At 40.4% G+C, this 72,089-nt stretch overlaps 2 protein-coding genes across 2 annotated transcripts; one reads left to right on the forward strand and one right to left on the reverse strand.

Moving 5' to 3' along the window:
• Positions 1-18,298: 18,298 nt before the first annotated feature.
• On the reverse strand, positions 18,299-19,371 carry MRPL36 (mitochondrial ribosomal protein L36). The gene is made up of 2 exons (XM_065630025.1): positions 19,316-19,371; positions 18,299-19,197 (listed from the first exon to the last, which is right to left on the reverse strand). The coding sequence occupies exon 2, from the start codon at positions 19,185-19,187 to the stop codon at positions 18,864-18,866; it is 324 nt and encodes a 107-aa protein (XP_065486097.1). The 5' UTR covers positions 19,188-19,197; positions 19,316-19,371; the 3' UTR covers positions 18,299-18,863.
• Positions 19,372-19,409: 38 nt separating this feature from the next.
• Positions 19,410-26,618, forward strand: NDUFS6 (NADH:ubiquinone oxidoreductase subunit S6). The gene is made up of 4 exons (XM_065630024.1): positions 19,410-19,567; positions 20,269-20,322; positions 24,653-24,775; positions 26,472-26,618. Exons 1-4 carry the CDS (start codon positions 19,430-19,432, stop codon positions 26,535-26,537), a joined length of 381 nt encoding a protein of 126 aa, XP_065486096.1. The 5' UTR covers positions 19,410-19,429; the 3' UTR covers positions 26,538-26,618.
• The last annotated feature ends 45,471 nt before the right edge of the window (positions 26,619-72,089 follow it).

Genomic DNA, 72,089 nt, shown 5'->3' on the forward strand with positions numbered 1-72,089 from the left:
GTAGCATTTAGTTCATTTTAGAAAACACAGAAATGTCATAACAAGGCTCACAGTCCTTTTATTAAGGGGAATTAACTCTTATTTTGTCACCAAAATGGGTGATATATTTCCTGCCAAAGTGAACTAAAATATCAGGACAGAAGACAGTGCTGTAGCCCATGCAAAACAGTTGATCCACGAAGAAACTCCACCAATAAAGTCTATTTTTCTAAGAGCAGGCATAATTATAAGTAGTAATTTATTTCAATTTCTTAGGTGCTTTCCCGAAATAATGGAAAACCATTGTCAACCTAAATAAATTCTTGGGTTTTTATTTATAAGAATTTTCAAGCCTATGTACAGGAAAGAAATGTGCTAGAAAGTGTTAAGTGTGGCTTTAAAACAGTAATATATCATATGGAGAAGTTCTGACCTAGGAATTTTTAAAAGCGTATACATACATGTGTGTTTGTATATATATAAAAATATTTTTGAACCTGCCCAGAAATAAGCTTTGTTCATTGACAAATTAATCAGATTTTTAATGCACATTCAAATGTAACAGTTGAACAGTAAGAAAGACACCTGTGGGTATTCCTCGTGATCATGCCACAGAGAAGCCAAAGGCCTTGAATATACAGCAATCAGCACTTCAAGCCTAATGACTGCAAGTGGGAGCACAACCTGTTTGATATTCCGTTAAATCAAAGAAGGAGTAGCTGATATGTTAATGAAGCCAACTATTGTAGACAGAAAAGTCTTTCCTTTCCCCTTCATTTTTAATTACTACTATGGGATCATCATCAAGGAGAACACATGTGCTTCTTTCTGTCCTATCCTGGTACCATCAGTACGATAATATCTTCTTTTAATTCTGAAGCGATCAGTTCACAAGGCAAAATAAAGATAAAATCTACAATTTCTACAGTCTTGTTTGAAGCATTTCAACGGACAACTAAGATCTACATGGCTGATTGGTTTGCCTTTTTCTATTCTGCCTTATTACAATTATTTTATTTTAGGTTTTCAATGCTGATGATATTTTTAACTTCACTTCTGTTATTATACTTTTTTCTCTATTTTTAAGTTGTTACTAGTTGGGATTCTTGGTGTTTCTTTGTTTAACTGCTCTTTGTCATTGTTTTCCAGTGTGTTCTCCAAAACCCAGTTGAACCCAAGAATTAGACGATATTTCAATAATAACTGCTGGGATTTTACATTTAATTAAAATATGTCTGTGTCAAATCCATTCAGAAATTTCTTGCAATTCCACTCTAGGCAGTATGCTTTGCAACTGAAGAGGGACAGTTGAGGGTAATCTAATTGTTGTAGGGAAAAAAGATGTTATGAACAGGCAAAAGGGACAAAACAGAGTAAAGCATCCTGTGTGTTCTTCGTTCTCTGCTCTGGAGAAGTGCCGGCCTGTCATACAACAGATACTAGAGAAGGGATAGGGATCTACAGTGACAGAAATCATCCTGTTGTGCAAACAACAAAAGAAGTCTCACCTCTGCCCCACTCCTTCTCCCCAGTAGTGCCCTCACAAGCTCTCTTTTCAGCTGCCTTTAGCTCACGTCAGGCAGGTCCACGCAGGTACCCTCAGCACAGAGGGATGCTGTGCTGTTCCTCCCGGAGGCTCCTCAGCTAGGGCCAGTGCAGAAGAGTGCCCACCTCCCAAAACACGCAGGAGGGCGCTGGCCCGTGGATGCCCACCCTACTGACGTGAGGATTCCAGTGGTGGCTGGAAAAGGCTGTAAGCAATGATGGGGACAAGCTGTCTGAAGGGGGAAGACCATTTTGGCCTGCACGCTGTTGCTGGCTGACTGCTTCCAGATAACAAATGCAGAGACTTCATCTTCCAGGGAAAGGAAAGCAAGCACAAACCAGGGCTCAGTTTCCCTCTGTTTTGGAGAGATGATTATCCTGCACAACAGCTGAAGCTGCTGCTACTTGGTGTGCTGCCTCACACCTTGATGAGATCCACCAGGTCAAGTTGGCCAAGCCACTGCTGTAGCTCCCCCACTGGAGTCCTGTGAAGAGGAGACTTTGAAGAAGGACCCTCAGTGCCAGCTCTTGGTTCCCCAGTGACTCAACTGGACTAGGATCAGCTGAAGAGACTGCTTCCCTCTCAGGCCAAACCCCTGGAGGTGCTGTCTTGGGTGTTCACTAGGAAATCCCTGAGTACTCACTGTGGATCTTCAGCCCATGATACCTGATGTTCCTGACCAGCTCCTCAGGAAACTGCATGTTACTTCTCCCAGGGCAGTGAGCTGTGGGCAGTGTGATCCATTCAGGCCAAAGCTGCACTTTCTCACACCACAAGTATTTTGACGATCTGTGCTGCTTCCAACATTTTCTCTAATTGACTTACCAGGATGATTTGTCATTCATCCATCTTGCCTTTGACCAAAAGAAAGTGTTGAACAGGTTGAACCATGACTATTTTGTGAGCATCTCCTCAGTCTACAAGGGCTATACTTTGCATCTCTTTTACATCCACCACAGGGTTTTCTAAGAGACCTTTCCAAGTTGTTTCCCGTTTATCGGGACTTCCTCAGATCATGGAAATCCTTTTTTGCGATCAGGTCCACTACGACAACTGAACCAGGAAATTAAGGATTTCAAACAAAAGTAAAGTCAATTCTTCAAGGTAATGAAGTAGAACACTTTGGTACAAGGGTACATAAAATTTCTAATAATAGGCAGACCCAAGCAAAAATTATACAGCTAATTCTATATACTTTTCCATTTTAAAATGTAGATTTTGTCTTTATTTCAAGGAGAAGGGGTGGGAAATAAGGAGAAAAGAGAAAATTTCTAATATTTTAACTTCAGAGAAGTGTTGCTGAGATACTTTTTGCCTTGAATGAGTTTTATTTTCTTGACTGTGGAGTCATAAGGTTTGGGGTCAATCAAGTTTCTGAAGGAAGAGAAGTCCCCATTAAGATCTTTGCTTGAGAAAGGCTTTTAATGCTTCTGTACTGTTGACTATAAAAGATGGAGCAAAAAGGTGGGAACATTTACTATACTGGAGCTGAAACTAAAACCTGGACAATGAAGCATGAAATGAAGTATGCTTGATATCACAGAGAAAGAGAATTAACAAATAGCTAAGACAGAGTATGTAAAAGAACAATCTTTAAGAATAAAAGGACATGAGGATGATTGTTTCTTGAAGAGGACAAAATTAAAGATGGAATGCATTTAAGAAGAAATAGGTTACAGCATGTGTAATCATCAGAACACTTAAGGATGTATCTTAAAAATCTCTTTTCTCCTCCGAAATATTTCAAAAGTGATACGTGACTGGATTGCATGAAGAACACCAAGTACTTCAGAGGTGCAGGAATTTAAAGTATTATAAAGCAATTAAAAATTACACTCATTACGCTGCACTGTTTGATAGTATTAAAGACTTGACTCTTTTGAAGGAAGGACGCTCTTCTGTTTCCAGTGACAAGCTTTCTTAAGGAGAAACCATAACAACAAGAGAAACATAAAGAGTTTCTATAACCTTGTAATCACACATGTCATACACAATGTACTATTTTCCCTCTTTATAGCAGAAATGCTCAGAAACAATATATAGCAGATGCTTCAAATTATGTTTTCTGTGACAGAAGTTAATTCTAAAGTAAGTATTCCCTGAAAGAGAAACAGAGAAAACATTTTTACATGTCTATCATTTGTCCTTAGAGGACACAAAACAAATATGTTTTTTAAAGCTTGACACTGGTATTATTCTGTGTGGCCTCCGGCTATATGCTTTTTCCAGTTTGTAGAATTGAAGGGGTAAGAAAACAGCTTTGCATTAAGAGGAACACATTGTACAGGTTAATCATAACCATGCAGAAATCAAAATGCTGCCAACAAAATAATGGCGTACTAGTGCCAAGGGAGTCACCAGGATGACTGTGAGGGAAGCTGTGGGAGAATAACAACTCCTTTGCATGTGGGGAAGTATTTCAGGCATGTGCTTCTAAATTAATTATTGATGTGGCTGAAACAGAAGTTTTTACTACTGTCGACAAAAGCAAATACTCGTAAAAATTTAATTGGCTAAAAGCTAATTTCGGTGTTCCTCAATCATGAAATGCATTAATTGAGAAGAGCCTTTTTTAAGATGTTTAAATTTTAAAAGGAAATAAAGCAGAAAAGCAGAATCAGGCAGGGGAATTTAACAAATGTAAAAATGTTGACAGAAGTGAGAGTCATTACTTAGTCAATATTGTATCAATTAACCAAATTAACCATAGTCCCTGATGAGAAGTAAGTCGAATGGCATAATTTCCTACTTTGTCTGGCTCATTCACATTATACATTATGTGTATACATTAGTGTATACAAATCAGACAAACTAAAAGGCAGTGTCACATAAAATGTGGAAGAATGAGACAAAATAGTGTTTGTAAGGATTTTAAATGTTCTAAATCCATTAAACAATAAATAAATCATATGTTGTACTGGTGACAGTTGCTACTTTTGAAGGAGAGTGGCTAGTCTGCTCCCAGCTACGAGCTTTCCTTAGGCTGCCACGAGAACATCGGAGAATCACTTGCCTGTTTTCTAAACAAATAGCATCCCAAGCCATTAGTAGAAGTACTTACAGATTTTCAGTTTAACTAGTTAAAGTATAACTATAAAAAATAAGAAAAGTGAACACAAACAAGTGCTTTGTTGAGATGTGTGACATCAGGATGAGACTGACGTAACTGCGATGATAGTCTTTTTAGGCTCCACAGAGGGATCTGGACCAGCTGGATCATTGGGCTGAGGCCAATTGTATGAGGTTCAACAAGGACAAGTTCTGGGTCCTGCACTTGGGTCATAACAACCCCAGGCAGCGCTACAGGCTCGGGGAAGAGTGGCTGGAAAGCTGCTTGGAGGAAAAGGACCTGGGGGTGTTGATTGACAGCCAGCTGAATATGAGCCAGGAGTGTGCCCAGGTGGCCAAAAAGGCCAACAGGATCCTGGCTCGTATCAGAACTAGTGTGGACAGCAGGACTAGGGAAGTGACCATCGCCCTGTACTTGGCGCTGGTGAGGCCCCACCTTGAATACTGTGTACAGTTTTGGGCCCCTCACTACAAGAAAGACATTGAGGTGCTGGAGTTCAGAGAAGGGCAACGAAGCTGGTGAGAGGTCTGGAGCACAAGTCTGATGAGGAGCAGCTGAGGGAACTGGGGCTGTTTGGCCTGGAGAAAAGGAGGCTGAGGGGAGACCTGATCGCTGTCTACAGCTACCTGAAAGGAGGTCGTAGCATGGAGAGGGTTGGTCTCTTCTCCCAGGTAGCAAGTGATAGGATGAGAGGAAATGGCCTCAAATTGCACCATGGAAGGCTGAAATTGGATTTTGGGAAACATTTCTTCACAGGAAGGGTTGTCAGGCATTGGAACAGGCTGCCCAGGGAAGTGGTGGAGTCACCATCCCTGGAGGTGTTTAAAAGATACATGGATGAGGCTCTTAGGGCCATGGTTTAGTGCTAGAGTTAGGTTATGGTTGGACTCCATGATCTCAAGGGTCTCTTCCAATTAAAATTATTCTATGATTCTAGTACTGACACTGAGTTTTTAATTCAGTGTAGTTGAATAACATAATATATCCATATTTAAATAATTGAAATGGAAAACTACGTATATTATTGGGAAGCAAAACTTGTAAAAGATTTTCTCTTAACTTACTGGGTTTGTATTTTTAGCCCTGAGCATATAACATCTCTATACCTCTGAAAAGCTCTTGAAAACTATCTGTTCAGAAGGGACAACACAGAAGATGACAACATGCAATTTTATCTCTGGAGTAACTGGACAGGCTTTCTATTCCCTTGAATATGACGACTTGTGGGTAACCCAGGAAGAGCTCATACATTTGCTATGCCTGCCAAACATCTGAACACAGCAATAAACTCACAGAAACACCTCAGAAGACCACTAGCCCTCCAAATTTCTCATCTGAGAAACAGTGTGGTGAAGCCTCCTTTGACACTGATATGGAAACCATGGAGAAGCATACAGGAAAGTGTTCACAACACAATGAGATTCACTGTTACTTCCATATTTTCTCTTTCTGGACAGCAATGAGAGTGAAACACTTCAGTGGGCAATATTGCTAGCATACAGGCTCATTTGATGTTGTTGTGTCACCCCTGTTTATTACATATGGTAACATCCAACAGAAAAATATGTAAAACATATTTTATTTAGTTATTTTAATATTAATGGTCATAGCGTTTCTTAAAAGCTAAAACTCTTACCATTTTCTTACCGAACTTTCTCTGTGAAAAATAAAATTTAAAATGTTATTAACTGGTAAAGGCCAGCTTTTAGCTCTGAGCTATAACTATTAATGAAAAAAATGGATCAAACTGTACAGGAAAAATCATTTCAGCTATGAGTTTTACATAGATATAAGACACACCCCTCTAATGCTATATTGGTTTGTGACAAATATGGTCCCTCTAACACGTGCCACAAAGCTCCTTCCCATTTTAGCGTATTCAAATTGATTACTACAAAGTACTAAGTCTTCATTTACATACCGGTGCTCCTGGCCCCACGCCTCCGGGGTTCACGCACCATACAGAACGCTGGCCAGCTCAGCGCCACAGTGCGGTCTCGAACTCCTGGACTCAAGCGATTCGACGGACTCTACCTCCCGACATAGCTGAGACAACAGGCGCGCGCCATCGCGCCCGGCAATAATGGAGGAGTTTGCCTCAGTTGATGAGGACTGGGTTAGGGACCAGTTAAGCAATTGGACATCCATAAATCCATGGGTCCAGATGGGATGCACCCGCGGGTGCTGAGGGAGCTGGCTGAAGTCATTGCTGGACCGCTCTCCATCATCTTTGCCAAGTCTTGGGAAACGGGAGAGGTGCCCGAGGACTGGAGGAAAGCAAATGTCACTCCGGTCTTCAAAAAGGGCAAGAAGGAGGACCCGGGCAACTATAGACCGGTCAGCCTCACCTCCATCCCTGGGAAAGTGATGGAACACCTTATCCTTGGTGCCATCTTAAGACATATCCAGGATAAGAGGGTCATCAGGGACAGTCAACATGGCTTCACCAAGGGGAAGTCGTGTTTGACCAACCTCATAGCCTTTTATGAAGACGCAACAAGGTGGATTGATGATGGCAGAGCAGTGGATGTGGTCTGCCTTGACTTCAGCAAAGCATTTGACACCGTCTCCCACAGCATCCTCACGGCTAAACTGAGGAAGTGTGGACTGGATGATCGGGTAGTGAGGTGGACCGCAAACTGGCTGAAGGAAAGAAGCCAGAGAGTCGTGGTCAATGGGGCGGAGTCTGGTTGGAGGCCTGTATCTAGTGGAGTGCCTCAAGGGTTGGTACTGGGACCAGTACTATTCCATATATTCATCAATGACTTGGATGAGGGAATTGAGTGTACTATCAGCAAGTTTGCTGATGACACCAAGCTGGGAGGAGTGGCTGACACGCCAGAGGGCTGTGCTGCCATCCAGCGAGATCTGGACAGGCTAGAGAGTTGGGCGGGGAAAAATTTAATGAAATATAACAAGGGAAAATGTAGAGTCTTGCATCTGGGCAGGAACAACCCCAGGTTCCAGTATAGGTTGAGGAATGACCTATTAGAGAGCAGTGTAGGGGAAAGGGACCTGGGGGTCCTGGTGGACAGCAGGATGACCATGAGCCAGCACTGTGCCCTTGTGGCCAAGAAGGCCAATGGCATCCTGGGGTGTATTAGAAGGGGGGTGCTTATTAGGTCGAGAGAGGTTCTCCTTCCCCTCTACTCTGCCCTGGTGAGACCTCATCTGGAATATTGTGTCCAGTTCTGGGCCCCTCAGTTCAAGAAGGACAGGGAACTGCTGGAGAGAGTCCAGCGCAGGGCAACAAAGATGATTAAGGGAGAGGAGCATCTCCCTTATGAGGAAAGGCTGAGGGAGCTGGGTCTCTTTAGCTTGGAGAAGAGGAGACTGAGGGGTGGCCTCATCAATGTTTATAAATATATAAAGGGTGGGTGTCACGAGGATGGAGCCAGGCTCTTCTCGGTGACAACCAACAGTAAGACAAGGGGTAATGGGTTCAAGCTGGAACACAAGAGGTTCCACTTAAATTTGACAAGAAACTTCTTCTCAGTGAGGGTGACGGAACACTGGAACAGGCTGCCCAGGGAGGTTGTGGATTCTCCTTCTCTGGAGACATTCAAAACCCGCCTGGACGCCTTCCTGTGTAACCTCACCTAGGTGTTCCTGCTCTGGCAGGTGGATTGGACTAGATGATCTTTCGAGGTCCCTTCCAATCCCTAACATTCTGTGATTCTGTGATACTACAGTAAATTTGGCCAAAGTATACCTAGATCACAGATGGGTGCAAGTCTCGTTCACTTTCATCCTGCGGTTTGGAGATCTGCACATATATTCATTTGTAAGGGAGTAAAAAATTGAAATGATGTAACAAACTACAAAAGAAGAAGAATCAATGGACATTCTTTTGTCTGTATAGTTTTACCAAAGCTGATAAGACAATATAACTATAACTAGATCCAATCAATAACATTATCCATTGAAAATAAACTATGTACAGTGTGAAGGTTGGATTTTTTAGAAGCAAATTTTTCAGCTCTTCTTATGAAAAGGCTACAATATACATAGCCAGTGGCAAAAGTGTTAGGCAGTATGTGTTCCTGTTTAACTGAGGCTGGATTACTTATTAAAAGTCTTCTGAAGGAGCTTATTTGTACAGAAGCTCAAGATTTGGTTTGAAAAGGCTGCTTCATGGGTTAATGTATTCACCTATAAATAAAAGCAGTGACAGCTCTCCTGTCAGTACATGCTGATGGACGGTTCCTTTTTCCACCATTACAGCCTTGTGAATGTGGGAAAATTAATTTAAGTGGTAGTTAATTTCTAATGAATTCCATTCAAGCGGTTAATATGGTCCCTTGATGTTATGGTAACCTTCATGGATCATTGCATTATGTAAATAAATTCTACTTTATGCTGGTTTATTAAAAAAAGGAAGATTGGTTAGTCTGGTCAAACCTTCACACATACAAACATGCATAAAATTTCTCAAGAAATCACTAAAAGTAGTCTGTTTAAGAGAAGTATACTTGATATCCTACAAAGTATACCATTCATCTTTATGAGACATCTAATTTTTATATAATTTTGGCAGGATCATCTATTATTCGGAGCTGAGAATAAGACGACTTTCGGAGAGGAAACCTCTTCACTCAAAATTGTATAAGAAATCGAGCTTGCGTGTCCTTGAGGGATGCTCCAAGCCCTTAGATCAGCTGCTTTGCACAAGCATGAATCACTGGACAGGTGTCACACATCCCAGCACCTTCCTTATTCCCTCTTCTGGGAAGAGGCCTCTGACGGGGTGTGCTCTGCAGAGAGCATATACATGGTGTCTTACTCCCCGAGCCACTCAGCTTCTTCCCACTTATTTCAGTGGGGTTTAGATCAGGCCTGTGCCATTTTACTGCAAGTCTAAAATATTTTTTTAAAAAACAGTTTGCAATAGTTCAAATATTAATGTATTTCAGTATCCAAATTCATGTACATGTACCTTTTGAAAGGTAATGAAGGCTTATTTTTACTGTGGCATACATACTATCTGAAGGATACAAAACCCTTGTGTAAGCACAGAGATTTCAATGGTGTATGCACTGGGTGGCTAAGAAACACCTGGAGTTTTTCACACTCCTGGTAGTACGTGTTGACACTAAACTTTTCTCGTCCTCTCATGAGGAATTGAGTACCGGTTGGCTAGCATTTTAAAGGCATGTTGTTTTCCCTTGTGAAAACATGACCTTTCTATATGTTTAAACTTAGAGGGGGGGGAAAGACAGCAAAATAGCCTTTGCTATTATTTGTTGTTTCAAACAAACAAAAAAACCCAACACACATAAGCTGTTGTTCAGTCTTTTGGTAGCCTTATGCTATCAAGCCACTTGATGACAGACAACAATTAATGTGTATCTGGGCATAAATACATTACAGCTGCTGGTCCAGATAACTTATATTTTTGGCCTGTTGATTTCATATATTTTTAAAAATACTGAAGTACCAGCAGTTGAAAGTAAATACCACAAGCTTATAAGCTAAATTCTGCAGTGTAAAAGGGTTTTGATATGGAAAAAGAGTAATGACATGAAAATGAACAGAAAGGAGGATTAAATGAAACATGATATAGCATGTGTACATCATGTCAAACAAAAGTATCTTTCTTTGACTTTTTCTGAAAGAGGAAAATACAGTAGATCTAATCTATTAGGCCTACAGGAAAACATGATAGTTCATTTATGCAGTTAGCTGAAACAGAGAAAAGGAGGATTACCTAGTGAATTTTAAGGTTAGTAAGGAACTGACTAAAAGCAAGGTGTTAGATGGGTGTGCCAAAAAACCAAACACATACTGAGAAGCTAGTTGTGTGCCCCTTCTGACCTAGCACAAAAAGTGGGATGTTCGATCAAAGGTGCAGGCAAGGTAGCAATAGGAAACCAATATGGGGGAAAATGGAAATATTGTAGAGGAAGAATAAAATCACCCATAAGCTGTAGGGACATAGGCTGTTGGCTATTTGTAGGACAAAAACCTGTGCATACTGGTATCTCAGGTAAAGATGCTGAGACACCAGTGTAAGCTGGCCCATGAGTTGTTCAAAGGCAATTCTAAAAGATCTAGGGTGAGGTGTGTTTCCAAGAAACACAGAGGTAGATATTCATCTATTCTATGGGCAAAACCAGAAATATTTGGGAGGACAGAATGGCATAAAATATTTCAGGAAATATTAACTCAGAAGGTGTATGATGTAGCCAATAGTGTCTAAGAATATATGAGAGGAAATATTTGTGGGCAGAGGCAATATCTTTTATTAGACGACTGAGGCAGCTGGAAAAAAAGCTGGTGAGCTTTGGGCATATATGAGAATGACTTGTATATCCTAAAGTCTATTTCCTATTTTTTTCTATGTCAGTGATCTCATAGAATATATTACCTCTCCTTACAAACCTTTTCTCACAAATTCAAAAGTTACACAAAAAGGGCTATTAGGGTGATGAGAGGAGCAGAAAGTCTGTTTCATGAGAAAAGACTACAATGACTTGTTTAGCTTTGGAAAACAAAGATTGAGAAAGGACATGATAGCTGCCTAGAAAGAAATATCAAGCAGCCAAATTCCCCAGGAACAGAAGTGCTATTTAACATAAAAGATAATGTTGGCATAGTATAAACAAGTCCTGGAGAAATGTAAAGGTGGAGTTAGAAGAAGATTAGGAAGAGGAGCGAAGTTCTAGACTATCTTTCAAAGGATGGTGTTAGCAAAAGACGCTTAATTTTCAATGCAGAATTGAATGAATTTATTTAAAGAATCATATTAACTACTTGCCAGAAGAGCAAGAAGTTGGAGTTTATGTATATATATATTTCCTTTATGACTTTTCCTGTTACCATCATTCTCCCAACAAACTGGCCTAGAGCTGGTTGTGACCGTACTACTGATGGGCACCATCTTTTAAAGTGCCTGTAGACACTACAACTATGTAATGCTTAAGGAGACTCCAAATGCTGAATGAGCAGAAGGGCCTGGGATGAACTTCCGCGAGACATCAAGGCCAGCTGGCATTTTACCAGAGCCCTGGCATGGGCTGGAGGAACCAGCCATACTGTATAAGAGAGCACAGTCTAGACATGGAACTGTTTCTGGGTTTTGTCTGAGGAAAGCAAGCATCCTGAAAGCTGTCCATCATGCATGCAGGGCAGATGATCAAGTGAACAATATGCTGGGGCAAAATCAGAGTGATTCCAACTGACTCATGAAATGTCTTATGCTTCAAAACTCTAAAAAAAAAACCCTTAATATATGAATTAACAACTGCTTGAGTAACAGATGTGAAAACATAACTGTAAATGGGAAACATAATGAAATTTTAATGTCTTTCACTGTGGTTTCAAGGGTATTAGGACAAGTAGTAGATATCCTGTGCTTTTATTAGTGATTCAGGAGTGATACAGATCAAACACTGATAAACTTCAGGGCAATAAAAATCAGCAAAGTAGTAATAATGATAATGAAGTCATGCAGAAAAATTTATGCTGCTCAACACACTAAACCTACTCAAAATAATTTTGGTTTTTTACATTCAAATGCAAAGTTGTACATCTATCAATCATGCATTGCAGCTACACCTGCAGAAGAGAGGGCTGTGAAGTGTTAAGCAGTGTAAAGCCTCTACTGGTCACAGAAAACTGGCAATAAACATGAACTCTTTACAGAAAGCTGTAGCACTAATGTGATCTTCAGATGAAGGAAGCAGAAAACTGGTGAGTGCATAATTCAGGAGCATTTTAACCTGTCTTCAGTATTACTAAGGTTGATTCTGCATTACTAAGGTGGATTCTGCATACAGTTCCTGTGCCTGTGTTTTAGGAAAGAAATGGTGGGAGGGTACAGAAAATAGAAATATCCAAAAGCTAGAAAAAATATTTTATAAAGAGAAATTTAAGATGATAAATCTGATTATCTTATCGAAAGACTAAAGACTGACTTGAATTCAGTGACTCTGTATCTTCTGAAAAAAAAAAATACAGGACTCTAACAATGAAAGGCAACACAAAAATCAGCAACTACAAATTGAAGCTAACGAGCTCACATTTTTAACAGTAAAGTGACGGTGTTTGGAAGAGACTCTTAGTTGCATGACTGGCTGCTCACCTATCCACTGTGTGATCTCTAGCCACAGCTCTGTGGTTTAGGCTTCATGCTTTTACCTCTGGTAGGACAGATTTCTTCAGCCTTCAGCCCAAGACTTGCCTTGCCACTTCATATTTACTTTATTGTTATTCACTTATTATAAATACATCCCAAAAGTTCCCTTTTTGTGACTATGCAAATAGTCATCAGGATGGACGACCAGACAACTTTCTTAGAACCAGCATGCTATTTAATAGCAGGATGAGCATTCAAAGCAAAACCAAAGTACTTGGCACACCATCTACATGCAATGGCTCTTACCAAAGCCTTAACTTCCTATTAAAGGGACCTATTTTAGATATCTCAGTCACTGCTTTTATGAAGAGTAGCTTCCTAGGCTATCCTTCATAGTGATGACTTCCTTTTTAAATTACATAGACTCTGAGACTGCTTCTTCCCAGCCTTTTGCTCATTTAGGCACCATTTGTTACCAATCTTCAATCATGTACAACAGAAAGGCTAATATAATATTATTCCCTGCTTACATTATTCCTTTGCTTACTTTCTACAAGTAAATGGAATCAATGTATTTTTTGATCAAACAGCTTCACAAAATTCACTTTTTCCATTTTTGCACAATGTGGTATGTAAAAACAGGTGTCTTCTTGAAAAATACCGCTCTCTTTGAACACTATATTCACATTTACAGACAATGGGTTTCAAAGTCTGATGCACAAGCTTCTGGGTGAAATGGTGAATTTTCCATTTCTGGAGGCAGGTGGAATAACTCCAGCAAGTGACAGCTTCATCTTGGGTGCCAATATTCTCCTCGTACCCACTTTCATCATTTTTAGATCAGGTTCAATGTCTTCACTGTGATGAAGCTCTTATAAAGATTGCTGCCTCCACTACGAGTGGGATACGGAGCAATAACGAAACTGCTGCAGTTTATCTCCCAGAGGTATAGAAGCAAAACACCACCACTTACCTAAATAAACTGGGCTGTAAAGTGTGACAGGTCAATAGGAGCTTCGTGGGCAGTTCAGCTATTCCTACAGGGAGAAAAATCCGGTCTTGGAGAGCAGAGGACACCGGAGAGATGGGGGCACGACCCCCCATAGGTGTGGTAAATTAAAACAGTCCTGGGTAATCTGAAAGAACCCAGCCCCTTGTCAGCCTCTGGGACTACCATGTTCAGCCCCGCCTCCTCCCCAATTTAAACTACTGGTACAGATTTCAAACTCCAAATTGATAATCCAATGAGCTGCAATGGAATGTATGCAAATATTTAAATGGATAATCAGCCTTATTAAACTGAATGGGACTACTGTACCCTTAATTTGCATTTTAAAAGTTACTTGATAGTTTTCATCAGTATATATCAAGGTACATCTACCCTTGTCGATTCAGAATTTTAGAACATGGTGACATTGCCAGATATACGTAAACCAGCTTTGGAATGAAACCTCTCCAACATCAGGCGCATGGAGCTCACTGAAACCAGACGAGGACCTTGGCGTTACAGAGAAGATATTTTGAACGGTGCCTGCAATAGCATGTCGGGGCCATTTGAACTGTCAAGTAAGAAAAAGCATCCTGCTTCTCACTTTCCTTTTCCTTGTTGAAGTGTATTTATGGTTTAGTTTTATTTTTCTTGTAAAATAATACTTCCAACTTTTAGTTTTTAATTAACTTTTATTATTTAACTCTTATTTAATTTTATTTTTGATTAACTTTTAATTTGCCTAGTCATAGAGTCATAGATATCACGGAACAGCTAAGTCACCTACTTCATCTCTACAAATGAAGGAAAGTTTCCAATTGTTAATACTTCACAAAGGCCTTAGCAATTGCTTTTAAGGTGTTCATTTGGGGTATTTTTGTTGGTGTTTTTATTTGTTTGTTTGTTTTTGGTTTTGTGTTTGTTTTGTTTGTTTGGGGTTTTTTTCTGCTTATGTACATGATATGATAAAATAATTGGGAAAGCAACATGGTGTCTACAGAATCAAAAAATAGCTATTATTTTAACTGAGTCTGGGAAACTGACTTTGGTGGTGTCAGAATATGGAAAAGTCACCTGTCAGTCAGCTAACCTCAGGGTGTACCACCTTGATCCCAGCACACACAGCTTTCCCAGTAGTAGTTCCCAAAGCCTCTCCCTCACCTGTCATTACTGAAGAGCTATTGTCCTGCATTCAGCAACCAATACCATAACTCCCATACACACAACCACAGACAAAGCCAGGCAGTCATTAGTATACATGAGCTGTAAGATTTATCCTCCAATTGACCTAAATACATCTCTACCTGTTGCGTATCAGGAATCTGACAGCCTCATTCCCTAGAACAGCTCTGGGGAGTTAAGCAAGTTAAGTCACTCACAACTGCAAATTATTTTCCTAACTGTGCGATGGAGACGGTCACAGGAGACAGCAGTTGTCACACTCCTAGTGAACTGTGGAGGTTTAGAGAATTAAAAATTTCTGGAAGGGGTAACCTAGACATAAAATCAGAAGCTGAAAAGGTAAGTGGAGCCTCAGTCTTTTTTTCAGTTTTTAGTGTAAGGATTCTTCTTCCTTTGTTATTTGGTCCTATTTTCACACCAAATTATTTTACATTCTAGTTACAATCTCCTTATCATGCTCCTCCCCTTTGTCTTGTGCCCACACAACATCTGTGGATGGGGAAGAAATAAAGAAAACACATACAATTACAGAACTAATATACATGGGCATTTTTAGTATTCTAGGACTGAATTTTTGGCCTGTCTGTCTTAAGTAGCAGTTGCACACCCTAACCTTTGAAGTAGCACAACATTCATAAAGTCTGTAATGGGGGACATGAACCCTTCGCTACCAACAACTACGCTACGGGCTGACATTATTTCAGCTTCTCATTTTGTCAGAGTTGTAAATAAGCCTAAAAAAACACGCACTACCACCAGCTCTAGTCACCTTCCTCACGTCATCCAAATTACAGAAAGTTATTGAATCTGACCCTTTTTAGAACACCTCTGTAACAGTTTGTGGACATCAACTAAATAAAGGTAGTTGGAAGTGTAAGATTCAGCACTCCTGCCTAACAGAGAAACTGAGACAAAGGGAATATTTTTCAAGATTATACAGCAAGTCGGTGGCAGACTACAATTACAATTCAGAGCCTTCTAGTTTCTAATCACAGAATGTTAGGCATTGGAAGGGACCTCAAAAGATCATCTAGTCCAATCCCCCCACCAGAGCAAGAACACCCAGATGAGGTTCTTTCCAAAATCTGTTAACACAACCAAATATGCTGTTCCAGTGACGGCCGCGAATGCTCTATTCTTTTGAATGCTCCACCCACGCCAGGTATCACAAACTAACCGTTCAGATGACAACACGTGAATAATTTACGGATATATTAAACACCTGAATTCAAATTACTTCCCATGGCTCTAACTGTGAAACATTTTTTACTAATTATAAGATGTTGAAATAGGCTGCTGAGTATAAAAACTTAAGACTTAGGCTAAAGGAGGAGATGAAAACATAGTAACTTGTGTCCCCATCTCTGCTGCACAGTAATCCTATCCTTAAATCTCACTCCCTGTTGCTGAAGTGCAGACCATATTTAACCAGACACCAGCCTGGCATGAGTAAATCTGTCCCCAAGTCCCACACACTACTGCATTCAACAAGTCAGGCTAGGGATCAACTGCTGCTGCTAGCTCTGCTAAGTGGTACTGGCAGGTCTCTCTCTTCACCATCTGATGTTGCTCTTCGCAACTGAGCCCTGGTTTGAACACCCCCCCAGTGACCCATCAGCACAATTTGTCTTGTACCAGAGAGCTGCCCTTTTTTTCTGAGGGCCTGGATGAACTGTCTGGGAGGCAATAAGACCAGCTGCCAATAATCTTCCCTAAAAAAAAACCCTGCAGACCCTCACTTATCTGATGGCCAACTCATTCAATCCACAGCTCAGTCCTTGCACAGTCCTCCAGAAAAGGAGGTGGGACTGGAAATCACTGTATTTTCTGTACATACATACATGGTTTACCTTAAAGATATACCTAATAGCTACACTGACAAGGTATCACAGAGGTTTACAGCATACAGGCCTTTTTTTCTGCTGGAACAAAATACACGGTACACACCTAAAAAGGTACACCACTAACTCTAATCCAAGAATTAGAGCTTTTAAAATTTCCGGTTGCTTAGACTACTTAATTGGCAAAGCATGTTAGAGGTGTAAAACTTTTCCAAAATTATCTGCTTGAATTTTATTTACATGCACAAGGTACAGGTATTTAGAAAGTAGTTCCTATTCCTGAGTGCCTGAATTTCAACCGAACCTTTTGAAGTACAGCAAGTTTTCCCCTACTTCAATGTTCTTTGGCTTTCAGATGGCTTTTATGTTTTCAGTTGTTCTGTCTCTCTATAGTTTGATGAAGCTAGCCATTTCTCTCCCCCTTTATTGCCATGAACTTGTTTGATGCCCCTTAAGATGGATGCGTACATTAACTAACCTGCCCCTCTCTCTCCAAACCCACATTTCTGGTGATGAGATAGATGAGTGAAAAGACAAACTGCCCAGCAGATGGGAACTAGTCAATAACTATTGCCTCTGGGTTGCTTAGCCACAGCTTTCCAGGCTTAGCTTCTCATTGTCCACCAAGCACCTAGTAAAAAAAAAAAGATGTAATTACAGAAGTAACTGCAATTTTAAAGTTGTAGGATTGTAACTGGGCAGAAAAGTTCTTGAAGTCACCATACTAACCAATGTTACAGCAAACTCGAACACAGTGCCCAACCAATTTCACCTCTTCTAAGTTGGGGACACTCTCTCACAGTTCTCTGGTAAACTTGTGGCTGTAACTTGATAGTTGTCCAGAAGTTTAGTTTGGTACCTTGTGTTGAGAACTTGTGGTTCACAGGAAGGTAGAACACTCCTGCCTCAAGCATAACCATATTCAAAGCATGAAGAATGCCTTTGGGGATTGTAGCAATTTTGGCTGTCTAATGGTTATCCACAGATACCAGTTAATTAGTTTGCATTCAACAGTATGCTTGGCTATGTGACCTCTGAAGCATTACTGTTTCCGGTCATTCTCCTCATACCTCTGCTAGAAGTGAGTTGTTTCAAAGGATACAAGAAAAGTTGTACTAAAAAAAAAAAAAAAGTATAATCCTAAAGCCTCATTGATTTATGTGAGTGAGCCTAGAGCTTTGCAGAAACTTAAGGCAAATCGGCTAGAATCTGAAATTACTACTTTATCATCTTTGCTACACAGAATGGTTTGCACACTCCACCCAAAAGGCAGTGATTCCCAAGTATGGCATTTTATTTTGGGTTAAGGTTCAGAAAACTGTAGAATAGTGGGTACAACAGAAACATCAGAAAGGACTTATCTGAAGGAAGAGGAGGCTAAGAACACTTCTGGAGATACTATGAATGGTCAATATATCATTAAATGGCTTTAAACACTAAAACTTCAAAAAAGTGTTGATTACTTTATGCTAATTAAAACACCACCATCTCCCCTCAAAACCCAAGAAGCAAGGGTTATTTGCATTGGCACTACTGAAGCTACATGGGATTGTATCTGTTGCAACTCCGTAGTTAATTTTTACCTCACCTATGAACCAAGACACAAACTAGTACATGATCTTTCAATGTCACATATTTATTTGCCACTTAAAAGCCCGCCTGAAAGTATTGGTTCTGTTATTACAGCTTTCAACATGCAGGGTTTAAAGGAAGATTCATTGTATATTGTAATAATGCACGATCAGCAGAATTTATTTTCGTTTTGCTTTAACTAAACACAAATGGAACCCAGAGTCCGACGATTCAGCTTTCCCCTTACTAACTTAACAGTGAGGTGACTGTAAGGCTTCATGGCTAAGACGACAAGAGGTTCTGAAAGTTACAGCTTCCCATCTCAGTTCTCAGCATCCATGATCTGAAGTTACAGCAAGGGCCGCCAAGGCCGTAACTCGCTCTACGGAAGCGTTAAGATGAAACTTTGTCATCTACACCACCGTGCGACTGGTGTCCCCAGCAGGCAGCTCTCGGAAGGCACGGGGCGGCCAGGGCAGGGAGCGGTGCCGCTGGCAGGGGCGCACACAGCGCGGCTCCAGCCCCGACAGGCCGACTCCGCGTTCCTCCTCCCCGCTGCGGGGCCCCGCCGCGGCGCTCCCAGCCGGGAGAGGCTCCCGGCCGCGGGGCTACAGCTTCCGCTGCTTGTGCCGGGGGTTGGTCTTGCAGACGACGTACAGCCGGCCGCGCCGCCGGACGATGAAGCAGTCCTTGCAGCGCCTCTTCAGCGACGTTTTCGTCTTCAGCCCCGCCACGAGCGGCAGCAGCGGCCCGGCGGGCGGCGGGACGGCCAGCAGGGCACCTGGGGCGGCCGCCCCGCAACACCGCGGCGGGGCCCGGCTCACCGGCGCGGGCAGCGCCGCCGCCCGCCACCACGGGGCCAGGGAACTGAAGGGCGAGCGGCCCAGCGGGCGCAGCGGCCCGGCGGCGGCCCTGGCCAGGAGGGACAGCATGCTCCGCGCCCTGCGGGGACAGCGCACCGGTGAGGACACCCGCCCCGCGCGCCCGCTCCCCTACCCCCGCCCCGGCCGTTAACGGAAAGCGCCGCGCACTGACCGGCACCACCGCAGCCCCCGCTCACCTTCCCCAGCCCGGGCCCAACGGGGGAGCGCGCGGCCCGCGAGGGGCGGGACAAGGGCTGCGCGCGCACGCGCGCGCCCGCCTGCCTCGCCGGGGCTCACGTGGGCGGCTCAAGATGGCGGCGTCCGGCGCGACCTTCCGCCGTCTGCTGCCGCTGAGCCGCCCGCTGCTGTCCCGCCCGCTGGCGGCCGCCGCTCGGCCCTACGGCGTGCGGGCCTCCGACACCGGCGAGCTGGTGACACACACGGGGCAGGTGAGCGCGTCCGCTGGTTATGTGCGGGGGGAGCTAATGCTCTCCCATGGTAGATAGGCAAGAGCTACGGGCTGTTTCAGAGGAAAGAGTGTTAATTAGGAGCAGGGTCGTTGGCCTTTACCAAGCGTTGTGGTCCGAATGCAACATCTGGCACAGCTGCAGAGTCGACAGGCAGGAGGAACCCGTGTGTCAGCGCCTTGGAACTTCGTTTTGTCTGTCATCTAGTGTGAAAGCTGAGCCTGAGGACGAAGGAGGCTCCTGTAGTGTCTTGCAGAGCGTGAGAGAGACACGGCTGGTAGGGAGGGTCCCACTCTGGTTACTGGACTCAAACATAAATAAATATGAAACTTGAATTCCTGGTTTAGTTCACCTTCCAGATGGCAGTGTGGGATCAAGGAACAGCATTGTAAGTATTAAGCCTTATGTTCATCTCTGTGGCCAGAGCTAAGGCTTCTGTTTACTGGCTTTCAACACCTTCCCCCGCCACCTTTTCTTTTCTGCTTTCCAACCTAAAGTTTATTTTCCTGTGTAAGAGAAATAGAAACTACTTTTCCTGTGCCGTACAAACTTGTAAGATGATGGCAATTCTTGAAACTGAGGAAACTATTTGACCTATTTAGTCTTGGCAGTGCTGTAAGCATTTGTCGTCTTTGTTTATGGTCATGGCTTTTTAAATAAATCAAGTTTATTTTATATTTTAGGTATATGACGAAAAGGATTACAGAAGAGTTAGATTTGTTGGACGACAAAAGGAGGTAACTCATTCTGCTTTTACTTACAGGAGAGGGGGTGTTTTGTGAGGTTTTTTTATACCTGATATTGATGTCTTCAACTTGATTGTCATTTTAAAAAAATGTCCAACAAATTAACCAAACCCCAAAACCACAACCAAATACAACCAACCAACCAAAAAAAGCCCTATGAAAACCAAACTGGTTTGGATTTTTTTTTTTCACTGTGGTGAAAGTTCTTTTTTTAAAATGGGTTATATGTGCATCTTTGTACCTCTCTACATTTGGCAAATTTGGAAAATTCAAGACTTGACCTACACCTGTTAAGTGCTTATATTAAGGCTGTGGAAGTTGTAGGCATTTGAGCATCTTAAACTTGGACAACTTTTTGTTTTAAGTGTGTGTTTTAATGAAAATTTTAAGCATGTTTTTATGCCGTTTATGTTCAGAAAAAACACATAATTAAATGTTCTGCTGAATTGTGCATCTATGTGTCTGTTTAAATGTATGTTTTGAAGGTTAACTTGCTTCTGCATAGTTAAAATCTTGATCTTTACCCAAACTCAGTTTTTAATTAGAGCACTTCATTTCCAGAGCCGGGAAGCAAGTGCTGAAACAGTTATGTCATTTAACAAATAAAACTAAAATGTAGAGTATTCTGAAATAACAAAGCCTCAAAGGCAAAGTCTAGTAACACCAGCCTCAGCCAAATGTCCTACTGTGATGCTATCTTGTAGGCCTGTTCCTGCTGCCTATCAATGGAGTGGGTACATGAAATTTTAAGTCCTTTAGGAGCAAGTTCTCTCTAATGATCAAGTGGCACAGCTCCATGAGGGATCTGCTGGGCTTTGGGAGAGAAACAGCTTTGGGAGAGTTTCAGCTAAATTGTATTCCTCAATGCCTGAACATCTGATTACTGCCTTAATGTTAATGCTGTAAACATGTATCTATAGTGGAGGCATTAGATAAAAGGCATGGTACATTTTAAATGTAGTTGTGTGTAATTATTGCCTTCCTAAATTAACCTGAACTAATTATGATGATGCCTGAGTTTTTCTTACTGAGTTTACCTCATTGTGTCACGGATACAATTCAACTCATGCTGTGTGGCAAAAATGGGGATTCTACATGGGAAATAGTTAAATGAAAATGCCACTTAAAATGCTGAAGTAGTTTACTTCTGGGAGGATAGTGGCAAAGGAGGTCTCTCCCAAATGCAATGCCTGTTTTTGTCTGCTTCTGTAACTTTGTAGGAAAAGCTCCTTAAGCCTAATTCTCCATAGAACACTAGTCCCTCTGATGTGCCTTTGCCCTCAGCTGATTTCAGACTCTGTGGTGAGGAACACCCGATGTTTTCAGTTCAGCCCAGTTCTACCTTCTCCAGCAAAAGAATCATAGCATCATAGAATCATTTTAGTTGGAAGAGACCCTTAAGATCATTGAGCCAAACCATACTGTAACCCTAGCACTAAACCATGGCCCTAAGAGCCTCATCTATGTGTCTTTTCAACACCTCCAGGGATGGTGACTCCACCACTTCCCTGGGCAGCCTGTTCCAATGCCTGACAACCCTTCCTGTGGAGAAATGTTTCCCAAAATCCAATCTCAACCTTCCGTGGTGCAATTTGAGGCCGTTTCCTCTCATCCTATCACTTGCTACTTGGGAGAAGAGACCAACACCCTCCATGCTACAACCTCCTTTCAGGCAGTTGCAGACAGCGATCAGGTCTCCCCTCAGCCTCCTTTTCTCCAGGCCAAACAGCCCCAGTTCCCTCAGCCGCTCCTCAAAAGACAAGCTTTAAGTCTGCTGAGCGAGGTTTAATGCTAGGTTTTAATTGCGAAATTGGAACAAAGTTTACATGTCAAACACTAAAATGGTCCTGATCTGTGCTTATTAATGAGATCTCTCTGTGGGGGATTTACCATTATCCCCCAGCGTGTTTCCGCTGCTGGTATTAGAGTTTCACAGCCATGTCAGCCGTCTGAATTCTTGTCTTGTTTCTGAAGCTAAAGCTCGCCTGTGAATTTGGTGACTCTTACTTTCTCAGCTGCTGCTTCTCTTCACCTTCAGTACACTCCAGGTGGTGGAGTCTGGCTCGTGACTGACCCCATCCAGCCTCGGCAGCTTTCTTGTCTGGGGACGCAGGTGCCCTCGGTGAGGACGTCTGTCTGGGCCCACGTCTGGGTGCTGCACATGGCCTCTCCAGACAGTGGCACAGCCCAGAGTACGTGGCTATTGTCCCCTCGGTTCTGCCAGCCTAATTGTCAGTGAAATCCATGTATTTTGGCTAAAATCATTGTTTCTGCACTGGATGTGCAGAACTGGGGGATTAATGCTCTCTGGCAAGGGCCTAAAGCAGGTAGCTGTAAGAAAACTGAGCATGGGAGCTGTTAAACTGCATCTGCCCAGCTCGCATAATCCTGCCCTTGCACAACCCCTGAGGTACCACAGGACCTATTTTGATGTCGCTGTTCCCACTTTGGCTCTACCTGTTCTGTTGGGCTGGTGCAGCAGCTGAAGCTGTGAGGAGAACTGACCTCACAGCTGGTCTGGTTTAATTAAAACACCCTCCTTCCCTCTGGATGTTTGAAATGGGTCAATTCCAAGTTTGGTTTTATCTCTCAGACCATGTACTGGCACAGGCGAGGAGGTGGAAAGAAGCAGCAATGGGATTGTCAAACTGGCACTGTGGTCATGAAAAGAATTGCTCATTGAATTATGCATTGGGCAAGGAGTTTTTGGATATGCTGAAGGAAACAGCCACTTCCTGCTGACTACTGCTGTGCTTTAATTGAAAGGACATTATGAAACTGAAGCACTTTTTTTTTCCTTGCAGTTTTTCTCAGTCTTTTTTTTTTTTTTTCTGGTATGTTTTCCCTGTGAATTCCTACATTCTTGTTTAATAGGCTGAACCACAGACAAGTCACAGATGTACAGTGAGTGAGAGGTTCTTGCTTTCCCCCCTCTCCCCACAAATACCTCGGTGGTTAAGAAGTGTTTGGAAGAGTGGAGCTCTACTTCTGATCTTGAAGCAGAGGTACATCATGGTGCTATCCCTCCTTTAGCATGAAATGAAGGGCACACAATTTTGAGTGTTATTAAAAGCAGCAGTAAAAATCCTTGCAGGTTGGCAAAGGTAATGTATGACTTGCAGACACAGACCCCAGGCAGTGTGGTTCTTGATGCCAATTTGCTTCAATACCGAAATTTCATTTTTCATTAACTTTATTTAGCTATCATCTTCTTTACATAAGGAAAATCTGTTTGTTGGCAAAACTGGCTTTTCCACCACTGTACCAAAAATGCAGCTTTTGGGCAGACTTAATTGGAGACTTGGTGAAAGATCCTAAGTTGTCGTGTACTAGAACTATCTTTTCCCTAAGAATCTCGTCTTCATTCAAATACCAGCACATTTATGAACCTTATACACAGAGCAATAGGTAGTGCCTTCTTTGGGCGTGCGTATTATTTTTTATTCTTGTGTGTATGACATTGCCTTTGAAAAAGCTGGCCCCTCCTGGAGCGTGTTCCCCTGAGGGCTGGGGCTGGTTGTCTGCTCGGTGCTGGCACAGGCTGGGTCAGAAGAAGCTGGTGCAGGTGAGGGAGGAAAGCACCGTGGCTGGGCGCTGCGGGCCCTGCTGAGGCACACGCTGCGTTGCAGGCCCGTCCAGAGGTGAATGCCTTTGCCAGGCCACATAGACGCGCTCGAAGAAAAAGATCAAGTTGTCAGTGACGTGCATATTCAGGAAGTGTGTATAAGATAGATTTACGGAGTGGCATAGTGAACTTTACAGGTTTTTCCTTTTTCTAATGCTGAACAATTTGCCTTTCTGACTGCTGTTATGCAGCATGTTTGTGTTTTCCCAAGATTCCTGTGCAGTGATAGAATAAGGTGCATGGTGAGAGGCTCTGAATTACCAGCAGTTGTTTTATCTCACTCCTGACCTTCCTTGTCCCAGTATTATTTCTGAGTTTATCAGCAGTGAGTCTTTAGCAGTTTTATCATGTAGTTGCTAAAGCACAATACAGAGGCAGTGTCAGTTAAATATCTTCTGTTCTTGGCCGCTTGTTCCTGCTCACCTCTTGGCTGAATCTGCTGAGGTCATGTTGTAAACCCAGGCACCGATGTGGCCTGTGTATTGGAGGAAGTGGGTTACTTTTGCAGAGTTTACCCTGCTTAGTACACTGATCTGGCTTATAGCACAGCCTAAGAGTTGGTGGAGGAGGTGGGAGGAAACCTGTGCAGGAACTTCTGAAGGTGACTGTAGTGGAACTGCTTGGAGAGGGGGTAAATGGCAATTGCTTTCTGTCTGAGTGGGGAAGGTATCTGAAAGCCTCCTTTTTCTCTTACAGGTGAACAAGAATTTTGCAATTGATTTGATAGCAGAGCAGCCTGTGAGTGAAGTTGAAAGCAGAGTGATATCATGCGATGGTGGTGGTGGAGCTTTGGGACATCCTAAAGTATACATAAACTTGGTAATATCTTTGTTCTTAGTACAGCATGTTTTGCCTGTAAATTCTTGTAAGCTTATCTACTTTTTGGTATATTAGTTTAACAAAGTAAAAGGAATAACCACCTGAGATGCCCATTGTATTTGATGCCTAATATAAAATAAAAATTTCTACTTGGAAGAGTTAGAGGGTTTCCATTTGAAGTTACAGACATTCCTTTTTGAAATTTTGATTTGTTTGCTAGGATTTTTTTTTAAAGAAGTTAACTGAAGTAATATGAACAAGTAGTTCCTTGAGAACAAAAAATAACATGCTTGCTGTGTTTTCAGACACATACTGTAATTATTTAAATACCATCATGTAGATTGAGGATACATTTGCAGTATTCTTAGGAATACCCAGTTTCTTTTGAATCTTTCAAGTTTAAGGAAAAAAAAGAGTAAAACGAGCAAACAAACCCCTCTTCCAGTCTTTGGCATCTTGGTAGTTCTGAAGATTGAATGTTTCAGTCATGGGCAGAGAATCAGTGAAGAATACATGTTTTATTGTCCTCCTATTAACAGTAGTGGTAGTTCCAGTGTATTCTTAGAGAGTAAAAATATTGAGGCTACCGTCATATGACCTTGGTGGAATCCACGATGACCTGTTGGCTTAGGTACCGTTCTCAGGCAGACTCTGACTGCTGATATATTAAAATCTTTGTTTGCTCACCTAAATGTTGACATTTACTTAATACCCAAAAGAATGGTGGAATAGACTTGGTGTCCTTTAGTGTTGATGTTGTTGTGACTCCTAACTATAATGACAGGCATTTGTATTTTGAACGAAGTAGGCACTTTATAGTGATTCATTTTACATTATTCAAAGACAAATGCTCAGAGGTTAATTCATAATACTTAGGACTCTTGTGTTCTTCAGTCTTAAGTTGACTTCTGTAGCACAGTGCTGATCAGTTGCGTTTATGTTGATTTGTTTGACCTGCATCACGCTCTTCTTGAAGGATGCTTTAGTTTATGTGAATTTTGAGATCTTTTTGTGTTAACAATCAAATTGCAAGACATCTGTGGTTCAGGTCTTGAAAGCTACTGTGTACAAACAGAGAACAGTATTGGACCAGCTTGTTTCCCTTAGCCCTGACAATTGAAATCCAGGCTTTCGGGTGTGGAGGGTAGTCTGGATTTTTTACTTCTAATCCTGTATTAAGGAAGGGGAACCATGACTTTACTTTGTTTCATGACTGCAAATAATTATGTTGCTAAATAGCAGAAGATTCCTGAGTGTTTACCTGTCTTGTCTTTTGTCGTGTTAAGAAGAACTACCACAACAGCTTGCAATCAGTCACACTTCTAAATTAAAAAAAATGTACGTATCTTTTGGAGAGAAGAATAAAATTTTACAGAGTAGCAACTGCTACTTTTCTCCAAAATGTTTTCTTTTAGAATTTCTCCCAGAATCCTACTGAAATTTCCTCCTACCTGCAACTAACTGTTGACAGCTGATATGACTGGCTGAAATTCCTGTCTAGATATAATTTAGAAATGCCCAATCCTATTCTGTATTAAAATAATTATGAAATCATCTTACTTCCAGTGTTTCAAATAAAATTAAACTCCGTACTTCATCTATACTGACCCATTTTAATGTGGCACATGTAAATAAGAGAAAATTTGTAGTTTCTGAAGTTTATAAAGTGAAACCAGCAGCTTTTGTATTTTTGCAGGACAAAGAAACAAAGACCGGAACATGTGGCTACTGTGGACTTCAGTTTAAACAGAAACATCACTGAAAGATCGTCCCTGCATGCTTGCAGATTTCTGTTCAGATGTCAACATTTAACTATAAATAAACAATATATTTAGAAACCCAAGATTAGTGTTTGTGTTTATCTTAACTATGGAAAGTCCGGTCTGTACCTTTTTAAAACCTAGTTTGTCAAGTATTTGAAAGCTGAATGGTATTACAATGTCTGCTTTGTACTTAATTTGGTTTTTATGGGACAAATGTCCTGCCTTGTTTGGCAGACTTCTCGCAGGCTTGGATGGGTCCCTTGGCTGCAGCATAGGTTTGGTTTGTACTGGGTGGATTTGTATTCTTTTCAACACTGAATTGGATGTAAATGTTTACTGGGGGATTAATTATCCGAAGTGTTTGTCTTTTGTCATTGTTTGACACATTTAATTTATTCATGGCCCAGTGTCTATAGCTAGTTTCACAAATGGAAACACAAAGATATTATGATATTCAGCATTACAACGCTTACTCCTGGAAGAAAGATTGTTACCCCTGAATTAACTACACTTGCTACTTGTTTTAAAGAAACAGCCAGTGTCTTAGCATGATAATCAGTGTGAGCTGGAGAACTACCTAAGCTGGCAGACGCGAAAGATGAGGACATAAGCATTTGTCCTCTAATTGACAGGATCGAAGTGTAAATATCTGATTCTGCTTAGGATTCACACCCTTGAAACCTCCTTAGAAACTGGGTCTTGTCAGACCCAAAGTAGAGATTGCTTCTTTACCAGTAGCAGCTTCTGCTCCTTTAATAGAGATAAGCTGCCAATGAGAGCATCACCTATGTGTAACACTATGTAGGCCATGTGAGGCTGGTTGTAGGACATCATCTTGTCCTTGTAGGCCTTTCAGTACTTAAAAGGGGCCTAAAAGAAAGATGGGGACAGACTTTTTAGCAGGCCCTGTTGCTATAAGAGGAGGGGTAATGGTTTTAAACTAAAGGAAGGGAGATTCAGGTTAGACATGAGGAAGACATTTTTTACGCTGAGGGTGGTAAAGAACCACAGCTTGCCCAGAAAGGTGGCAGATGCCCCATCACTGGAAACATTCCAGGCCAGGCTGGACGAGGCTCTGAGCAACCCGATCTGGTTGAAGATGTCCCTGCTCATTGCAGGGGGTGACTAGATGACCTTTGAAGGTCCCTTCCAACCCAGACTATTCTATGATCTACCTTCTAGCTTAATTTCATTTACGTGGCATTCTGTCATAGAAGCTTTGATCTTTGCTCCAGAGAGAATTTCAATCTGATGTCAGTGGCATGTTTTTTTAAATGCTGATGATGGAACATGGTCCCAGGTAGTAATTGCTCCCTGGCCAAATTTAACGAGATGTGATTCTAAACCTGCTGTTTATATTGTTTTAGTTAAATTGATGTCGTGGTATCAAGTTGAACCAAATTACTTGTGCCTACAGCTGCTTAACTGGCTTGTGTCAGTTTATAGATTAAGTTGAGCCAACACAATCAGGCTTAAGGCAAGATCTGAACTATTCTGTCTGTAGAAGTTGTGTGTTTAGAGGCTATCACTGCAATTACTCGCGTGCCTCCTTTTTTCGTTCATTCCACCTATGAGAGCTTAACCTCTGTTTCTGTATCTTCCCCTTCTGCTTTCCCTCTCCTTTCCATTGCTGCTGGTTTCAGTGATCATCTGATTGGCCCTCAATTCATTCTGTGTAATGACCTAGATTTGGGAAGTAATATTAGATATGCACTGAATATTCATTGTAAATTCAGTGTAGGTTACTGAGCACTGACTTTTCTATAAGCCCAGGATCTGACTGAAGCTAGATGGCTGTTACTATTGTGGTTTTGTAGTGTTAGTGCAGTGGCCAAGTTCAAGAAGCCTTAATATATGTTGTGTTTTGAGTAGCACTTGAGCATGTACAAAGATGGCAGAGGATCCTTCCATAAGCCCCAGTAACTTGCATTCAGCCTTATACAAAGGATTTGTCAACTAAGCATGAATATGACATTATAAATGGTCTTCTGGTAAGTCCATCTCGTGGTCTAAATATTAAATAATTACTTAAATTTACAGTGTCTGTCTTTAAGCATAAATCTGGTTGCTCTCTAGTCTGGCTCTATGCCAGTTTGTACAGTGTCTTGGCTGGCATAGTTCTCTTACGGTGCAATCATCTCTGCAAAGAGACCTGAAAAAAGTAATCATATGTGGTCCTCTTCCTTGGGCCTTTGATTTTCTTATGAATAATATATCTGCTTGGATCACTGTTCCTCATAATAAATTAACAATGTTTAAATTGCCATGGCATCTGCTGAGGAACCAGACAAATCCCATCCCAATGGTCTCAACTATGGAATGCTGTTCTTGGATGTTCTCCCTAAAGTACTTGTGATATGTGAAGCTGTTGACACCAGTGAAACCAAGAAGGTTTCTACTTCACTCTGGTGATCTTCATAGGAAAACTTCAAACTTTGCTCCTTATTGTTTCCTGTGTGCAAAGTTTGTGTATCTGTTTGGGAATAGCTGTTTATCTGAAGCCTTGCACTTTGAGCCACACCATCCACATACCTGTGGAAAGGCCAACCTCCATGTGCAGGAAAAAGAAATGAGAGAAAGCAGAAAATCTTATCTGGTGGTCACAAGCAGATAACGTGTGAAATGGATCTATGAGGATAGACTAAAACACATCACTATCAAAGTGAGGATAGGCTAAAACACAGAAGTGTCAAATCAGCATTACATTTCTCAGGCAACAAATTCAAACTAGAAAGCAATATGGAATAAAACTTTCAGACTTAAATTCTATCAGTCACTGTTTTGTTTTTCACAGATAATTCATCCCAGACTGGAACTGTAGTCTCCTATTCCAGTTGCTAGAGTACAAACCGTAGCTTATACTCAGTCGCTATGGAAATAAGAAGAATTCTGCATTTATGTGTAGCTCATCCTGACAACTGTATCTTGCCTTTACCTAGTAAAACCAGACAGCCTCTTTTCTCTGCTGCCACAGATACTACATTTTCCTTGGCAAAAATCACTACGTATTTAAACCTGCAAAACAAATAAGGACCATCCATCCTTTTCCTGTATTACTCGGTAGGTCTCTGACCTCTAATCTAAAAGTAACTAAAATGAATTTACAAGGCAAGTCCTGTTTGTTCACAAGAGTACAAAGCACTGCTGTAACTACAGCATAGTATGCAAGTGCACCTTTTTTAAAGCTTCTTTCAGTCTTATGGCATCTGATCATGCTCTGGAAGGCGCTTTTGTAAAAGGCTTCTCCAAATCAGCAAATAGTATCTCTATACTTCTTAACTCTCTGACCTGCCAGTAATACTTGCACTTCTTTGTATTTAATGTTGTTGCAAGTATCAGGTAAAATGTAGCGTACTGTAATAGCAATAGAAACGTTCGGTTCTGTAATATTCATGTTGTTGGCATTTTTTGGTGTGCTCCCTGCTATCAGTCTGTGTTGGTTTGAAAGGCAATTAAATCTTTCTGTGGTGGTCTCAGAGTATGTAGCCTAAATTTAAAGCCAGGGATTTTTGAGGAGCACATCTGGCAATTCAGTCTTGCCAATGGAACAGACTGATCAGGGAAAAATGACCCTGCATTCGCCTTGGCATAAAGTTTATGGTGCAAATTATCATGTGTGTCCCTCTCCAGAGGTCCGTCAGGACTTGTGTTAAGTAGAGAAGAATAGCAATTTCAGTTTTCATAATCAGAGGCAATATTGTAGAGCAAGAAAAGTAGAATTAAAAACATGATGCGTGTCATTGCTGTAAATGTCATTCTGATTTGGATGTTCATCCTTTCCCAAGCCTTTATTTTTGTCAAGCATTGACCAGTGTTAGCAGTGTGTGCAAGGAGATATGCCTTGAAGACCTTTCATGCCCAGCCAGTGGCAGCTGTCACTGCAGGCTTGCAAGATCCCAAACTATTTTCTACTGTGCAGTGGGGAGCTGCAAATGGAACACAATTATAAATTTTTCCATGTGCACAGCCGCTCATGGAGCTCAGATGTGTGAGATATGGTGAATTTAACTGGCAGTTACAGGAACTTATTTTTCTGCACCTGAAAGTTATGCAGTCATTATTGATTATTCCAGGTCTTCATTACCATCCATCACCATCCAAAATCTTCAGTACTTAGGTGTCAAAAGTTGAGTTGACAAAGCAAAAATTGCCACGTGGAAGAAGAGATTATGGAAGTGCAACAGAGGACCCAGGAATGTAATCTGTGCAATATGGAAGTGATGTGATGGAGCACTGGCAACATTGTCTTAAAGCTCCTCTTATTTTTTTTAAAGGGGCTGTTGGTTTCCTTCAGCATGAGAATATGCATAACTGTGTATATCCATACATCTTTTGCTGATATAATATCCTGCTTTAGGATGTCCTCTCCATCAGCCTGCTGTGCACACAGTTTTATCGATATACTGGCAACTGAGTGCCGGGACCAATGCTATTGACAGCATTTTCTAGTGGAGATGTCATTTCAGTGACTGCTAGAATTCAAGCAAAAAGTTCTTATCCCTAAGCAAAGTAAGCAGTGTGAATCCAGGCATGAAATGAAAGTATATTTAAACATAACAAAATTTATAAAACTAGCTGCAGCTTTGTGGGTATTTTCACACTTTTTAATTTTTTTTAACATTGAGCCTTGGGTGTAGTTTCTTCTTTACATTTATTTTTTACTTTCTTCCTGCTTTCATCCTTGTCCTCTTCCATGTTTCTGTTGCTCCCCCCAAGTCCCTTTATTAAGGATTAGGTCTTTGACAAAGCAATAGTTATCTTGTAATAAAGCTGTATCTTTGAAACAACCTGTAATGCTTATCTCCTACTTCATTAAGAGAGTCCTTAACTCAGAATCTTGTCCTTTTTTAAACTCTGTCACTTGGTCTAAAGACTAAATTATCGTGGTCTGAGTAGGCAGTCATTTGGCTAGATTTTCTCTTAGTGTTGCGTGGATCAACAAATCTAGACTGCTTTCACTACAGTCATTAATGATTAAAATGAGACCTCTTTATTTTGGACTAATTACAAACATAGGAGAAAAATCTAAGAGAAATTTGGGACTTTATATTATAGCAACTTGGTAAAATATTGCATAAACTCTACTAGTCCTCACTTATGATTTGTCTTAACGGCAAGTCATTTCCATTTCTGTTAACATCTAAATATTGTCTAAATATTGAAGTCCATGACTTTCATTGGCATGAATAACTTTCTGAGACTGAAATTTGTTTTCTCTGTTGCAGATATAAAGAAGAGGGGAAAATTAGCATAGAAGCCTGGTATATTTACTTGGGACAGAATGTTTTGGTTTGTGGTAGGTTTTTTTGTTTTGTGTTGGTGTGGGTGTTTGTTTTTCTCCTCACAAAAGATGTAGTTAGGAACACACACACACATACAGAAAAAGATGATGATTTTTCTGGCCATGTATGTTCTTCTGCTAAACTTTGATTTGATGTAGGAAAGTCAGTTTCCAGAAAATTTCAAGTAAGGTGGATCTTTGTTTCCAGGGAGGAATTGTTGATTAAGGGAAGGAGAAAAGTCTACAAGATGCATCTTCTCCCTCCTCTCTAAATAGTCTGCAATTGCTAGCAGACCTATGATTTAGTACCTAATTAGACTTGGGGAAGTACTTTAATCTTTGGACTGTGCAGTGCTCTTCTGAAGCTTTGCCCCTTTACAAAATGTAAAATGCAGTTCTTGGGCATCAGCTGCTGAAAGGAAATCTGAAATGTGTTTTAGATAGTAAAAAATGGATTTGTAAACAAATTGGAGTAACAGCGACAGTAGCAGAAAACCTCAAATGGTGATATGAAATATTATTAGCCCTAAGCATCTGTTCATTATCTGTAGTGAAAAAGGTAATGTTTTATTAGAGAATTCTGGTGTGACTGGTGTGTACTGCAGGTTTCATATTAACAGTTGTAAATTTTAACCTAATCTATTAAATTATGTCCTGAACTATGACTTGGAACAGTAAAGACAGGGGCTTTTAGTGCCTTTTGGTAAACAACTGTGAGGTGTTATTTCACTGAGTTGTTTTTTTGAGTGCTTCACGTGGGTACTGGGACCGTATGAAAATAACTCATTTGGCAGCATATAACTATGGAAAGCATATCAGGCAGGTACTGTGGATAGACATATTGGTTAAAATAAAGTTGCTTTCCATTTTAGATTTTAAGATAAAATAATGCCATCATCCCTTTTGTGTAATGAAGGCATGGTAGAAGTACAGCAGTGTGACTGAAGAATGGGATCTGCCTGACCTAATTGTAACCTGGACTGCCTGGGTGTAAGGGAGGTTGGACACTGAAAATTAAAGATTATCAGACAGGAAGAAGGTTTTCTTCCATAAACATATCCATGTGGCAAGGATTCCACTTTTGTCCCCAACAGCCCAGGTCCCTCTCCGAGACTGATACGAGATGAGACATTTTAAAGGCTGAAGTTGGCAGAGGGATTTCCATGTGCAAGAAGGCAGTTGCCTTCTTGATCAGCTCCAGAGCTGTAAATCCCATCAGCTGTGGCCTTCTCAGCATTCTCAGGAGCGGTACATCTAGAGTGAGAACTGGCCCTGCTCCAAGTTCAGTCTGTGCCAACTCTGAAAAACAAGCTGTGACATGCAGAGGGGGCTCATGTCTGAATGTGCTGTCTACTTGTCACTCATAACCATGAAGATCAGGAACAAGGCTATTGCCTGTCTACACTTGGGAAAAGATTCTTACCTAATATCGTTGACTTATTAATTGATTTATAAACTTTCTCGAGTTTATTTTGATTCTTGTTCATTCTGCACTGGTATGTTTCTGGAGGTTTAAAATACTTGGACTCTGTGCCTATGAATTGGATGTGTTGAAATCTGATATTTTCTGATCTGCTAACCAAGTTTCCTAGATTCGTGGATCAGAGTTCAAGTTATCTCTGTTCATACTTGAAGAGAACAGGTTGCTTGGGGTTCTGGGAAGGAACGATGAGGTATTTGAGCTGGCTGTTTTTATTCTCAGCAGCCACTGGCAGAAGGATTACTGACATTACCTGCACGTATATATCTTGCAACATCATCCACACGTGCTTGGGTCTTGGCTTATGCTCTTTGACCATCCTGTAACCAAAGCAAAGGAGATGCGTAGGGTCAGGAGAAAGAACTGAACTAATGTACAGCTGGATCTTGCAACGATTTGTGGTCAGGGCTTTGGAGTTTGGGAAGCCAAGTCCTGTGGCTGAGAAGCAGCCCTGCAGGCCTGGTTCCTGAATCACAGCAACAGCTACTGGTAGCATAGCCAGAAATGACTGTGATTTGCATATCATAAAGCCATGCCAGTAAATCACTGTTCAACTTATTCATAGAAGGCCAGGAGAAGGAGCTGGAAAGTGAAATGGGAAACCTTCCTAATCAGTTTATTTGAGATATTAAAGAGAAAGGCTCTGAAGAAGGAGCTTTTTAGACTACTGGGCAACATCTCCCAACCCCCCCCCACAACTGCAATGTGGTGTAGATAAATGTAAAGTGGTGCAGGTGAGTTTCGCTTCACATACAACATTATGAATCTGAGCTATTATCTAGTAACATCTGAACTGAATCAGACAGGAGCGAGACTCTAGGGTTATTATATTTCCGTTTTTTTAAAACAAGTCAGCTCAGAGCTTAGTAGTGGTCACAAAATTAAGTCTATTGTGAAAGGAATAGAGTGTGAAACAGAAAACGGTTGTGCTGCTGCCTCAACTAATTGTTTACCCACACTGTATTTTCTGCACAGTTCTGGTCCTCCTATTTAAAACAAACAAACAACAAGAAGAACAAAAAAACCCCCCACAAACAACAAACAAACAAAAAAACCAAACAAAAACCCAAACCAAACAACCAAAACAAACCAAACCCTAAACCTAGTAGGCGTATTAGAGTGGGAAAAAGCTTAGAGAAAGGCAAACAAGATAAAGTTATGGTGGTTTCTGTAGAAGGGAGGACAGGTCAGGTATTCTGTGACTCTTTTAGTCTGTTTAGGGTTATGACAGAGGTCTACAAAATTCTGAATGGTAGGGGAAAGGTGGGTTCACTGTTTTAAAGGTGAAATAACAGATATTTCTAAAAGCCAGAAAACGATGATGGGCTGATTCTTTTGGGAGTATTTAGTCAGGTTAAAAAGAAAAGTTAAAACAAACAAAGTATCTCTGGAGATATTCAAAACCCGCCTGGACGCCTTCCTGTGTAACCTCATCTGGGTGTTCCTGCTCTGGCAGGGGGATTGGACTAGATGATCTTTTGAGGTCCCTTCCAATCCCCAACATTCTGTGATTCTGTGAAAGTTGGCTGTGCTATATGGAAATTATACTTGTTGCCTCAAAGCCAGGACTAAAGGAGGCCACATGGATTAAAAACTTATCCCCATGTTCAGAGGACAGTTAGCAGAGCTATAAAATTAAGTAATACTTACATTTTAAAAGTCTGAAGGAAAGTTAAGAAAATAAAAGGGACACAAGACCCATAGTGAGCATAACTAAGGCAGATAACAAGCACTGAATTACTTTAGAATTAGAAAAAGTCTTAACAAATATATTGGTCTAATGTGAGAGGGATGAGGTAAAATTGTTAAGTGATGTAAAAATATAGGAAAATTAAAAGATGTATCTGTTATATAATTGTATAATAGGAAGTCAATGAAATAATTTCCAGTAATAGGCACTTAAGGGGTTGCTCTTTAGTAGCTGCTAAATTTAGACATTTTTAAATTGGCGTGCCCAGATAATTAGTTTCAACAGGGCTGTCCAATGAGCTTCCTGGATCATTAGTGTTGATTTTTTTATAAGCTTTGAAGTACTGGAGAAAGAGGACAAAAATGGCTAATATGCCAACATTCAAAGAGGGTAAAAGGCATGACCTGGATAATTACATGTCTGTCAGCTTGACATCACTTCTGGGCAAAATAATAAGGGACCTAATTAATAATGAATTAAAGAAGTGTTGCATAATTAGTGCCAATCAACATGAGTTATAGGAAAAACAGAGCATGTCAAGCTAGCTTGATGTATTTTTGATGAAATTAGAAGTAGTGGTTGATAAAGCTAAAAGTGTTAATGTAATATCCTCTGATTTCTGTGAAGATTAGACTTAGTCCATAGTTTGATTCAGAAATGAAAGTCTTGGGTAATCAACCAGCAACACTTCACATGTTTTACATGCATTAAAGGGTAGCTAATTCTTAGGTGTGAAAATGTCAATGTAAAATGAGACTCATCACTGAAAGGATGTGTTCCTCCTGGACTCTTGATGGCATCCTTTCTCAACCCTATGGCACTTCGCTTCTTGCCAGCGTCCTAAAAAACCTTGTAATAGCTGCTGATGGTTTGTGGAGGGTTGGAAGGTTGAAGCATTGTTAAGTAACGAAGAGGATTCAGCAGTGAAACTGTTCACTGCCATTTATTTACCCAGCCGAATCTGGCACAAAGCTGAGTGTGTTTCAGTGGAATGAACTGTATAGGAAAAATAAAGTGCTGTCCATACTTATTGAGAAAACGTATTTCTGTGAAGTGATAACTGTAACAGCCTGAGTTGTGATTTATCATGTGTGAATACCAGCCTTAATAACTTCAGGTAACATGAAACATTGACTATTACATTTGATCAGGGGAGTTTGTTGATCCTCAGATCTCTGTGAGTTTCCAGTTCTATTATGTGTCTTAAATAACTTTCATAAACTTTGGAGGAATAAATAGAAATGTATCGAATAGGCATATCTTTTTGAATTTGGCATGAGTGCATTTGTTACTTGAATACTGTGACCAGTTTGAGGCCTACAGTTCATTAATTAGTATGGATAAATTAAAAAGTTCAGAGAAAGCCATGGCAGTAATTGCAAGAATAGAAAATGTGTTGTGTAGTGAAAGATCTAATAAGCTTAATCTTTGCACTTCCTCATAAATGAGGTTAAGGTATGTCTTGATTAGGGTCTACCAGTACAAATGCAAGGAAGAAAACCTTGATAATGGGCTCTTTAGTCTGACTAAAAAAGGTAAGACCTAGTGGCTGGGAGCTATAGACAAGCAGATTCAGGCCAGGGGAAAGGAGGCTTCACAGCGGGTGTGATTTACCAAGGATTGCAGTAGATTCTGCAGCATTGCCAACTCGATTTTTAAGGTTGGTATTTTCTAAAATGTGCGTTAACTGAAACAAGGCTGGAATCTGGAAACCGTTATGGACTGTGTTATGAAGGTAATTAGATCATTGCAGTGGTCCATTCTCAATCTGTAGAAATTAAATATGTATTAGGCCAGAGACACTTGTTCCACTGAACAGTGGTGCTGTAAAAAATGTCTTCTGGACCTTGTTCTGAATAATCACAGAATCACACAGAATGTTAGGGATTGGAAGGGACCTCGAAAGATCATCTAGTCCAATCCCCCTGCCAGAGCAGGAACCCCTAGGTGAGGTTACACAGGAAGGCGTCCAGGCGGGTTTTGAATGTCTCCAGAGAAGGAGACTCCACAACCCCCCTGGGCAGCCTGTTCCAGTGTTCTGTCACCCTCACTGAGAAGAAGTTTCTTCTCACATTTAAGTGGAACCTCTTGTGTTCCAGCTTGAACCCATTACCCCTTGTCTTACTGTTGGTTGTCACCGAGAAGAGCCTGGCTCCATCCTCGTGACACCCACCCTTTATATATTTATAAACATTAATGAGGTCACCCCTCAGTCTCCTCTTCTCCAAGCTAAAGAGACCCAGCTCCCTCAGCCTTTCCTCATAAGGGAGATGCTCCACTCCCTTCATCATCTTTGTGGCCCTGCGCTGGACTCTCTCCAGCAGTTCCCTGTCCTTCTTGAACTGAGGGGCCCAGAACTGGACACAATATTCCAGATGAGGTCTCACCAGGGCGGAGTAGAGGGGAAGGAGAACCTCTCTGGACCTACTAACCACCCCCCTTCTAATACACCCCAGGATGCCATTGGCCTTCTTGGCCATAAGGGCACAGTGCTGGCTCATGGTCATCCTGCTGTCCACCAGGACCCCCAGGTCCCTTTCCCCTACACTGCTCTCTAATAGGTCATTCCCCAACCTGTACTGGAACCTGGGGTTGAAGGCACAGAAAGGGCTCGAACTTCGTTTTCCCACAAAAATACTCAAGTAGTCTGAGGGATGGGGACTTGAACTCTTTCTTGGAAAACAATCTCTGGCTTTGTAGCAAAGTGGATAAAGACCCAATCTCAAATCCTGATGTTTATCATGATGAGGAATTGTCATCATCTGGTCGGTGCCTAACAAAGACAAATAAACTAAAATAAAAATTTCAGAGCTTTAGGACACGGACAATTAGAGAACATCATATCCGTTCTCACTTGAGAGAACTTCTCACTGAGGAGTTAACAGGACATACGCATTCCTTTTGAGGATGAAAATGGAAGAGATCATTTACATTGAAAATTAGGTCCCAGCATCTGAAGGGCATTGTAATTTTTTAAAATTTATTTATTTATTTTTTTCCCCAGTATTACTTTTGTGGTTCTCTTAATACTTTATCTGATTCTGGAATGAAGAGACCTGTACTTTCCAAAGTTTTGCTTACCTTTTGAATGCCACTCTGGATTACAGTGGCTTCTCAGGTTTTCCATAGCTTCGATGAAGTAACGAGCATTCAGCATGTGTTGGATAACAGCATCTTCCTCAAGAACAGTCATGGAGCAAAATGTTTATTGTTTGATCTTGAAATGCCTCATATTTATGCCAATTAGCATAAATTAGAAGTCATTATATTGAGACATTTTGGGAGAGTCGAAAACAATATTAGGGGAACCTGTACATATCAGTGAAATATCTATCTTTATTAATGCTAAGAGCAATTGGAAGGATTTTTCAAGTATATTTTAAAAACAAAAAAACCCAGCAGTAATCCTTGATAGTGGTCTACGTTAAAGAGATTAAAATCCCAGAAACATTCAAAAAAAAATGGTTAATAAATAACCTCCTGTGATCTGAAAACTTCTGATACATTTATATTAAATGTTGGCAAAATATGTTCTATTCCAGCCATAAATGGAAAGTATGTTAGGTGTGTGCTCCTAGTAAAGACCTTGAGACTTGTGGGACTGGATAACATTGAAAACAATTGTCTGAAGAGCTTTCATTGTCACTGACATTTACAGATCTAACCTCTTGGAACACAGGTAAGCCTTCAGAAAACTGTAAGAAAGCTAATATGGTAATATTTAAAGATACTAAATGGCATGGTTGTTGATGCCAGCATCTTGCTGCTCATTCTTACTGTTTTCTGCTCCATTGGGAGAAAGAGTGATTAGCCTCTGGTACTTCACATCCATGAAAGCTTTTATATACTGTATCCTATAACCTGCACAGAATGAGGTGGGTTTTTTTTTTTTGTGAATCAACACTCAGCAATTTTTCAACTTCTAAAAAATATGATTAGCTACAGTAAATATAATAACTTAGCATTAAGCACTTTGCTGCTGTATGCAGAAATAAAATAGCAGGGAGGGAATCCCTTTTGCATGCAAGGGAACACATTTGCCTCCTTGGAGAGCATAGCGCTGGAAGCTTATGCAGACTTGGTTGTCCACTGTGCCCTCTAGATCCTCGCTCATTGCAGTTCCAATGTTGTACGTTTGTTCTCTTCCTGGCTGCGTGACCTTGCAACTTGATTGTATGAAATTTCATTGAGCTTAGATGCACTCAGCTGAGTGGCTGAAATCACTTAGTAGGCACTTCTCTCTCTGTCTTTTTTTTACTCCTCCGTAAATATTTGCATAATCAGACATGGTTTTGTATTTCTTTCTAATTTTGGATGGTATTTTTCTTGGTGTCAGGCTTTGCCTAATGAGAAACATCCTTGTTTGACAAGGATTTCCTCATTTGGAACAACTTTTTGAAATCTACCACCTAGCTATTTCTAATTTCATCTAATGTTAGACATATAAAAAGAGTGTAAAGGTTTTCCTAACGTACTCAGAACATCTACTGGCCTTACATCTTTTACATTACGGATTTTTCCTTGTGTCTTCTGTTCTTGAAGTTTTGATTAATTTATGTAAAACATTTTCTGTATCCCCTATTTTCTACTGTTTTCTATATTTTATTTCAGTTGGTTTGTTATGATCATATACATCAATATTTTATGTAGCTACTTGTGACTATTATCTGCTATGCCCTCTTAAAACAAGATGTTATGCAAAGTTCTCAACTAACTGAAAAGTGCTGAAAATTTGAGAATTAAAGTAGTTTTTTTCTGTGATTTTTTTCTTTGCCTGTATTGGGATGTGTGTGTTTGTGGTGGGTGCAGGAATATACAAAGCAGGATTTATTTATTTGTTTTTTTTAATTAATGACAAGTGAAACTTCTCATTTTCCAGCTTGTGATTGAGTTTTTCAGTTCTCTAGTTCTATCTGAATACATGAAAAATACGTTGGAAAACAGAAGTATTTTGGGAAAAAGAAGTCCAATTCCATTAAGAATTCCATATAATCTGAGGGGTTTTCCAACAGTTCTAGTAACACTTCTGTTTATTATTCAATCAACAAAAAAATGGTGGTTTTCTTTAGGTTGCTACAGTTGTTCACTTTGTACAGTGAAGTTAATCCCTTCCACATTTGAAGTAGTTGTTGTGAACTCTGTAACTTACTGTATTGTTGTTGGAACAGAAGAAAAAATTTGGAAATAAAATGTGTGGATCAAGAAACATGATCGGCTGTACTTTACCCATTCAAGTCAAAGAGGAAGAAGCATGTCAAACTTGCTGTCTTGAAATTGCCTGTCTTCATTTAAGGTCAGAATTATGAATAACCTGACTACTGATGACCTGTGTGGTCATGATCTATGAAATGTTTTCTTCTCCTTTCAAAAAGGAAACAAACCTTTGTACTCAATACTCAAATTCTTGTGTTGCTAAAACAGATCATTGTATTAGCCAATGAGAGTTTCTTGACAGGTAGCTTATTGGTATTTTTATTAATTTCATATATCATCCTCTTTAAAAAAAAATCACATAACCTGATAAAAATCAGTATATTTGGAAGCTGAAAAGAAACCAATATTATAAACCTAGTGTGATCTGAATACTACTTACTTTTTTCTACACCTCTATAAAAAATATTTCACCGACTTCATCTACTTGCTTACCTCCATTTGGGCCATTCCACTCAATTACGTGTATTCAGGCAACGTGTCATGGTTTACTTTTTGCCTCTCAAAATTATTTGGAATAACCTGGACTTTGCTGGTGTGTAGGAACTTGTGACGGGTGCCCCCACTCGGGGTGGGTGGGGGGCACGTTGGTTCAGGTGTCGCCGACGAGGAGCCCTGACTGAAACCTGCCCTGTTGTGCAGCCCACGAGGGCTGCGTGAGCCAAGAAACCTGGGCTGTCTCTTGTGGGGAGCTAACAGTGCCAGCCCGAGCTGAGGCTCGACAAAACTGAAGCTGCTACACCTGCACATATGCCAAACGGGGAGGTTGACTATGAGTCAATCACTTTATGATGTAAAAATTTGTAGCTCCCCCTCCCTGAGCCCCCTGAGCTCCTCTGCAGGGCAGCAGGGTGGCCGTGTCCCCCACAGCAGGGGCGCCTCTCAAGGTTACTCCTTGCGGCTGAGACACCCCTGACCTGGCCTCCGGCATAACGAGGTAAGTGATGTTTTATGTTAGGCCTAAAAGTATATTGCATGCTAGTGAGATTTATATATATCCAGCTATAGCTTAATTATTAAAGTGTAGTAAGTAGTAGTGTTTGACTGCTATCTAAATCACTGTCCTACTAACATTCAATTATTGCTTAATCAATTATTGCCATTTGATTTTCATTCAATCATTGATTAATTACCATTTGATCATCCTTTGATCATTAATGAAATTATTTGAGTTAACCCCATAGTGATGACTTCTCTTAATAATTCACCTGCAACAGAGCTCCAGAAGCAAATGAATGCTAAATAAAATGGTAACCTGTGTCCACAGTCAAGTGAAAATGGTGCAAGAATACACATTATGTGGAAATACTTTAATCTGAAGCTTTCTTGGGTTTTGATGTTGATAGGCTAGTTAAGGTTTTGTACATCAGCCTCTGAAGAAATAACTTTTTCTATGAATCATATTTGCGGAGATAGGAAAAAAAATAATAACATGAGTTGTAGGAAATGCCTGGTTTATTTCATTTTACTCACTATCATCCATAGATTATTCTGCTCTCCAGACTGTCTGGTTTGGTGTAAGGTCTAAGCATCAATCTAATGAAAACAAACAACATAAGGAGGTGCGAACTGGGATCCTAAACCATTTCACCTCTCACTGAGTGTCATAGTCTCTTAAGATGCCATCTGCTTTCCTCTTGCATGGTTTCTTTCTGAGTGCATGAATTTCTGCTGAATTGGTTGGATGACAGCAAAATGTCAGCAGGATGGAAATGGCTGCTTTCTTACAGTAAGGGAACTTTTTTGTATCAGGTGTGCTTGGTAACACAAGGGCTGACAATGCAAACTTTCAAGTAATGAGCATGGGCATCAGAGCTTTGGTTCCTTGGCAAATATTCTAACAACTTGGCTATTTTTCCAGTTAGTGTAATGACAACTGAGTTAGAAACACAAGTGGTGTTTTTTCCCCCTCTTCTCTTTTTTTCTGTCTTCAGCTCTGAGGATTTAGGTCACTGGCTGTTGTCAGGCCAAATCTACAAGGTAATATGCTCATCTTCTTCGTCTTTTGCTATATAGGAAGTATTAGCAGTATGATTTCTGGTCTTGCAGCTGGGGATGTGGGTTTTTTGTGTTGCAATTCTGTAATTGCTGTGTTCATCTGCATCCTGGCCTAGTTTTCCAAATAAGATCTTATATTTTAAAAAGTATAGAATAATCTTCCTTTCTTTTGTGGCTACTTGACATAATTTAAAAAGTGGAACTAGAGTGTACACAACAGAACCAAACTGGTCAGTATGGGATTATAAACTTAGGTTATTTTTTTTATCCCTGCTTTTTACTTTCTGTACTTTTTTTCACTTAGTCATATTAATTGCATGATCATTTCACTATATGGCTATTTGTAAAATATTTTTACAAATATATGCATAGCATTTCATGTTAGTAAATTTTAACTTGGTTACAAAGCAAACATGATGCAGTACTTTCTCCATTATGAAGGAGGGGTGTGGAAAAAGCTTTATGTCATTCAAGTAAAAGTATGTATGTTTGTATTAGGGAGTTGGAAAAAGTTAGGGGGTGAGGGGAAACCCCATAATGATTTAATACCTTTTTTTTTGGTGGCTTGCCAGTGAAGCCAAGAAAAGTCACATTGTCAGTTCATCACTCTGATGAACCCCATGGTACTATGTGAAGTGCTTCATGTATCATTCATTACAGCAGGTGGAGGAACAGTGAAATGTGGCTCACTTTAGCAGTAAACTCCTTTAGGACTGTTTGGTTAAGTGACTTAATGGCTTATTCTTAATGTTCTTTTCTTTTATCTTGAGACCTCATAACTCAAAATGACCAAAAATAATTTAAATTCTTCTTGGCAGCTGGTCACCTATGAAATATTTTCTGTCCAACTTTATCACCTTTGAATACAAAATGCCAAAAAAAAATGTGTGTGCATGTCTAAGTATATGAAAGACTTACAGATACATACATCTTCTATGTACACCTATGGCTCCTATATATCTTCTGTGTACTTCTGTGGCTTTTTACAATGACAACAAAGTATTTTAAATTTTATAATCTGTACCTCGTTATAATCTGCTCCATTTTAAAAGCACTTAAGTATTGACATAAGCCACTGATAAGTGACATAAAAGCAGAAACAAAAGAGAATTAGAGGCAGTGGGACTTACTGGGAAATGGGAAAAAGTAGTGAAGAAAATATGAGAGCTAGTGAATATTTGGGGAAAAGAGGGGAATTCAGAGACAGCAATCTTCAGTCTAAATTTTTGTCTGAAAATACCTAGGCATGTTATATGGAGAAATTTGTAGGTAACATTCAGTACCAGATACAAATAGAAAGACTTGGAAACTATTATATTTAAAAATAAAATCTCGGAAGTGCCTAGAAGGATAATTGTGTTCATTCTCTATATACCTTTTAAATTATATTAGCAGAAAAGATAAATGAAAAGTCAAAATGAACATTTTTATGTAAACAAAATTTGCCCAGAAAAAAATCCTTTCTTAGGCACTTGCAGTTATGTGTAGATATAGAAAAAGTGGCACGTTCACAGGTAGTGGTGTCCTGGAGTGTGATCAAAGAAATCAGAGTTAATAGTCCCTCTCTGTAAGACCCTGGTGTAACTGCGTGTAGACCAAACCAATTGAATTATGAGTCTGAAAAAGGGTGTGAATCCAGGCCAAACATACATAAGGTGACGAATAGCAAATGTCCGTTAAGTAACTCTTTCCTATATTTTGCTTTTCAATTAACCAAGCAAAATGAAACCTATTTATTAACATTTTGTGGTCTACGTCTTAAGAGCAGTGAATGGGTGAGGTACCAGGCAGCTGCTGGAGGCAGAGCAGGAGATACTGCGGCAGATAAAAATACTTTAAAAACAATTTTAGGCTCACAACAAAAATGTGAATGGGTTAGAAAAAGCTGTGAGCTACCTTGCCTTGTAATACTGTGCAATCAAACTGATTCTTGCAATCTATGTGATTTCTTCCAGCAATCCATGACTGTAAGATGCAAAGCTCTCCAGGCCTCCTCCGGGAGCAGGCAGTATCGGTCCATGGTCAAAACAGAATTTTAGATGAACTGTGATATAAATCTCAGTAAAATACACCTTTGGGCCAGAGGGACATGCAGTGGTCTTGGAGAGAAATTTTGGATTTGCTTCTTCTGTTTACCGGTAAACATCACAGCATGAATTAGTTTTGCAGGCTTTATGTTTTTCCCAGCTGGGACAACATCCTAAAATTCTCCGCATGTGGTCAGAGAGAAGACTGTGGGTTGAATCAGTGAGAAATGTCAGATCTGTCACTTGGTTCTTAATATACTAAGTGGAAAGAAAAAGATGGTGGTTGTGTGAAAACCTGTTACCGTCCCACGGCTGCCTTCCTTAGCTTGCTTTAGTATTGTGTGGAATAATACTTGCAGTCTTATTAACAGTGCTATGTAGCCTAGCAGATAAGGGAGGAGAAGTAGGGTAATTAGCCTGCTAAAAGAGGAAGTTAATATGAAGAACTGTTGGAAAAACTATATGGATTGTTTCATTTTCATTTGGTTGGTGGGGTTTTTTTGGTTTGTTTGTTTGTTTCTTTGTTTTTGTGGGTTTGTTGTTGTTGCTGTTGGTTTTTTTTAATTACCTCGTTCTATGTGATTGAAGCATAGTGCTTAGTATTTCCAGGATTACTGTAAAGAAGGTTCAAATGCAATTCCTCAAGCAGCATTATTTATTTGTTTATTATTTTAAGAAAGTAAATGCTGAAAGAGACTCTGTCAAGAGAGGCCTCTAGGACCTCTCTTGTTCTTTTGAGTTCCCAGGATAATTGCTAATGCTTAGGAGATTCCTTTGGTCAGTTCCTAGAATTAATTTCCTTGGACCATGCTGACTTGACCATATCTATTTCCTTTCAAAGAATTTATAACACGTTCTTTCTATATTCTAGCTTACATTTCAATCTTAAGAATTTACCTTTTTTTTTTTTAAGAATTAGATTAGAAGAATATTTCTATTGTAATTTTCAGCACTCAAAAATCTAGAACTGAGCTTACAATCACCTGCCTGTGCTTCCTGTGTCCATTTTCTGCGTCCACATTCTGATTCTGAATTGCATGGCCATGTGCAATTTTTTCCCTTCGTTAATCTTGCCTTATTTAGAGTCCAAAGTAGAAATATCAAGGGGCTGAAAGCTGCTTGTGTGAGCAACAGTGGAATTGCTTTTTTGAAGTATTCCGCTTTTCAGGAAAAACTTCTTCATGTAGTCCTTTGCATGTAATTTGATACGGTTTATAATATGTCCCTTCTTATTCATCTGTTTGCTGAGGTTAGTGATTCCAGTCATAAAATCATAGAATGGTTTGGGCTGAAAGGGACCTTTAAAGATCATCCAGTACCAATCCTCCTGTGATGCGCACAGATATCTTCCCCTAGATTATGTTGCTTGAAGCCCCATCTAACCTGACATTGAACACTTCTAGATATGGGAAATCCACAGCTTCTATGGACAACCTGTTTCAGTGTCTCACCAGCCCAATCATAATAAAAATTCTTCCTCATATCTAACCTAAACCTACCCTTTTTCAATTTGAAACAGTTACCCCTGGTCCAGGCCCTGGTAAAAAGTCTCTCTTCATCTTTCTTATAAGCCTCCTTTAAGTATTGTGTGGCCACAATCCTTCCCAGAGCCTTCCCTTCTCCAGGCTGAACAAGCCAAACTCCCTCACCCTTCCTTCATAGGAGAGGTGTTCCAGCCCTCTGCGCATTTTTGTGGCCTCCTCTGGACTTGCTCTGACGGGTCCATCTCTTGTATTGGGGACCCAAGAACTGGATGCAATACTCCAGATAGGCTCTCACAAGAGTGAAGTATAATAGAAGGGGAGAATCAACTCCCTCGACCTGCTTGCCATGCTTCTTTTTATGGAGCCCAGGATATGGTTGGCTTTTTGGGCTGCAAGCACACATTCCCAGCTCATATCTAATTTTTCATCCATCAGTGTCCCCAAGTCCCTCTCTGCAGATCTGCTCTTAGTCCGTGCATCACCCAGACTAATTTATACTGGCAATTGCCACAACCCAGGTGCAGGACCTTGCACATGGCCTTGTTGAAACTCACGAGGTTCACATTGGCCTACTTCTCAGGCCTGTCAAGATCACTCTGCATTTCTTCCTTTCCCTCAGCATATAAACTGCACCACATAATTTTCATGGTTTAACCTCAGCTGTCAACTAGGCAACACAAAGACACCTCCTCACACCCCCCTGAGTGGGATGAGGGAGATGATTGGAAGAGAAAAGTGCAAAAACTCATGGGTTGACATAAAGACAGTACTTAGAGGTCCAGGCAGGAGAATATTTTACATGGCATTTCCTGTGCAACCAACTTTATTTTTAAACATTACAATTCAGATCTCTTAACAGATTAATATTTTTGGAAACAAGAAATTCCTAGGGTTCAGTGGCTTTTCTGATTATAGTTGTAATCCATTTAAAAAACTATTATTAAATTATTGATGTTAGAGTGTAAAAAAAACCCTTTGAATGCAAGGCACCACTGAAGCATGAACATGGACATGGGAACAGAACGTTTCCAAAAAGAGCCTCCTCATCAAAGACAGAGACCAGGAGGGATCACAGTAGTGCAGATACAGTCTCTAAAGTGCCAAATAAGAGAGGATGAAAGCATTTTTATTCTTTTGCTGTCGTTTATTGTCCAGTCATGAAGGTGTGGAGGCTGGGCTGCTGGTAAGGAGCCAACTGGGTGCTCCTGTGATGCTCTTGGCATTGTCCCACACAAGGAAGCCTGGATGGCTGGGGAGCTGCCAGGCGATCCCCGTGTCAGGTGGACTCATTGCCATGGATAATTCTTCTCAAGGTGGATCCTGGTGGATGAACAGCCCTTGTCGCCACATCGTGCTCTGGTGGATGCACCTCCATGGGCTCCACGTCATTCTTTGGTGGGTTGTCAGGCCTGGGCCTCATACCGTGCCTCAGCAGATAGACATACTGGGGCCCCATGCTGTTGTCCTGTGTGCCCACAGCTGTGCGCTGGATGACAGCAGTCACATGAGTGCGGGCAATGGCTCTCATGGCACAAGGAGGAATGTTCCTCCTCTTTTCCCCTGCTTCCTCCTCTTCTGGCTCCTGGGAGGTGCCTTCCTCCTTATCAGTTGCAGGAACCATCTCTGTGCTGTCCCACACTGAGGGCCCCTTTCCTGGGGCTTGGTCCTGCCTGCCATGTTGCTTGCCTGAGAGAAACTATAGTCAAATCAATATGTAAAATGATCAAAATAGTACAATATTTATTTTTCCAAAGCAATGTTAGGTAATTTTTATATATTACTTCCCATTTTCTTTAAGATCATTTTCATGATGAGGAAACAAAAGTTATGAATGAAAGGCAAGTGAGTGAAATATATAGAAATAAAATAAGAGCTCCTGTATACAGACAAAAGTATGTGTCTGTATGTATAAGTAACCTTTATATATGCCATAGAGTCTCCTTTCATTTGCTGTAAGAGGCTTAGCTAACTCCACATTGTGTGAAAATTGAGGAAAATGAAATCAGTAGTCCATACAGAAAAGTTCTAGAAGGTATAATGGAAAATTATGACAATTTTTGGTCGAAGAGATGTCATTCATACAAGCGGAGTCGTTGAAGATGATGATTTCCATGCCAGAACCTCTTTTTATGGGCTTGGGGTTTTTTTATTTGCTTTTGTCTGGTTGTGGGCTTTTTTTAAGGGACGAGTCTGGCAAAATGAATTTTGAACCAAGTTCCAGACATCATAGAGCGAATCATTAAATTAGATGCAACAACCTGCTTCAGCAAGGGTTCACCCTAAGATTTTAAAAGAACTCAGGTAAGAAATTGCTGAACTAATAATTCTGGTATTTACTATATCATCTAGGCTAGCCTTGGTGGCAGAAAGATGGAAGATAAGTAATGCAGTACACATCTTTTAAAGGAGCTCCAGTGATATTTGAGTGGTTCCATCACTACAGGCCTCTGGAGTAATTAATTTGTTGTATGGTTCTCTTGTATACAAATAACTATCTAGTGGATAAGGGAAGATTTATGTTGATAACAGGTCCATTTTTTGACAGAATACGTCAGGAATCTGCAATAGTATTCAACATTCACTTTGTTCAATCCGTTTTTGAATGTATGCAAGCTTACAGCATCTGCAGAACACTCTATCAAGGCTTCTCACAGGAGCACTGGACAGAAGTATGGAAGTTCTGCATGAAGCAAAACTAAACAGACTGTGGCTAGCTTGGAAGAAAGATCACAGAGAGAACATCATACAGGGCAACAGAAGACGACAATAAACTGGTTGTTATGGAAGAGAACTGAAACAGGAGGGCTAGGAACAAGGCCAAAATGTCCAAAGCAAATAAACAAGAGATGGATATCAGTGAATTCCTCCCAGCAGTGCCTGATACTCTAATCATCCAAGGAGACAGGAGATGCTGTTCGGTGGGCCTTTGCCAGGAAACATTGGCTAGTACCTACACAGACTTATTAGATGGCATCACAAAATAAAGGGGTGCAAGTTCTTTCTGAGTCTGGCCTTCCCCCTAGACCAAAACCAGTTCCTCCAAATAAGCCCTAGGATTTAGAAGAAAAGCAGTGATTTTTTTCAGTGGAATAATGCAGCTGGGAGAAGGAGTCCTGATATTGTCAGTAAAGATTCAGACCTCTGATACCATATTTCGACCATTGTATTGTCTATAACTTGTAATGGCAGGAGAGCGGGTAGCAGAGATTGAGGTTGGTACAACCCAATGGGAATCATAGAATCATAGTATGTCCTCAGTTGGAAGGGATTCACAAGGATCACTGAGTCCAACTCCTGTCCCTGCATGTGACAACCCCACAGTTCACACCATGTGTCTGAGGGCATTGTCCAGTCTTTTCTTGAATACTGACAGGTTTGGGGCCATGACACCTCCCTGGGGAGCCTGTTCCAGTGCGCCACCACCCTCTGGGTGAAGAACCTTTTCCTAATGTCCAACCTAAACCTCCCCTGGCACATCTTCCTGACATTACCTCGGGTTCTGTCATTGGTCACTAAAGAGAAGAGTTTGGCGCATGCCCCTCCTCCTCCCCTTGTGAGGAAGCTGTAGACCATGATGAGGTCTCCTCTTAGTCTCTTCTTCTCCAGGCTGAACAAACCAAGTGACTTTAGCCACTCCTCATATGGCTTCCTCTCCAAAACTTTCACGAACTTCGTAGCCCTCTTCTGGACACTCTCTAGCAGCTTAATATCTTTTTTTATCCTGTGGTGCCCAGAACTGCACACAGTGCTCCAGATGAGGCCGCACCAGCGCAGAGCAGAGCAGGACAATCACCTCCTTTGAGCAGCTGGCAATGCTGTGCTTGATGCACTCCAGGACACGGTTGGTCCTCTTGGCTGCCAGGGCACACTGTTGGCTCATGTTCAACTTGCCATAAACAGGAAGTTTGTGCCAGGGAGAAAATAATGTTTCTCTGTCTCTTGGAGAACATGCCATGGCCAAGTGTCCTCTCTCTGATTCCCATATGTAAATTTTAAAATGGCATGAACTGGCAACAAGGAGACCACAAATGCATGGTCAGGATGGGTAGAGACCCTGGCATTTCTAGATGGTATGCCAAGAGATGTGACTGCAGATACGGGCTCTGCCAGGCAGCAACACGACACGCTTAATGCACGCTCTACGGATCGACACCCCTGTGTTCACAAGCAGACAAAGAAAAAACACGGACCAAACCTGTGTCTGTGTTTTCCCCATCAGCCCGTTCTGCTGGATGAGGAGACCAAAGGAAGCACAGTGATGGAGTCAACAGCAGATCCTGGCCTGTCCAAATTTTTTCTCTGTACTGTCTGTGGTGGTGATCCTGATAGCTGCAATGGAGAGAATGCAGCCAAAGTGCTTCTGTTTGCAGGAGAGGACCAACACATTTTGGTAGGATCTGCTATGTGTTGCAACAGAGAAAGCAAAAGAAAACTGCTAAAGTGAGGAGAAAAGGCATATGGCGAAAAGGTGTGGAGTGCAAGGCATTCCTGCTAGAGAGGAAAGATAGATGCAGTAGAAATGGAGGAAGAGGAATTGAGGAAAATGAAGGAGAAATGTCGAAGTTATCAATGTCTATAGAATACCAGAGGCTTGTGCTCCCAGTGAGAGGTAGAAGCATAGCAGTAGGAGCATTCTCATGTCCTTTTAGAGTTGCTTGGGGCAAACGTAGTACTGGTGTGCGTATAGGTTGGAAAAGGCTTTACCTGTGTGGCAAGTGACAGAATGACCATAGCTTTATATTAAGGACAAATAGAATGTTTACAGAACATTGGAACAGGCTGCCCAGGGAGGTTGTGGAGTCTCCTTCTCTGGAGACATTCAAAACCCACCTGGACGCCTTCCTGTGTAACCTCACCTAGGTGTTCCTGCTCCGGCAGGGGGATTGGACTAGATGATCTTTCGAGGTCCCTTCCAATCCCTGACATTCTGTGATTCTATGTAATTCAACTTTACTGCTTCAGAAAATGCTTACCAAGAGAAAAGAAATACAATTTTATCCATGCAATGTAAGTCTTCAATACAGTCTTCAAGTAGGAAGCTGAAGTGATAAAGTTTTTCTTTGGTACATCTGGTGGGGGTTAGTAATTTCTTAGATAAGAAATGACTTTAACTTTGAAAATGGCATAATTCCAAAAAGAAAGTCTAACAAGCCATTTTCGCATGCCAGTGAGGACTAAAGTGCAACTACATTAGACAGATTTTGGTGTGTAGTTCATCTGGTCACTGGTGATGCTCACAAACCACAGCAAGTGCAATCTCAGTATTGGTCTAGAAGCATGAAGGGTTCAACTCAAAGAAGCATCAGAAAAAAATACAGAGAAAGGATTAAGAAAATGAACACGACAGAGGTGAAATAGTAGTGCTGCATCACCTATAGAAAGGCAGCTGCATATTTTCTTTGTTAATATTAGAAAAAATGAACAAACAGGACACTTTAAACAGCAGAAGAAAAATATTTTCATACACAATGTATAGCGAACTTGTGAAAGTGCTCTGTATTACAGAATTAAAGGTAAAAGATTTTTTTTTTGGTAGAAGCTACTCTTCATTCAGGAATTATTTTATCTGAAAAATGCAAATGTTTATATTTAATCTTGGTAATTATATATTCAAGAACTTTTTTCCTTGTCTTGCTTTTGTTTTGCCTTTTCACTTCTTCCCCAGAACTGGTAGTTCCCTGAGTCCCTGCTAGATGGCATGGCAAGCCACCACAATAATAATGTGATAAGGCAGATGTACTGTTATGTTCTGCACAGTAGCCAAGTCAACTGTTCAACAAATATTATTCCTATCCCCTTTTCTTCATATTTTTCTTCACATTTTTTTACTTATATGTGGGAGATCACAGCTAGGCTTTTAGTTTCTTAATTATTAAAGCAATGATAAGCAGAGGTCTTTCTCCTGTATGGATGAAAGGAGATTAAATCAATAGTGCTTGTAGCTGCATTTCAGAAAGCACATTTGGGTCTTAATAGATGTTCTCACTGCTTTCCCCATCTTTCCTGCTGTAGAAATGCTATGACCCAAGCTCTAGCAGTGTGCCATTCCCTCCCTCTTGTCCCACTGCAGGTGAAACTTTCTTCTTGGTCCCATAAGACCTTGTGAATCAATATATTCTGTCCTGCTCCACATCTCTCTCTGGCTTCACAAAGATGATGCTGGGATGAGGGCATGATGATTGAATGCTGGCACTAACAAAGAAAAAATTCAGTTTTGCATTCAGTGTTTTTCTCTCTCTGAGCGGGTTAAACCCTGATTCAGAAAGCCTGATTCTCTTGTCACTTCTGTTAGGGTGAAATTAAGAGTAATTCTAAACAGCTCCCTGGGGTGACACTGTTGTAACTGCGGTCAGCAAAAAAGCACAATTGGAGTGCAAAAGATTTACATGGGGCTATTATCAAAATTACAGTTTGAATGGTTTTCATAAAGTAATGTTTTAATTACTGCTGCCTTACACAGTAATTACTTTTAAAACAAACATGATAGATGCAACAGGGAATTGTTGCCCATCTCTAGTATCGGCATGGATTGGCTATAGGCATGTTATCTGTAATAGAATTCAGTCAATATTTGCACGTGCAGATTTACAGAAAGGGATAAGGACACAGTAGTCCCCATATCCAGCTCCTTGTGGGAGCAGTGGGAGCCTGGGTACCCACAGCACAGTGTTGCAGTTTCTCGGTGGCATCTTGGTCACAGGAGGCAGGTGAAGATTGCTGAACAGGATCTGTGACACCATGCAGCAGCTGGCAAGTGGAAGTCTTGTCCTGGCTAGTGTATGGTGGGGCAAGAAGGAACATGCCCCAATATGTGATCAGGTGTGCAAGAGGTAAAGCTCGTCTTCTGCCCCTCACCTCTCAGTCATGTGGGGACTGCGTTTGCCCCTGGTGCAACTTGACTTGGCAAAGTGCTCAGACGCTAAAGACAGAGGCTATGATATTAAAGAGGTTAATGTGTAAAGATGTCATGAAAAACAAACAAACAAACAGAAAAAAAAAATAACAACAACAACAAAATAACCAAAACCAAAACATGCTCTCTTTTGACCAGAGTGTAATAGAAAAAGCTTTTCTACACTGTAGATTTAGTAATTCTCACACGCAGAGGGTGCACGGAACTAGTGAGTCTATCGCAAATAGTGCTAAGTGTATCAATTCTAATCTCATTTGTCTTCCTAAAGAAAAGGTAAGCATTAACAGAATTTTAACTTGTGATAAATGAATTCTCTTGTGCTACATTTCAGGAAGCATCTAGCTATGGAAAACTCTGGGGAAACACCTACTTGTTGTAGTAAAAACAGCCTATTTAAAGCCTGCACAAGTAATTTCAGTGGTGTTAGTGCTGGAAGTATTACAGAGAATGTGAGTAATGGATATGAAAATACAGTATTGCATTGTAGAAAATGCCCTGGAGAGGCAATATGTGATTACAGAGTCTGAAGGATCTTTTGTGTGAGTCTTAATGTGAAGTCTTTGTTGTTCAAGTCAATGGCAAGGACTGTGTAATGACACCTGAAGGGAGAAGAGCACAGAGCCAGTATATTGATTATTGATACTGTCTTTCACTAGAAAACTATTTGAAGAAATGTATACCTCCACAGGTAATCCCGTGGATAACAAGGGCTAGTTGTGCAAAGAGACTTAAGCATCTGTGCTTTCCTTTTGGTACATAACTATAACCTTAAGAAAGAAAGAAACTATAGCCTTAAGTAAGAAAGAAACTATAGCCTTAGAAAGATCGTTAAAGTCCTAGTGCAGTGGCTAAAGGGCATGCACAAATGCAAACCCACAGCCAATCTGGACAGGATCCTTCTTCATCATGACCTCGGTCAAATCCCTACCAGATTTAGTCTCCATCAGCTTGGCCAAAGGAAGAGTCTTCGAGGGCTACCTTGCAGTGACTATGGTTATTCTCCATGCACCTTTTCTCAGATTCCTTACTCCATGTAATTCAGAGGAAAGGCTTGAACCCAGCTTTTCATCTGTGCCAGAAAGAGTGCCTGCAACCTCTTGGCTGTCAGATATTCAGATGGGAGGCGAAGAGGGAGGGGAGCTGTCTCCTGTTAAAACTCTTCCAGTATATACAAATAATGACAATTCATTACAGCAGAGACAGAGATTGATGACACAGGCATGTAATTAGGGCTATCACCTGGGAAGTGGGAGAGTCAGGTTCTGGTCCACGCTCCAATGAATATTTAATTATTAACATGAGATGGAACAGCTCTGTCAAGCCTGGGAAGGCTGCACCTGCAATTCCTCAATGGTTGCAGGCGGTCTCTTGGCCAGCAGGAGAACTGAGTTGAGCTCCTTGTTTCCAAATTAAGAGGTATCTCATGCTAGATCTTCCACTTCGTAACTGAGAGCACTCACCACTGAACAGTGTTATAAGATGGCAAAAATTTCAGTAGCTATTATTTATTTTTTTATCTAAGTCATGTGTCTTAGGCATTTAATTCAAAAAGTGATGGAAAATTGTTAGCAATACCTAACACCTCCAGGAAGGGTTCCCTGGTGTTCCTCCATGGTGGCCAGAAGTGAGGTGTGAGAACCCAGCTAGTGGATCCCATAGTTTCTGTGAACTTCTAAAGGGGAAGAAACAGACAGAAAGTATTTTCAATCCTTTCCCAGCTAAATACCTGGGGAATCAAAATCTTGGGGTGCAAGGTTCAGTTTCAGCAAAATCCCTGAAGAAATTCCATTTTCTAGTAGGAATGTAGTGAAAGGTGAGCTACAGCCCCAGGCACTCCAACGAGGTACTCAAGGAGGAGAGGAAGATTTCATTGCCTAAACAGGAGTGTCAAGTATCACTTTTGGTATTGGCTCTGGCATTTTAAGCCTGCCTGGTCTCCACTTGCTGTTTTGCAAGGGAGTGGAACTCCCTTAAGTCCTACCTCAGACCTGCCAGGCCCATGCAGATGTGGCTGCCCCGGGGCATCTCATGTAGCATGAGGTGACAATGTTTAGGCAACTGAATCCCACCCATCCTGTCTGTCTCTCACGCCTAGCCTCTAAAAGCCATGCAATTCCTCTTGTCATTCTGCTTTGCCAGCAAGACCAGTGGCTGCTTATGTGACAATCTACCTCAATCTACACAGGGGTTAAAATTGTTCTGTTGTTGCAGAGGAAGGAGCAAAAAATTAATCAGTTTGAAAACACTTGTCATGGTGTAGCTGGTCCAGTAACACTTTTTCACTGATACAAAGCATCAGGCTTTCCTTTTTATTTCTCATAAAGAAACTGCACAGTCTACACCACAACTTTTAAGATGTGGTTTGTAAAGATTGACTGCATTTTAATAGGTGTGTATTGCAAAGACATAATTTCCTTTGCTATTAATGTCTCCCTTACTGGTTTTATCTATATTTTCATAATTAATTTTAGAACGTATGATGCAGTAGAAAAGAAAAAAATATGGCAAATTCGGTTCTTAGAGATCAAAAAGGGCTGACACGTATAAATAACTGCCCACTGGAAATTAATAAGACAAGTAAGATGACAATAGGGAAAGATACAGGTTGGGGACATTCTGTAAGATGTTGTGTAAATACAATGAGTGCCAATAGCAAGCCATTTCAGCTCTAAAAGACATGCAGCTTTGCATCTTTTATCATTTTGACTTCTAATTCATCTTGATTGTCTCATATTTGAAATGCTCTTTGCCCTTAATATAAGCAGATTGGGTAAGATTTGCTATTTCACTGGATTTCACAGTCTAGGATTGATGACCTTGGGTGACATACATCTGACTATGAATTACATTTTATTAAAAAATATCCATTGTAATACAAGCACTTCCTCCCTCCTGTTTGCTTTAGTAATACCTACTGAGAACCAGAGAAAAAAAAACCTCACAGGTCACACTGATACAAAAATGCAAGTCTGACTGAACCTTTTGTGAACAATGTTCTACAAAATGCTCTCTTTTATAGATAGTTTCTATTCAGTGAGGACACGGATTCAACATTGTTTTTTTAAGAAGTTGTGTGGAACTACTTGTTACCAGTCATTCCTCTTGGAAATGCCACCCATGCCTTTGGACTTGTGTGCCAGATCTCTTTTGACTCTGTTAACTGATGAGCTAGTTCCAGTCTGAGGCCATTTCTGAGCACAAGAATTTCTGATGCTCCTCAGGATCATTTTCAACCCTTGTGTGTCAATTTGTAGTCCAAAATGCTGTGTAGCGTGTCAGCTAGTTGTACTGTAGAAGAAGGCCCAATCTGAATACAAGATGGCAACGAGCTTACACTCGAGTGTTGTCTTAGGATCAGAACAGCACTGATAGCTCAAGCCTTGCCTGCCCTCATGCTCTTGCCATTACTGTACTGCTTTGGAAACTGGCTTTCTTTTCCAAATAGCCAAGTGTCTAGAGGGCTTCAGTCTGGTGCACTAATGGAAAGAGTATTTATTAATGTATTGAAAAAAACACATTTTCTAATACAGAACTTTGCTACTAGCAGAAAACCTGTGGGCGAAGCAGGAGGCTTAGGAAGCTCATTGACTAGTTAGCAAGATAATGGTGGTGGATTATGAGTGACTGCTGGTCGCTCCTGGCGTCACTAGAATAAAAGAGGTTGGTGTGAGCTGATAGCTGCACCACTGCAGGTTTTTGACATGAGAAAAGCAGAAGGGCAGTTTTGGTGGGACCAGCTATCTACCAGACATGGAGCTACTCAGGTAATGGGACAAAGACAACCTTCTCCCAGTGACCTAGGTAGAAACGAAAAAAAAGGAGAGCAGCACCTTGAGTTTGGATGACTCTGTGGTGGTGTGTGCCAACACGGCAAGTCCCAGTAAACTGTGAGACCACCTCATGGTAGTGACCATCAAATGACCGTTTAAATTCGTGTTAGCAAGGATGAATTAGTAATGACAAGGACCAGACCAAGAGCTATTTCTTGCCTTCTGAGAAGAATGTCAGCTACAGCAGAGTGTCCTCTGATACTGTTGCTGAATGGAGTAGCTGGAATAAGTAGCGTGGTAGTTTTGCTCACCTGACTTTTGGAATCAGCTGTGTTATCTTTGCTGAAATTCTCCTTTCCAGCAACTAGGATAAAACAATCTGAGTCCACATGGGCAATTTCAGACCGAAATGTTAAGAGATTGGCAGAAATTACTTTTACTGAAAAAGACTTTATAATGGGAAGTATTTTGCATCTTAAACAAAGGCAGTGCTCCTCTGCTGCTTATTTAATTAACAGTGATAACAGAAAACAAGTAAGCTGTAGGCTGTGAAACTAAAACGCTGTAGAGGGCCCTGAGTCCTCATACAAGTCTGAAACCTTTCTTAGCATTGTATAGAGTGTTTAGTATTGGAGTAAGGGTCAAAGCAAGTGGTACATTCTGGAGTCAATGCGAAGATGGGATTTTGTTCTGGGGCCAACAAGCTAGAAACTGATTTTTTTCTGAAAGTCGATGAGAATCTTACATCAGTGATTGGGAACAAAAGGAAAGATAATTCTGTAGCCTAATAATTGATCATTTCATCAGTTTGGGGAACAATTCAATAGTGACTGAGTAGGAAAGAACATATTCAGAGAATATTTTCTGCTTGGTCCTCCTTTTTTATATGTAACCAGAGATGTTGCTGTGCTCAGCAAACTCATCCACTAGTGATAAAAAATCCGTATTTAAGTTTTATAATGCACCCACAAACCGTGGAGAAAAACTAGAAAAGGAAGAAAAAAAGAGCCTGGGCACAAGGCTTTTGTGTTTGTCTCCTGGTTTTGCACAATGGAAACTCTCTGTGTAATTGTGCACTTTTAGTGGAAATAACAGTAGAGAAAAGAATGCGGCTTCAAGAGCCAAACTTCAGTCCAATATCCTTTTACATAAGCAGGCAATATTGTTTCTAAATTTTTATTTGAAGAATTTGTACATTTTTTCTGTACAATAAATAATCCAGTCTACATATTTTTAGATGATTTACAACCTTTCTAATATCCCAGCACTCCTTTACTTATTGTTAATTAATTCTTCTCACTGTTAAGGATTCATGCTATTTAAATATTTATAAAGAATTAATATGTTTCACCTTGATCATTACTTAGGGCAAGTAACTTGCAAGCGAATCCCTTCAGCTTCCTAATTTTCATTCTTGCTGTCCTCTGGACTCCAACAAATCTATGAGTATATTTTTCTTCAGAGGCAGGATTCTAGCCTGAGGATTGTCTTTGGAGTCAAGAAAAACAAAGCAAAACAAAATACACACACAAACAAACAAAAAAACCAACCATACAGTGCCAATATGGAGAAGAGAGGTCTACAAACCCTTTTTTTTTCTTCTTTTTTTTGGACCTTGGAGAATTACTATCAACAGGTAATAAAAACATACAACTGCAATAGTTTCTCCAAAATGTTTTCTCTCGCATAGTTTCATGTATAAGAGAAATATATTACCTCTTGAGAGCATTTATTTATGTATTTCTCTTTTCTATAATTTGTGTCATTTTAAGGGGTGTTTTGCTATTCTACCTGTATACGGAAAGTAAGGTTTTTTTAATCTCCTCCAGACTGAAAAATGCTTTGCTTTGCTTAGGTTGAAGGTCTTCTGGTTTGTCATTGGAAGGCCCTTTTACTCGCTGATTTCTACTCATTAAAGTGGTAGTTTATCCACCTTCAAATGTCTCTGCTCTGTGTCACAGACACTTATTTGTTCTCCAGCCATCAAAGTGTATTAAAATTAACAGCAGTCATCACATGAGTGGAGGGTGGCCGTTCTCAGACACACAGATAGTTATATACTCACAGCAGGAAACTTGCAATCAAATTCTAACAAAAGGTCACATTTGCAATAAGTAAAGGAAAATGTAGGTAATTGGTTATGGAATCAGTTAATATCTTTGCAGGCCTTGAAAGGCACTCTGATGGACCTGAAACCCTTTTATTCAAGTAATTAAAACTGAGGTATTGTTATAGTATTAAAAAAACTCACGAAATTCTTGGTGTGCTGTAAAATAGTGTGACTACAATGGCAAACAAATTCAAGAGGGAAAATTGTGGTTTGTTTGAAAAGATGTATGGACTCGGGTTCTGGCCGAAATACAGAAAAGGAAGAGGGAATGAAGTGTGGGACATAGTAAAAATTAGCCCTTAAAATATGTTTCTATGCCCAGCTTTGAGGCATGCTCACTATTTCTATCGGCTGATCTAGATTTGTGGCTGTTTTAAAAATACCAGGTCGCAGTGTTTATGCTGGCTTTCCCCCAGCTGCCAGGAACCTTCCGAAATGCCAGGCTTGGGGATATTCTGGAGCAAGACTGCAGGATACTTGCTGGTTCAGAAAGCAGTGACTGGCTTTCCGAGGCTGGAAAGCGTTTCAGCATTGGCTGAAATCCCGTTTCTTTGAGTGATACAATGCAGTCCTGAGTAGTTACATGCCACAGCTATAGTCTGTAACTCTGTCTTAGGTTGGGCAAGTCCCTGAACCTCCTGCAACTGATGGGAAGGGTACATGCCACAGAAGGGGAGACTGAGCAGTCAGAGCATGGAGTGGGGACATGCCAGGGGCATTCACCAGGAAAGGCTATGGAAATGTACTGGGGTTTTCTTCACCCGTCAAACACTCCTTTTCATCTAGTTCAAGCTAGGAGTTTCTGACAGTTTTCAGCATGACTCGGGAGTGAGTCTTTAGGGCACCTGGCGTGAAGCCTTTCCTCTGTCTGTAGAAAATCAAAGTTGGCACCTGAGAGCCCTCAGCAGGAGGCTGTGGGCTCCCTCGAGCAGAGGGTAGCGCAACCCGTGTTTTCCCATTTATGCTCTGGTGCTTGGAATTGTACAAAAAAGAAGTCTGCTCGATCGGATGGAAAAGGTGTGTGAAGACCCAGGGTCTATGGGCTGGAATGCTCAGCAAGGAGAGGGAAGGTGTGGCTTAAAGCTTCTGCTTGAATAAACATTTTAAATAATCAAACAGCCTTTAAATATACTCCAGAACTTCCTTTCTGCCTACAAAGTGCACTGACTACTAGGCTAGGCTGTCACACTCACACCGACTTCTCTGTGTCTTAATTCAGGTTTAATGGTACCACCATTCAGATTTTGACCCCCTTTACAAGCAGAAGGTCAGGCTGGTTTTGCTCCAGAATATCCCCAGGCCTGGCATTTTGGAAGGTTCCTGACAGCTGGGGGAAAGCCAGCACGGAGCCCTGGTCTCTCCTATCACCACTGAAGTGCTCTCTCCGCTGTGCAAACAGGTGGACCTGACCCTGCACAAATTTGGTGGAGGAACTCCTCCATCTAGCACAAAGCAGCTTCAGGCCTCTCAGAGATCCCCAAAGAAGTGTCGGGAGCTTTCTTAGATAGGACTGGCAATGGAGATAGAGATGTGAATGAGATGCTCGATGATCTTAAAGGAATTTTCCAACCAAAACAATTCTATGATTCTATACCCGTGGACTTTCAGGTGCCCTGAGGCTGAGGCAGGTGTGCCTGCATTGTCTCAAATGAACAAGGGGTTGAGGATTGTAATTTTGACTCCCTTAACTGGAAATAAAAACACAGAAAGCTTTTCCCTCCAGAAATGCTCTCTGCAAATGTTTTGAAGAATGTGTTTAATAGCTGACAACAGGAAAACTTAAACTCTTCTCCCATCCATTGAATTTCTTACTAGCGAAGTTATTCTAACAAAGGCACCCCAGGCCTGATCTTGAGATGTCATTTGGCTTCTCCAAGAGGAAATTTGGGAAGGGGAAGAGAACTTCCAAGGTAGAATCAAAATCTCATTAAAATGAGTGAATTCAGAGGGAGACAGCAACTGGTGCTTCCTGCAGGAAAAACTCTATTTCAGGGATGCTGCCTTCCTTCAGGCTCAATTTTCCCCTTCCCACGTGTCTGTTGCTCATGTTGTCCTTACCTCTGCCATATGTTTAGTGTTTCTCTGACACAGGTGATCCTCTCTAGCTTGAATAAGTGGGAGCACTGAGGATATGGTGAAGGAATATGACTGAGGGCAGAAATGGAGTGATAGTCTGGGGAGAAGGATCATTTTCAGCTGTGAACGAGCAAGACAGAATTTTCTGTGCTGTCCAAGCCTAAGCAGACAAAGAAATTGCTTTCAGTTCTTCCTTTCCTTGTCTTTCTCACTTTGGTGTTCAAAGTGACCATCATCTGTTAGGGTTAGGCTGGCATGAAAAGTGCTTTGCCTTGTATTAGAGAGAATGACAAGCATAATCTCAAATGCGTGTTCCTCGAGCTCTGCTGCTGAGCAAGTGTAGCAAACAGAAACAGGTAAAAGTTGGTGACGGTTTGCCTGCCATGAGGTTCTTGGTTGCACAGACCTTACTGGCCATTGTGTTCAACCAATTCAGCATAACAATACAGTTGTAAAAATTAGGGAGAACATTCAAAATACTTTGAATTTTGAGTATTAAATATTCCAGGGAACTGTATGTAATCTGTAAACTGTATGCATGTGGGAAGCTAGGGAAGAACAGCTCCTGGTAGCAACACATTAGTTTTATTTGAGGATCTTTCCCCAGAGAGTCAGCACAAAGGAAGATAATATTGCATTTCCTGAATTGTTAGGTGGAGACTATTTGCCCAATTTTAACTGAAATTATTGCAGGACACTCTTTGTAAATTTGAGAGTCTTTCAACTAATGGGAAGGGGAAAAATACCCAAATATCTTCTCATATTTAAGCAATCAATCATAGATGGAAATTTGAAGTTTGAGTGAGATGATATTGGAATCAATGATTGCGGTGGGTGTTACTTTTTAAGTTGAAATGACTTTGCCTAAGCAATCTGTTATAAAATTTTAAATTGCAAACATAACAAAAAACCCAACTAAACAAACAAATAAAGAAACCCCACCGTAGTTTCTAAATATAAATAGGGATCAAGTTGTTGCAATTAATTTACCCAACTAAAAGACAAGAAAATGGAAATGCTGAATAAAAGTAGTTAGAGCATCTCAACATTTTCACACAGAATCACAGAATCACAGGTTGTTGGGGATTGGAAGGGACCTTGAAAGATCATCTAGTCCAATCCCCCCGCCGGAGCAGGAACACCCGGATAAGGTTACACAGGAAGGCGTCCAGGCTGGTTTTGAATGTCTCCAGAGAAGGAGAATCCACAACCTCCCTGGGCAGCCTGTTCCAGTGTTCTGGCACCCTCACTGAGAAGAAGTTTCTTCTAATATTTAAGTGGAACCTCTTGTGCTCCAGCTTGAACCCATTACCCCTTGTCTTACTGTTGGTTGTCACTGAGAAGAGCCTGGCTCCATCCTCGTGACACTCACCCTTTACATATTTATAAACATTAATGAGGTCACCCCTCAGTCTCCTCTTCTCCAGGCTAAAGAGACCCAGCTCCCTCAGCCTTTCCTCATAAGGGAGATGCTCCACTCCCTTCATCATCTTTGTGGCCCTGCGCTGGACTCTCTCCAGCAGTTCCCTCTCGTTCTTGAACTGAGGGGCCCAGAACTGGACACAATATTCCAGATGAGGTCTCACCAGGGCAGAGTAGAGGGGAAGGAGAACCTCTCTCGACTTACCAACCACCCCCCTTCTAATACACCCCAGGATGCCATTGGCCTTCTTGGCCGCAAGGGCACAGTGCTGGCTCATGGTCATCCTGCTGTCCACCAGGACCCCCAGGTCCCTTTCCCCTACACTGCTCTCTAATGGGTCATCCCCCAACCTATATTGGAACCTGGGGTTGTTCCTGCCTCTTTCTAGGCTAAATTGTAGTAAAAAAGTATTTAGTCTAAGGCAATTTTCACTGAAGTTATGTTTGTCATGTTTAGGGTTTTTGGGGTACGAAAAGTGTGAACCTTTTTCAGGATATACTCTTTCAAAATATTTGTCCACGTGAAATCAAAATATTTGAGCCCCATGGTATGAGGTTTTCAGAGCTCATCTTGCTCAGCTTATTTCAAAAGAAGATCAAGATGTAACTTGATCATTGGCAACAGGAATTTCATAGTGGAAAAAAGATCTGACAGTAGGGGATTACAATCTTGTTGACAAAATCATCCAGAGATCCTATTGAAGCTAGACATTGTTTCTTGAAATACAATAGTGTTTCTTTGCAGTGAGGTTAATGGAGCATTTATTGAGTATAAATCTACTCAGGTTCCCATCCTGGAAGTTTAGTCTCTGCTGTCCTCTGCCTTTGACTGACTGAAATGTCACAGCCACAGGGCTTCACAGAAGGTGTTTGATTGATTAAGGATGTGTGAAATTTAGCTTCCCCAAGAAGATTATATGATGGTCCTTTCTGTGCTCAAGCCCTATGAAAGATATCAAAATATCTTGTTGAACAGGCTTGGGGTTTTTGTTTGTTTATTTGGTTGGTGGGTTGGTTTTCGTTGTGGATTGTTTGGTTTTATTTTTTTTTTGTTTGGTTTTTGGTGTGGTTTTTGGTTGGTTGGTTTTTAAGAAAAATTTTAATTAATAGTTTGTTCTTTCTTTATTTTTACTTGGTTTAATTACTCTTCTGTTGTTAAGTTCTCTTTAGTTTCTTTGTTTAAACAAAATCCCACCAGAGTGTTCATACCACATTTCAAAACTGACCTCTGTCCTCTTATGAACCTGAAATTTATACTGTCTTATTTTCCACTTTCCTTTCTGCTGCGGCTTTCCAATGTCACGCTTCCCCATTCAGATGGAAGAAAGCTTGATGCTCCACCAACTTCAGATTGAATCATACATAGATGAAATGTAAAATTTGAAACTGGGGTATTTCTGTAGGATATGTGCTTGATTCTCCTCGTGCAAATTCCCCATCCACCTTTCAATGGCCAAAATACATTGCTGCCCTCCCAATGGCCTTTTTAAAAAACAATTTTAAAAAAAATTTGTTGTAACCTTTGAGGCTGAGAGGCTAAGCATAACATCAACGGGGCTGATATTTATACAGTTCCACCCTCTCAGTCTAAGTCGCAAGTTCAGCTCCTCCTGCTGATCCCAGCCGTGCCTGCGCAGTCCATGCTCATGGCTACAGCACCCAATCTACCCTCTCGCCAGAGATGCGAATGTGCAAGTAATAAGTATTTTCCTGAGCTGAGCAGATCAGACCATTGTTTTGCAGAACCAAGCACTGCATGCCCAGGCTGACGGAGCCATGTCTTGTTGGAAAGCCTGATAGAGACAAAAGGCATGGCAGGATCATGCCAGTGCTCTGGATGCTTCTAAGAGAGAAGAAGCTGGTTTAAAGAGTAAGCAAGTCTCCTGGCCTGGCTTCCAACCTCTCTATCTGGTTTTCTGGGGACAAGAGGGTACAGGTTTCCTTAGTCTTCCTGATGTCGCACTGCAAGGAGGGGAGGGACAATGCTGAGCGCTAGCCAAGTGACAAGGACTCTTTTTCCTTTATGCACTTCCAGAAAGAGAAGTGTTGAGGACATAAAAGGTTTGGTTCATGGTAGATAGATCAGTTTATCATATGTATTTTGTAAATATTAGAGGGTTCAGAGAATGGAATAATAATCCTTAGCTATAAAATATTTATAATTTATTTATTTATAAAGCTGATAAACAAGTAATTTCATAAAACCAATTTTAAATGTCCTTTTATTTTTTAAAATCTCAAATTGGTTCAGCTCTCAGGATAATTCCCACTGTAAATTTTATGTTGCATATTTAATACTATTTGGTTTCAAGTAATTATCTGTTTAAAATCTTACTGTTGCAGTTTTCTTGTATGCCCCAAGGCAACTGTGTATAAAGCTATCAAAAAGATAGCATATTCAAAAGAAGAGTAAAGTATGGAAAGTTTTGTCATATTTTTACAAACCCATGTATATTTATCATAATTTCTAATTATTCTTTTTGCTTTACTGCATATTATTAGTTTAATTGAACCATAAACTTTAGACTAATAATACCAATTTCTCTTTCATTATATTTTGCTCTATTAACTTTTACAAATGGGTTCATCACAGCCACTGATTGATGGGCGCACAGCAAGTGTGCTAGATTTCTAGCCCACAAACAGCTATGTTGCATTTTCTTTTCTTGGAAAATGCTTACTTTTTTTTTTCTTTTTCCTTTTTTCTTTTTTTTTTCTTTTTTCTTTTTTCTTTTTTTTTCCCGTATATGACTTTTTATTTTTTATTCTTGAGGTTTAAATACGAGATACATTTTGTAAATTTCCTTTTCCAAATATTAGCCCTTCTGACAGAAACCACCAGCAGTAATAAGAGCTAGACTTGTCAAGGGATCCTTTTCAAAATAAAATGCTTGGTTTAGGGTCCCAGTAAATCCCCCTATTCACTTAAGAATTTGGTGGATTTAAAACTCCTGGTGATCTTCATAGGCAGACATTTCTCCATCAAGTGGTAGGAATTCCATGAAAATGTAAAATTACATGCATTTCTTGGGGAAAAAGAACCTACATAACTATAAAATTAAACAAAAATAATGGAGAAAATTGCAAAAAAAAAAAAAAAAGCAAACGTGGAAAGCTATTGCAGGGCCACTTAGCAAGTTCATCATATGGTTAGGACCAAGGCTCTTTAACAGCATAATCCTTGTATCCCTTCTGCTGTATTCACAAATCTGCACAGAGAAAAATGAGTATTGAAAGTAAGCTGGTCTCTTCCAGCTGGCTCTGGTCTGATCTGTGGTCACCTGGGCCAGCTTTGCTGACTCAAGTGATGCTCTGCCTTGCCCTGTCCAAAGATCAATTCCATGATTACTGTCCATATCCTGCAAAGACTTCTGGATGCACAGTCCACCTGTCAGGTCTTTGAAAAATACAGAGAACAAATAATATTACATTTATAATTTTCCTATCTTTGCCATTGTTACTGAAGCTCTATTTCTAAAATAAATTGTCATAAAATCATGGCAAGCTGAAGGCAAAAAGTAGAGGATGGAGCTTGAGGAGCAATCAAGCACAATGAGAAGAGCATAGGAACAGAGAAGGGACTCACATGAGGGAATTGGGAAAGAAATTTAAAACTTTCCAAAAGATGTGAGAAGATGCAGAGGAGAAGCACAGTGAGCTGCAACCCATGCAGTCTTATGGCACCTAAAGGTCCTCCTACTGCAATAGAGATATTGCAGTTCCTTGCTGTGGAAATACTTTTTGTGTGCCTTGTAGAAACAGAAGTGTCCTTATTCCAAAGCCATAGCGCCCCAGGAGAAGTGTCTCTAAAAAAAACCCCAGCCTTTATGAGGGAAAAAAACATTTTGGAACCAGTATGAAGCCTACTGATGGAAAACGTTTGCCTTGGGAATTTGAAAATCCAAACAGCAATAGCCTCCTTAAAGCCAGCATCTCACCAGAAAGAAGGTCACGACATGCTTTTCATTCAAGATTTGAATCGTTATGGGGTACTAGTGATTGTTAAAAATACGTAAAAATGGGGTTGAAGCAGTAACTCTACAGCAAGAAGTAGTGGAAAAGGAGTACAGAAGGTTCTGTATTTTCTCATGTCTCCATCAGAGTATTTTATTGTGTTCAGACATCTTATCTTTTGCACAGATCTTGCAGTTCCAGAGTTTTTGTGAGTTTCCAGTGCATCTCCAGTGTTTCAAGGAAATGTTATAAGTACTGGGCTAATAATTAGAAAATAAAACATCCTCTCTCTTATTGAAACTTTGTTTTCCGTAACTTCAAGTGGCGTTGGCTTCCACTGAGCACAAGAGGTAAGGACAGCGAACAGGAGGAGAGCAAGGGAGAGCTGCATCCTGCCCACAGTAATTGTTGTGGTGCAGTAAAACACAACAGTGACATTTTGTTAGCTTAGTTTCTTTGTCACTAGACTCAGATATTCACAAATGATGACTCAGGCCTGTAAAACAACTAAATCATTTAATGAATTATGCGACTTGATAATAAATAATGCATAAAGGGACTCCGCATTTGCCATCTGCATTTTGAGAATACTTCTGGAATACAGTGAGGTCCCGTTTGCAAGCATCTTCATGCAGCCAGGTTGGCTGCAACCTGCTTTTCTAAACAAGGCAGAGATGCCCCAATAATCACATATCTTTGTAGGTAACAGCCTCCAAGTAAATTTCAACTATATCACTACTCCAGAGAAAGCTATGAGAGCTGCCGAGGTTTCTAATCTCCTGCAAAGCATTTGTTACATGTATACATCTTGAATATTTTGCAGCCAATGTCCAGGTTTTGAAATCTGAGATGTAATATTGAGATTTTCATGAATGCTTAAGTTACCTTACATGCTTCTATTCTTTAAGGCCTTTTAATAAGGGAAACAACTATAATTTTTATGAAGACAAAGAGGCTTCCTTTGTCTACAAGTCACCACACCCTGTATGTCACATAAAAGGACATTTAGTGAGCATTCTGCAAGAAAACATATTCTTATGGTACCATTGAGCAACAAACCATACAGTTTATTAAGCTAAACTTTTATGTAGGTAATCCTGTAATTAACTAATTTGTATGTAAAGCAATTACATCTTCACTACATACACATTTGAAATGGCAATAAACTTTTTACTAGGAAGCTATTAACTTCTAATGGTGTTTTTAGTGTGTATTTTTCAAAGCATAACTGTGAATATATTTCAAGAAATAGTTACTTATTTTTTATTATTACTACTATATGGATCTGCAAATACTATTTACAGTAGAAAGATGTAAGCCTTTCTTCCTTCACTTGAAAGTGGTGTTTCTTTATAGTATGTCATAACATCTCTGTGTTTTATGTTGACACTCACAATGATGAATAAGTTCAGCTTTCCATATGTAAACTTTTATTCTGTTCCTAATCTTATCATAAGTAGATCAAAATAAAAATGTAAAAAGGGATAAAATACTCACTTTATATGTCCTGAAATCAGTGAAACCACTGTAAATTATTTCCTAATTATTTGGTTTTTGTTTCTGTTATTCTTTGCCTCAGTTTCTGTGTCATTCTTCCTGGTGGCAGTGGCAGAAAATGGAAAGCATCATTTTGCTAGAACAGAAAACACAATTTTCTTATGGAATTGCTCACTGCGGCCATCCATGTCCTTATTAGGAAGTAATATTGTAAAGTTCTTACAAAAGCTTTTTCTTAATTTTTAAAATGCCAATACAGGTAATAATTATTAATAAATAAAATTTTGATTCATGGTGCATTAGAGTGAAAAGGAAGAAACTAAAAATCAGAAAAAAAATATTATGATAACTGAAATGTACAACTCCAGTTTTATACCTTATTGAAATATATACTTGATTTCTATTCTTGTTACTGAGAGTGTATTTGGCCTGTCATTTATTGAAAATGCTAACAGTTTGTTGCTGGATTTTCTGAAAAAGATGTGTAACTATTGACTTTTGAGCTCACACGAAGTTTTCCACACGTGTAATTAGGAGACAAGTAGACTACTTTTTGCCACAAACAGAATGTTTTTTCTCTGCATGTTTTAAGCAATTATTCTCTGGACATATGCTTTTTGGCTCAAAAAACTCCGCAGCTTATGAAGTTGTTTGCTATTTTGCTGTGATTTTATACACAATGGAAGGGTGAGGAAAAGGTCAGCAATAACTCTGCTGTTGCATTTTCACTGGGAAAAACATAATATTGATCGATAAGAAAATGGAAAAAGCACAACTATTAGCGTCTTACTTGATCTTCACCGACCTTTACCCTGCCATGTTGATTTTATTCTTAAATGTTATGCCTGTTCTTCCAAAGGTTTGTCCTGTTTAGTCTTTTATTTAATTAATACATGATCTTCTTTACTCTCTCTAGTGTTAAAACATGAAATTTGTTCTTACTCCTTGTTGAACCATTGTCCTCTTTACATGCTGGATAATAACTCCATGTAGGAATTGGCCTGCTTAAAACTACTCTAGAATTACAATCAATGCGGACTTAAGTTCGTTAAATTGGTTTTTGGGTGATAGGTAAATTAGCTTTAAGGACAGTCAAACTCTTTAAAAACAAAATTTAATTCTCGTGCTCTTAATCTTTCTGGGTGTAGACTGAAGAGTGGAAAATGTGGTATTGAACTTCAGTGCTTTACTAATGGTCTATGTATCTGCTAGGTAGTGACTATAGAATGTACTCAAGGAAGCACTCTACGCCATGAGGGCAGTCTGCATACCATACTATATTTGGTATATATGCTCACGTGGGGCAGGGTGCTGTGGCAAAGCCACTGGAGTGCCTTGGTTTGCCTTTTGGCACAAAATCTTCTCACGCATTGCCGAAGATGACAAACTGTATATTTTGGCACTAAAAAGGAATAAGGGCCTGTTTTTACTCATGAGGGTAGAAGAAAGTAATTAAAGGAAATATGCAAGAATAAACACATGAAGAAAGGGCAAGAAGTTGAATTTGCAGTAGTTGCACATTTGGGGCTGCACTCCTTGCTGAGGGGCAAGCCATGGCAGCACGGCTCCCAAACTTGCTAGGAGTGGGGCACACAAGTGTCCCTGCCTTGTGGGCAGACAGGGATGTTCTTGCCCCAGCACCCTGCCCTGGCTGGCACCTTCTTGTCCCCACACTCCTTTTGCCCATGAAGCACCCATCATCTTTGGCAATGCTTTAAAAAAAAAAAAAAAAAAAAAGGAAACAAACAAAACTGCAGGTGGTGAAATTGTTACCATTTTGCCCTCGGTGGTGGCTAAACCAGTAAACAGCCACCCTCTCTTGCCTTTCCTTCTCTGGGGGAAAGGAAGGGAAAAGGAGGAAAGGCTCATGAGTTGAAATGGAAACAGATTTAATAGAACAGTAATAAAAGGAGAGTGATACAGAGGGATACTTAGCCACTGGAACGTGCGCTCCCACCAGTGAAGGCCAGAAGATGGACACTGTGAGCACAGCGAGGGAGCTGGGTCTCTTTAGCTTGGAGAAGAGGAGACTGAGGGGTGACCTCATTAATGTTTATAAATATGTAAAGGGTGAGTGTCACGAGGATGGAGCCAGGCTCTTCTCGGTGACAACCAACAGTAAGACAAGGGGTAATGGGTTCAAGCTGGAACACGAGAGGTTCCACTTAAATTTGAGAAGAAACTTCTTCTCAGTGAGGGTGACTCACTGAGGTCCCTTCCAATCCCTAACATTCTGTGATTCTGTGAGTCCAGTAAAACACAGAGATCAGAACAGGCATCAGGAGCTGGAATAGGAGAGGGAACAGGAGCAGGAGCCCTCCCAGACCACGACCATCGAGGTAAGAGGACAGTCCCCAGCAACTTCCCCCTTATGTATAGAGCGTGATATTCATGGTATGGAACACTCCTTGTTGCCCAGCTGGGGTCAGCTGTCCTGTACTTGCTGCTCCCTGGTGCTACCTTGTACCTGCAGCTGGGCAGTTGGAAAGTCCTTCATCCCTGGGGCAACAGCCAAGATATCAATGAATTGTTACATTATTTTCATACCAAATCCCAAACACTGGAAAGCTACTTGGAGAAAACATTAACTTTATCCCAGGGTGAAAAAGTTTCTAACTGCATGTAGAAAATTAACTTGATTTTAGTCAAGCCAGCACAGAACCTCATGGGATTTTTTTTTTCCACATCCTCTTCTTTCAATTCATCTTGTAAAAAGGGATAGAAAACCAGCCCCAAACTGGCCTGAGATTGAGGTCACTCATTTGTAGCCTCAAAGAAATATATGGGGAATTCAATATATCAATAATTTAGGTTATAGCTACATTCTAAGTTGGTAACTGGGTTTATAACTTCTTACTTCAGGTGGTCTTTAACAGAAAAAAACTAGTCACAAAGTTATTTGCACTCCTAGGACTAAACAGGCTTCAGAAACAAGTCAGTCAACTATAATAAGGCCTTTTTTTACAAAAAAACAGAGTCTTGATCAACCGAATCCAAGAGTTTTAAAATAATTGTGAGGGATGTTCCTGGTAATATTTTAAAACTTCTGAATGGCAAGGAAGTTCTAAAGGATGGCAAGTAAATTTATATTTTAAAGCAATCATTAGAATGAAACTGTAAAGATGACACAGAGTCTACCAAAATAATGGGATAACTGATATGAAAAATAAAGGATGAGAATATAATTAATTTTGGTTGACATTTTTTATATCTTTTTACGTTAAATAGTTCTTGCTGGCCTCATTTCATTTCGTAAGAGATGATGGCTTGATTAAAGGTACCTTTATTAGCCTGGTCAGACTGAATGTCTGTACAATTTTCCACATATTACCATGCAAATTTCTCACTATCATAAGATGATATGATATGCGATATACGAATGATAAATATCCAACAGAGTAATTACTAGAGAATCATAATCGAGTATGTTTCCATTGAGGTCTCACACAGACCAGTTCTTGCTCTAGTGCAGCCGTAAATCATTGCCGAAAGCACATAAGAAAATATAAAATAATTGTTGATAAGGTTTGCACGTGCCACAAAAACAGATGGAATGGTAAAAAAAGAATGATGTCAGGTCATTTGTACAGGATCCTCTGCATGGTTTAGTAAACTGGGAAGAAAGAACATGCATTTTAATATAACCAAATGTAATGCCAAACACCTAGGGATAAAAAATACAAGATTTAACATTAGGGAGACAATACTTTGAAAAGCACTGAGCCTGAAAAGACAGTAAAACTTTTTAAATGGAAGCAGTTTCTCATCTGATGGTCCAGCAAAAATAATTAGTGTAAATCTGTGGGTTTATACCCAAGAAATTGTCGAATATGGGGAGAGAGCTGTGTTATCTCTGTCCACAAAGTTACTGACACCATTGCCAAAATGCAGACTGATATCCATTCTTCAAAAAAGATAGTAAAAGCTTGGAGAGTGTTCAGAGAAGAGCTACAGGAATGATTTTACAGACGGGAAATTCCACCTCATGGCTAAACCTACTGCAAGCTGGAAGTTTTTAGCGTATCTTAAAGAATCATATGCCAGGAGATGTATGTGCCCTGTATGTAGTTCTCTAACTACTGACAGTGTTTCCTTTTAATAGGGCACTTGAAGTCAGAAGACAAAAGCACCTACTCTAGCAATCAGAATATAAAGTGATAACACTATGTATAGAAAGATTTTTTTTTAAATTTGAACTTTTACATCGAAAGTGATTTTTTTTATCTCTTTCATAAAGGAGATTTTGCACTCAGTCAGCCACAAGTTCTTAAACTCAATACCAGTTGAAATTAAATGGCTAAATCATATAGAAACCCAGATGATATTCTGGTCTTAAAAGTCTATTAACCTCTATGAATCTTGCATACACAAACGCCTCTATGTAAAAGTCTTTGGCATAATGCCAGAATAAAAGGCTGTGCTTATCATTATTATTTGTTCATGTTATTTTTTTCTCAAAGGTGAATAGTTGTTAAACAAATATTACAGGCTTTTTTTGCAACATTGAGCACCTCTATCACCATATCATTATTTCCCCAACTCTCTCATTTTAAGTGCCTGAAAGTTGCTTTCAATTGCAAATTAGCCAGGGAAAAAGAAGAAGGGCTGTGAAATCTCTTAGTACGGAACAAATATCTG

Source organism: Caloenas nicobarica, chromosome 2 (assembly GCF_036013445.1).
Source record: "Caloenas nicobarica isolate bCalNic1 chromosome 2, bCalNic1.hap1, whole genome shotgun sequence".
Taxonomy (NCBI): Eukaryota; Metazoa; Chordata; class Aves; order Columbiformes; family Columbidae; genus Caloenas; species Caloenas nicobarica.

Excerpts from the sequence above, each read along its gene's own strand:
- NDUFS6 (XM_065630024.1), top strand. The coding sequence starts at position 19,430 with ATGGCGGCGTCCGGCGCGACCTTCCGCCGTCTGCTGCCGCTGAGCCGC. Across the intron at positions 19,568-20,268 it reads TGGTGACACACACGGGGCAG|GTATATGACGAAAAGGATTA; the intron begins GTGAGCGCGTCC and ends TTTATATTTTAG. Across the intron at positions 24,776-26,471 it reads CTAAAGTATACATAAACTTG|GACAAAGAAACAAAGACCGG; the intron begins GTAATATCTTTG and ends GTATTTTTGCAG.
- MRPL36 (XM_065630025.1), bottom strand. The coding sequence starts at position 19,187 with ATGCTGTCCCTCCTGGCCAGGGCCGCCGCCGGGCCGCTGCGCCCGCTG.